The sequence below is a fragment of the Scaptodrosophila lebanonensis genome, unplaced genomic scaffold (assembly GCF_003285725.1).
Source record: "Scaptodrosophila lebanonensis strain 11010-0011.00,11010-0021.00 unplaced genomic scaffold, SlebRS2 tig00000098-arrow-pilon, whole genome shotgun sequence".
NCBI classification, from domain to species: Eukaryota; Metazoa; Arthropoda; class Insecta; order Diptera; family Drosophilidae; genus Scaptodrosophila; species Scaptodrosophila lebanonensis.
This window is the reverse complement of record NW_022060568.1, coordinates 2,063,672-2,134,466: the sequence shown is the minus strand read 5'-3', so window position 1 is coordinate 2,134,466 and position 70,795 is coordinate 2,063,672. Positions and strand designations below refer to the sequence as shown.

Sequence of the window (70,795 nt, the reverse complement as noted above, 5' to 3'; positions counted from 1 at the left end):
GCGGACAAACAATTTGCGAACAGCTTGGCCGTGGAGAAGAAGAACAAAATCAAAAGCCTGAAGGGCTGAGTTCGGGCAGCGACCAGAAAGTGCCTCCGATAGTTGTTTCTGTGATGTGTCAGCAATGTGCCTGTTTTAACAATTATTGCTTAGTTGATGACTACTTGAAGTGGTTTAATTCCTGGTTATTGTTTTATATTTTCGTGTGTATTTATTGTTCTCCTCTTAATATTTTTTGTTTGTTTACTTATATACTTATGTATTGTATTGGCTGATGTATTTTGGACGTGCCACAAATGTCCCGCAACGCATTTGGAATGTTCCGCCGACTATTATGCGTCAAATTAAAAAGTTTTCTGTCATAATTTTATTGATAAACTTTTAACTAAAAAGCGTCGGCTGCACAAATACGAACATTCATACAAAAATATACATACAATTCGACAATCCTTGAAACAGCAGAACAACAACAGCAACAACACAAGCAACAATGCCAAAAGCAGACAGCAGCGACAATCTGCAGAGCAAGGCAAGGCAAAGGGCTTGAGCTTGAGAAAAAGTTGTAAAGAAATATAAAAATTGTTTTCAACTAAAATAACTTGGAAAAATATTCGCACACAGCATGCCCTCGTACTTATATATATATATATATATATATATAATATATATGTGTGTGTGTGTGGCATGAAATCGAAGTAAAGTTGCAAACAATTTGAAAAGCAAAGTGAAAATACAAAGACAGCTCAGCTTTTTGGCATAGACTTGGGGCAAGGAAGCGACCAACTACACCTACACTCACACCCATCCACCGACCGCACCCCTACACCCCTCCCTCCCCCCTTTGCCCATGTACCCTAGCATAGTTTGTGGAAACCACTAAAAGTGTCATAATTCGATGCCCATGAGATGCCTGTCTCAAAAGTGCTCCGACTTCCATTCCTTTGTCACATAGTGGTCCATTCTGGATGTTTTCGTTGAGAAAAGCACACTCGTAGCTTTCAAACATAAGTTGACTTCATTCCACTATACTTGTAGATGTTCTAATCTATGGGCAACCTTCATAATTACTCTTTAATAGTGATCCTTAAACTCAAAGAAAACAGGTCTTGATACAGCCTGTATTAATGCTTAAAACATAAGCAGGATCTTCACTAAATGCTGCTTCACTTTTATCATTCAATTTCATGAAAGCCGAAAACACCAAAGAGAGATCTCAATTGATTTATCAAATGCTTTGTGTTCTGTGATGTGAACTGTAATATTTATCTGGTGCATTGGCTGGCAAATCGATTGAGTTTTGAAACAAATTTTCATCAAACAGACCATTGTGCTCGCCCGACTGCCTGGACCGCCTGCATTGGTGGCCAAAAACTTTTGCGGCGGTAATGAGTGGCCACTGTGGTGCAAGTGTATGAGAATCCTGCCAAAGGCGAAGGGCCGCTGCCAACAACAAACAACCAACACAACCAGCAACGCGACTCGTCTGCAAAGTTGTCTAAGAAAATGAAGCCGCAGCTATAAGCAAATGCAGGCGAATTGTCTCAGGAAAATGGCACTTGAGGCTGTCGCTGAGTTTGTCGTTTGCCCACACCAAGGAATGTTTGCCACAAAATGCATGCCCAGCTCCACAATTGTGTGAGGGCATCCGGTTAAATTTATTTATTTATTTAAATCAACAAGTGGATCTGTCGATTTATTCAATAACAATATACTTATGAGTATTAACATTTTATATATATATTAAGATTTAAAATTAAAAATTCAAATATGATTAATATAACATAGTCTCTCTCTCTAATTAGAACAAGATAGAACGCTACAGTCGAGCAAGCCCGACAGTAAAATAGCCTGTACTCTCCACAAAAAAAGAAAAATTAAAAAAAAAAAATTTAAAAAAAAAATTAAATTATTAAAAAAAATTAATGAATTAATTAATTAAATTAAATTAGAATATATGTTTATGTTTAGTTTTAACAGCATACATTTACATCACGTACCTATGTGTGTTTATATGCGTGTATGTATGCAGCACAAAGTTGAACCAAAGCAGCAACAACAACAACAGCTGCGGGCAGCGCTGCCGACAGAGGCAGCGCATGAGCAGCGATTTTACTTATGGCTATAACTTTCTTCAGAATTGACCTATCATGATGAAATTTGGCACACGGACACATTAGTACTAACTGGATGTACCTACCAAAATTGATTTCAAAATTCCGAGAATTACGGAAGTTATAAGAAAAAACACGAATTGCGGGGGAGTGGGGGGGTGCATCGAATTAAAACTCAAACTCGTACTTTCTCGGTCTTAGGAGAATATGGAAACCAAGTTTGGTTATTCTAGCTCTTATACTTTCTGAGATCCTTGCGTTCATACGGACAGACGGACAGACGGACAGACAGACGGACAGACAGACGGACAGACGGACGGACGGACAAGGCTATATCGACTCGGCTTCTCATCCTGATCAAGAATATATATACTTTGTGGGGTCTGCCACGCCTCCTTCTGTGTGTTACATACATGCGCACAAAACTAGTATAGCCTTTCACCCTTTGGGTACAGGCTATAAAAAGTAAGGAGTAGAAAGAGACAGAGGTAAAGAGGGAGAGAAAGGAAGAGGAAGAGAAAGGGCAAGAGAGAAACAGGGACAGAGAAAGATGGAACAAGAAAGACAAAAGGAGAAAGGGGGAAATCTCCAACCCGGTGGGGGAAAGTTTTAAGCCAGTCCGGCCAGCTATGCCCCGACTCACAGCAGTATGTGGTCAGAGATTTCCACGGAGATAACTATAAAGAAGAACTTTTATAGAATAAAGAGAGAGTTCTGTTGAAAGTAAATGAGAAAGCTCATTATAATTGGAACAAATGACTCGAAAACGATTGTGTGCAGCGTAATCGCTGCATATACTTCAAGCACTAACAATACAACATAAGCGGCACAGATCGACCGTCACTGTTTACTGCCTCTCTGCGAATGAAATGTTATATTAAGTTTTATAATATAATCGACAGTAGTATTGTTGATATTTTGAATAAAATGAGAGCACGACTGCGTTAGCCGAAGTGCGACAGATCCCATTCGGCAAATACCCGAACATGTTGTATGGTTGATTTAGTTTCACTAAAAGATTACGGAAAAAATTACTAGTGTCAATTACTGGTGTCAGTGTTCGTTGAGGGCTGTTCACAACCAGTTATTGCTTACCCAAGTTAGTAGTACCCAACTAAGTAGTACAGTATATTCATCATCAGGCGAAACAAAAAAATTTTTAAATTCTTCACGTATATCTTTTGCTTCAGTAGAGTTTTGCGTACTTCTTTGAATTGGTATGCAGTTTCCTTCTAACGTCAGATCGTTACGCCAAGTACCTGGTACCACTTCTGCATCCACTTCATTGTCGAATGTTCCATTCGGAGCATATTTTTGTTTTGACTCTTTCTTGGCCATCAACCAGTTAAGTAATGCGCAAATTGCAAATACAACATCTATTGTCTTTTCTGGCCCAAGTTCCAATGGTTTTTTTAAAACCCGAAATCAATTTGCCATTATGCCAAAAACATTTTCTACCACTCTTCTTGCTCTGGAAAGACGGTAGTTAAAAACACAATTTGGAGCTGGTTGATTTCTGAATGGATATGGTTTCATAATGTATCTTTTCAATGGGAATGTTGTAGGGCTCCCGATTTAACATTTCGTGCCCACCGCTGATATAAACACGTCGTTATTCCTTGACTTTCACAAAACAACAGAACTTGCAAATGAGTGTCACTTGCAAGCACTGCAAACAAGAAATGAAAACACGTGTAGACATTGACGCAATATATTGCACGAAATAGCCATGCAAAAGTTTGCATGCAAAACAAAAATTGATTGCAGCAAGAAATTTTCTTGCAATATTTGCATAGGTGTAAACATTGGTGCAAACTTTTGCTGCAAATTATTTTTAACTTGCTGCAAATTGTTTGCATCGTGTGCACCTAGCTTAAGCATTTGTGCAAACTTTTGCTGCAAATTATTTTCAACTTGCTGCAAATTGTTTGCATCATGTGTACCTAGCTTTAAAGCTTCATAGCAGCTCTGCTTATATGGCTTATTTTCTTTTGTTGCCATGTAGAAACTGCAATTTGTATAAATTACGTTATACCATTTTATTGTCAATCGCGTTAGAACGAGGTATTTCACCGCATTAAAAGAGAAAAGGTAGCAATTTTGCAATCGCGTTAGCATTAAAAGAGTTAGCGTTAAGCGAGGGCTAGGTGTAATCATACCGAGTATGTGTAAATAGTAAAATATAATTTTAATCAGGCAAAAGTTCTTTACTGAACTTACTGTAAAGTACAAGAATTTTTTTTCATTTTACCGCCCAAATAACAAAAGTACAAGCTGCGAGATCAGTTGTTGAGTTCAGTCTAAAGTTGTGAGTCAAACGAAAGTTCAAAATAAAATATATAATTGACGCAATTCTTGTTTCAAATATGTGCCACATTACTATGTATTAATTAGACAAACTTGGCGAAAATTATGTGTCGCCGATTGGGCAAGTCTGTTTGTTGACATGAAATATGAATAAACTGCCACTTAAATATACAATACGGACCAGGGAAACCAAATGTAAGTACATTTTTGTAATTTCTAAATTCAATTTCAAATGCTAATTTTTGCAAAACAAATGATGTTGATATAAGAAATGTAACATAAATTTTTAATAAGCAACATTCTTTTGTGGGATCAGAAGCGCTTCTTAAACATTTGTGTTGTATTTTTTAATTTTATTAATTTATTTTATTTTATTATATTTCAATTAATTGGCGTTCCCGCAAACGCTCACGGGCTAATATTAATGCAAATGGCATATTTGTTTTCTATTTAACATAGTACGTTAAAGAATTTAAACACAATTAGTCGGTCTAATGTACTCGTCGCTAGTCAGCTGTTGCTGACAGCTGGCTTGGAGGGGAAGTTCGAAAAAGTGAAATCTTTCCAAGTTCTGTGGCACCGACGAATTTTTTGGGAGTTTTCAAAAACAACTGTAGTCGAAACCACCGGAGTTTTCTGTTGCACCCCTGATATTCTTGATTAGCATGGCAAGACGAGTCCGTCTGTCCAAGCTTTTTTATACCCTGTACCCGTAGGGTAAAAAGGGTATATTAGGTTTGTGCAAAGTATGTAACATACAGAAGGAAGCATCTCCGACCGCATAAAGTATATATATTCTTGATCAGCATGACGAGAGAAATCGATCTAGACATGTCCGTCCGTCTGTCCGTCTGGATGAACGCGAGGATCTCAGAAACTATAAAAGCTAGAATAACCAAAGTTGGCATCCAGATTCTCCTAGATCCGAGTAAGGACGAGTTTTTTTTTTTTTTTAATTTCCCCCCGAAACGTAGAAAAACGAATTGAATGGAGTGAGAATACGAAAAATGTAGACGTACTTCTCGAATGATTCCAATTACAAACCGATAAAGAAGAAAGAAAAACTATAGTCAATAAAATGGTTGTGTAGTATGCATATATATTGAATATCTACTGTACCAAGAGTACTTAAAGTGAACACACTGTAACACTTTGTTGCAGTGTTTGCATAAACAAAACCCCGGTGGCGCGCTCACCGTTATGTGCAAGTGTCAGCATTCTGTTACACGCGCCGGCCACCTGACCGAACTCAAGTATATGCATATACCCCTGCGCTCCAGCTTAAGAGAGCATAATTATAAACATATAATACATAGCATATACCTAACCGTCTCTCTGCTGTCCAACTGTGGGCAGCGCAGCGATCAGACTTAGGCTTACTTAGAACCTAAGGACAAATGTAACAACCAGAATAAACTGAACGTTGGAAGCGGCACCTTCGCTGCTCCCAACCAAATAAAAGATACTATATTCTTACAACGTAAAAGAGATACATATTCAATACATATTCTTACATGGCGACCGTGACAGATTTTTTCACATAATAACAACAACAAGCCACAAGTGTGAGGGGCAATCCGTCCCTTACGCCAGCGCGGGAGACCTGGAGATTGGAACTAAAAAAAACCAAAGTCTGAGTGAGTAGAGTGCGAGTAATGGGCAAACGCGGAGGCCAGAAAAACAAGATAAATAAAAGAATAGCACACATTAAGTGGCTATTATATACGAATTCGCCGCCCACATGGGCAACAGCACAAAAATTAACTGCTGAACTTGATTTTCTGAAAGAAAGCCTCCAGCAAAGAAAGCCAAATACCGCAACTCACTCAGCAAACATCAAAATTATTAATGAAAAACTAATTAGAAAACCACAATCTCCCAAGCCATTGCCGAAAAGACCTGATGTCTGTCCGAACGACTGCCCTGGACCACTATACGCTGCGGCATGCAAATCCACCTGCCGCAAACCAAAAACCAGTGTGTAGACTACTACACCGACCCCGTCTGAGCCACGGACATCTGAAACAGTGAAGACAACAGCGCGAGGGGCACTCCGCCACTTTCGCCTACGAAGGAGCGTCAGCGTAGCCAAACCGGCGACGACCAGCTGACGCGGAGGAGCAACAACAGTAGCAACATTATAATATATATATACATATATAATCAAATTTGTAAAGTTGTGCGGAACCATCTCCGCTCAATTAGAAGTATAGCCCGTAAAGCTATACAAAACAATAGGTAGAAAAACTTGTTAACTTAATGCAAAGTAATGCAATATCAAGATTTAATGAGGATACAACAAATAGTTATCCATACAATTTAAAAATATACACGCCCAAAATGGCAGTAGTAGACGTTAAGTCAGTGGACTCCACTGCTAATGTCATTAATAAAGTAGAGTCAAATAGTATTAACCTAGAACTAATACACACACTGTTAATAATAATTGTTGTTATAATGTGCGAAAATTGTTTTTATAAACTATATAAGTTGCACAACAAATGTTTGAAAAAGAAATATATGAGTCAGGCAAATGATCTAGACAAAATCTAAAAAAAAAGAGAGCACAACCAACACTGAACAATTAAACATATAATTAATTTTGTAACTTTAAGGAAATGAAATAAAATAAATATAATGAATTTCAAATAAAAAAAAAATAATAAATTTTGACTAAAATATGGTTACATATTCTTACATGGCTACACTAAAGACAATTAGAGAAACATATGACAGAATTCAGTTTACCCTTGTTTTAAAGAAAGAATTCATATCCATAATATAATGGAATGGAATGAACTATATAAAGAAATAAATAACATAAAAGTTGACTTTGATAAATCATATAAGTCACTTACACAAAACAGGCCAATTCAAAAAAATACTATTAAGAAACATGTAGAAGTACTAGTAAAATGCTTTAATGAAGCACGTATACTAATACATGGCCAGAGAGAAAAATTAAATCAAGATCATTGGTCCCAAGTATCAAAATTTTTAATAAGACTACGATCTAATTTAATATCAATTAAACTTAAGTTCAATTTAGATATATCAGTACCGACCATACTTAACACTTCTCTAACAGTTGAAACTGGTGATGAACCGGAATCAACAGAGCAAATGGACACTGACCAAATAGAGTCAGAAGAGCTTGAAAACCCAAAAATAGAAGAGCAAGATTTAAATAATCTTACTATTCCAGCCCTTTTGTTATCAGATCTGGATAATTCTATAGATTCTAATACTTGTTCAAGCATAATAGAGAATAAATTAAGCAGCATTACAATGGCGCAAACTAATATTGATTTTATTAATACAGCATCCAAGCTTATACCAGTTTTTGATGGTAAAGCTGAAAACTTAACAAGTTTTATTGATGCATTAGAAATATTAGAATTAATAAAAGGCGAACACGAACAATTAGCAATTTCGATGATAAAATCAAGGCTAAAAGGTGTCGCCAGAAATTTAGTCGGAAATGAAAAAACAATACCTGAAGATTGAAAAGCCACGTCAAAGGCGAAACTGTAGAAGTATTGTCAGCAAAACTGATGAACCTACAGCAACGCAATAAAACTGCTAACCAGTACACACTAGAGGTTGAGCAGATGACAAAAATGTTAGAAGGTGCATATATAACAGACGGCTTACCCCTAGAGTTAGCCAGAAGTTATTCCACTCAGCATGCAGTCAAAGCAATGACTAAAAATTGCACAATCGATAAGGTAAAACTTATCATGCAAGCTGGTACCTTCAATACTATGAATGATGCCGTATCAAAATTTGTAAACAGTTGCACAGAAGCAACCGGACAGCAAAACTCTGTCCTATATTACAAAAATTTTCCACAGAGCGGCGGAAACCGCGGACGTGGAAATCATAGAGGTAACTTTCGCAGTCGTAATAATAATTACAACAATAGTACCCAATACAACAATGGACGTGGCCAATATAGAGGAAACTCAAGAGGCCGTGGCAACTCGAATAGAGGCTACAACCATACTAACCAAAGAAATGTCAGAGTAACCCATAATACATCGGGAAACTCGCAAAACCCTTTAGATGCTCAACAGTAGAAAATGCAAGGGTTCATACCATTAATCTCAGTCAGAACATATTTGTATCATTCAACCATGTGACTACAGGAAAGGAACTTGTCTTTTTAGTAGACACGGGTGCAGACATTTCAATAGTTAAAGAAAATTCTGATGTCTTTCATGACATACAAAATAATTATATTATAGACATAAAAGGAATAAGTCAAGAGGTAACCAAATCCAAGGGGTTAACTACTATTACAATACAGACCACTAAGTACATAATCCAACACGATTTTCACATCGTGGATTTACAATTCGCTATTCCTTGTGATGGCATATTAGGAATGGATTTTATTAAAAAATACAACTGTCAATTAGACTTCAAGCCATCTGAAGATTGGCTTATAATTAGACCTAGTAACTTAAAATTTCCAATTTATGTTCCAATAACATACAGTTCTGGCAACAACTCAATACTTCTGCCAGCAAGATCCCAAGTAATTAGAAAAATCCAACTTAATTCAAAAGAAGACAGTGTATTGATTCCAAATCAAGAAATTAAGCATGGTATTTACATAGCAAGTACCATAGCAACATCTAAAAACGCTTTTATAAGACTACTCAATACAACAAATAAAGATCAAGTAGTCAGTACAAATAATTTAACGTATGAATCACTTTCGAACTACGAAGTAGTCAAAACTAATCTAGAAAATAGAGAAAAATCTGTATTATCTCAACTTTCGAAAAACTTTCCTCCACAGTTCCAATCACAGCTTACAAGCTTATGCACCCAATATAACGATATATTCGGATTGGAAACAGAACCAATAAGTACAAATAATTTTTATAAACAAAAACTGAGATTAAAAGATGATGAACCAGTGTATATAAAGAATTACAGAAGCCCACACAGTCAGGTGAACGAAATACAGAAACAAGTCGGAAAATTGATCACCGACGGGATTGTTGAACCATCTGTATCTGAATATAATAGCCCATTATTACTTGTCCCTAAAAAAACAATTCCAAATTCAGAACAAAAGAAATGGCGATTAGTAATTGACTATCGTCAAATTAATAAAAAATTACTGTCCGATAAATTTCCACTACCAAGAATTGATGATATTTTGGATCAACTTGGACGAGCAAAATATTTTTCATGCCTTGACTTAATGTCTGGATTTCATCAAATTGAACTCGAAAAAAGTTCAAGAGATATAACGTCATTTTCAACGAGCAATGGCTCGTATCGCTTCACGCGATTACCTTTCGGACTAAAAATAGCGCCTAATTCATTTCAGAGAATGATGACAATCGCATTCTCTGGATTGGAACCTTCACAAGCATTCCTTTATATGGATGACTTAATAGTTATAGGTTGTTCCGAAAAACATATGCTTAAAAACTTAACAGACGTTTTTGAGAAATGTAGGATATACAATCTAAAGTTACATCCAGAAAAATGTTCATTTTTTATGCATGAGGTGACTTTTCTCGGTCATAAATGCACAGATAAGGGAATACTTCCGGACGACAAAAAATATGATGTCATTATGCATTACCCTACGCCGCACAATGCGGACAGCGCTAGGCGTTTTATAGCATTTTGCAATTATTATAGACGTTTCATACAAAATTTCGCCGAATATTCACGGCACATAACAAGATTATGTAAAAAGAATGTTCCTTTTGAATGGACAGATGAATGCCAAAACGCATTCCAATATTTAAAAACAAAACTCATGGAACCTACTTTGCTACAATATCCTGATTTCAGCAAAGAATTTTGTATAATTACTGATGCAAGTAAGCTAGCGTGTGGAGCGGTTTTAACTCAAAACCATAACGGACTCCAACTTCCCATTGCATACGCATCAAGAGCTTTCACTAAGGGAGAAAGTAATAAGTGTACAACTGAGCAGGAATTAGCTGCAATTCACTGGGCAATATTACATTTTCGACCATATATTTATGGCAAACATTTCACAATTAAAACAGATCACAGACCATTAATATATCTATTTTCAATGATCAACCCGAGTTCTAAACTGACACGTATGAGGCTAGAATTAGAAGAATATGATTTCACAGTTGAATATCTGAAGGGAAAAGACAATTATGTAGCTGATGCGTTATCAAGAATAACAATCAAAGATCTACAAAACATTACTGGAAATATAATGAAAGTCACTACTAGATATCAAAATAGACAGAAAATCCGCGCGGATAACAAAGAAATAGAATTGCATACGCAATCTATAGAGAAAGCTTCTAAGCCCAACGTATATGAAGTCATAAACAATGACGAAGTACGTAAAGTAGTGACCTTGCATGTAAAAGATACGCTATGTTTATTTAAACATGGTAGAAAAATTACTGCAAGATACGATGTTGGCGATTTATATACCAATGGAATCCTAGACTTACGTCAATTTTTCCAAAGGCTTGAAATGCAAGCCGGTATAAACAAAATCAGCCAACTCAAAATGGCACCGTGGGAAAATATCTTTGAACATGTTTCAATAGATAATTTCAAACAAATGGGCAATAAAATATTGAATACATTAAGAGTAGCGCTACTTAACCCGGTGACCCTTATAGAAAAACAAAAAGAGAAAGAAGCTATACTGTCTAAATTCCATGACGATCCAATACAAGGAGGTCATAGCGGCATTGCAAAAACCTTGGCCAAGGTCAAAAGACATTATTTTTGGAAAGGTATGTCTCGAGATATTACTGAGTACATACGAATATGTGAGAAATGCCAAAAAGCTAAAATAACCAAGCACAGTAAGACTCCATTAATGATAACTGATACGCCAATAAATGCTTTCGACAGAGTGATAGTGGACACTATTGGTCCACTACCAAAATCAGAAAATGGCAATGAATATGCAGTCACTCTAATATGTGACCTAACTAAATATCTAGTTGCCATACCAGTTCCAAATAAGAACGCGAACACTGTCGCTAAGGCAATTTTTGAATCATTTATTCTAAAGTACGGTCCAATGAAGACGTTCATTTCGGACATGGGAACAGAATATAAGAATTCAATTATAAATGATTTGTGCAAATACCTAAAAATTGAAAATATAACATCTACGGCACACCACCACCAGACAGTTGGAACAATAGAACGTAGTCATAGAACTTTCAATGAATACATACGCTCATATATATCGGTTGATAAAACTGATTGGGACGTATGGCTCCAATATTTCGTTTTCTGTTTCAACACGACCCCCTCAATGGCACATAATTACTGTCCATATGAATTAGCATTTGGTAAAACAAATAATTTACCAAAACAATTTAATAGTATAGATAATATAGAAACCATATATAATATAGATGACTATGCTAAGGAAAGTAAATATAGATTAGAAGTAGCATACAAAAGAGCCAGAATAATGATAGAAGAAAATAAGAAAAATAATAAGATAATATATGATCAGAAAATAAACAACATAGATATATCAGTAGGTGATAAAGTCTTATTAAGAAATGAAACCGGTCATAAGTTAGATTATAAATATACTGGTCCGTACAAAGTAACGGAAATAGGAGATAGAAATAACATTATAATAACGAATAATAAAAACAAAAAACAAAAAGTCCATAAGGATAGGTTAAAGATGTTTATTTCATAATTGTATTTAGTATGGCCATGCTAAGACATAAATAATTTTTTTTTACATACGAATATTATTTGTAATTTCATTTTCTTTGAATATATAAAAAAAAAAAGAAAAAAAAAACAAAAAAAAACAAAATATATAATAATTCCTTTTTGTTGTTAATAAAATTTTCATTTGTTAATTAAAACTATTCTTTTAAGTAAAATATACATATAAAATAACTTCATAATATTACGTTATTTTTCAAAAGGAGGGAGATGTAGTATGCATATATATTGAATATCTACTGTACCAAGAGTACTTAAAGTGAACACACTGTAACACTTTGTTGCAGTGTTTGCATAAACAAAACCCCGGTGGCGCGCTCACCGTTATGTGCAAGTGTCAGCATTCTGTTACACGCGCCGGCCACCTGACCGAACTCAAGTATATGCATATACCCCTGCGCTCCAGCTTAAGAGAGCATAATTATAAACATATAATACATAGCATATACCTAACCGTCTCTCTGCTGTCCAACTGTGGGCAGCGCAGCGATCAGACTTAGGCTTACTTAGAACCTAAGGACAAATGTAACAACCAGAATAAACTGAACGTTGGAAGCGGCACCTTCGCTGCTCCCAACCAAATAAAAGATACTATATTCTTACAACGTAAAAGAGATACATATTCAATACATATTCTTACAGTTGATATTTGTATTTATTTTTAAAAACATTATCTTATTAATTTTGTCAGGATTGGTGGATAATAGACAATAGAAAAAATGTCTAGCATTTGAAAATGTGCGTTCCGATGCCGCGCTACTCGCTGGAATGCAAACTATTTTGCAGCTTCTTTTGTGCAACAGAGGAACAAATTGTTTATGCATATTCCACCAAGCCAAAGTATTAAAATCAGCTGTGTATGCAACATTAATATTGGAATAACTGGCAATTTCCTTTTCTATATTGTCTTTTATTGCTTCAACTTGGTGGACATCTACATATTCAGCAAACTCGTCGTAGAGTAGAGTATCTAGAGTAACTCGAATAAATCGAATGTTCTCCGATATGTCAATTGTTTCATTCCGTTTTACGATTCATTTATTCTAACTCATTTCAATGAATGTCGAATGCTATGAATGAAGCCATGCAGCTGTCGTAAAAAATGGTGGTGTCATTGCCTAATATTGATTAAAAAAAATAATGATAACATCATAGTGGTGGATACAGTCGGAACTTTTATGTTCATCCTAAAGGTATGCTACGAAAAACCGCCATAGTCAGGCTCTTACAAATATTGTTACCTACTTTTAAGTACAATGAATAGCTAAATGATTTTATTTCATTTCCCCACACTTCATTTTATAAGGGATAAAATTTGTTTTTTATTCTTTCTCTTACCACTCTCTTTCGTTATTGCATAATGTGATAACCAAAAACATTTTTTCTTACCATATAATGCCCTTAAGAGCACATCCATCTTCCGAAACTAATTGTAGTGTAAGAATAAGGTCTGTTTGCTTTCAATATAAGCTATAACATATAATTTTCGGTTTGGTAATAAACATTTGAATAAAATAAAATCTACCGAATTCTAGTCATTTAGCATAGTCCGCTATTTTTATGAAAGTGTATAAATATAAATATTTTTCTTTGTTTAAAGCTTAGCAATCACACACATGTTTCTTCTAAAAAAGAATGTGGAGTTAATAGGTCTTTATATACTAATACTTTATAATTCTTCGCAGACTATTTCATATGTGTATTATTATTTCTGTAGCTTGTGTCTTTTTGCAAGTATTTTTTGATTGTGGCGATCATGATCTATTTAATATATATACACTAGCGTCCTGCTCCTGCTTCGCACGGGTATCTTTGCAAAATTTGTACAAATTATACATTTTATAACACACATACACCCTTATTTTTGCTATGAGTTACTAAGGAGTGAAATTGTAGTGTGTGGGTAGATATGGTGTTTGTATTTATCCATTTTTGTTGCATGGGCAGAATTCGGAAGGAGTGCACTTCTTGCTACGCTCTAACTTAGCTCGCCGGATATGGGGTGGGGTTCTTACCTCCTTCTGCCATACTACACTACCCCAATAGTTTAAGTGCACATTAATAAAAAAAACCAACAGTTCAATTGACAATAAAATAAAAATCCAAAGTTGAAGAATAATCGTTCTTGAAACCCTACTGAATTGGATTGGATTTGACAATATCTAGTGAGGAGCATAGATGTTGTTAGCATCCTCGTCTGTACCCACCCGACCATGGCAATATAAGTTGTTTAGGTATTGCCCCATAAGAACTTTATATGAATAGTTAATTATTGGGAAGAAACATGATTTAAATTTTAGGCGACGGACCGAAAAAGAAATACAGTTAGCAATTCATGATTTCAAAATTAAAAATATTATTCATTTATTCCAAAACAATTTCATAGTTAATTTCATGTCTAATCAGAATTTATGTTCATTAAGACCCTAGCCTGATTGTATATGCAAAAAAAATACACATATCCTATGAGTACATTTAAATATAATATGGTATATGCATTGTAAAATATATCTGGTAAATTTAATGATTCAGGTTAATTGTAGCTTTTAATTTGTCTGTGTTTGTACATACTTACTCAGCTTGGTGATCGTTGAGCTCAATCGAAGACGCAGCTAACATTACCACAGACTTTTGCATTTACAACTTATTAATTTGCATTAGAAATTCATTAAATTTATATATATATATATATATATTCCTAATGCATGAATATCATTGTTAATTACTTTGATTTATGTGGCCTTGCATATGCAATCAAGTAGATGGATTGTACATGTTTTTGTTGTTTTTAAAGAAAAAAAAAAGAAAAAATTAAGTATACATTTTAAACTAATCAATTATCATAGATTTTGTAAGTTTTAATTGAAATATCTAATCAAATAAATGTGCTAGTTTGAGCTATTTAACTATTATTGAATAGGCAACCGTCGTAGTAAGACGACCGTTTGTATTTTGCAATGACATTAAGTGTCATAGGAAACCGAATAAAATGGCCAAAGTTAATAAAATTTAAATGAACATAGGCTCGTTATTCAAAAGAACGTTTCACTATCTGTACTATTCCTTGTATTGCCGAGAAAGTAAAGTGGTGTAGCTGCTGGATCTGCGGTGCGGTGTAGACAAAATTATTAAAGTTGTTGCGTTGTTTCAGCACGGAATTATAGCCGCAGCAGGTTGGCCCTGAGCACCATACCTGCCGCTCGGGGTTATGAAACTCGATCTCTAAACAAAAAAAATTACTTTAAAAACCGAACGAAGCTAACCATATTGATTTACCTGGTGTAAATACAACTCTGCTTCCTTTAATAAATTAAACAATCTTTCCAGCGAAGAAAAGGGGTGGAATATTAATCCGCCGAAATCCAAGCAATCTCGAAATCTCTTTATACAATTTTATGCACTTTTGGCAATAATAATTAATAAATGTTGCACGTGGGCACTTTACAAAATTTTTAATAGAGATTTGGCAAGAAGTATGACCGTCCACATTCAGCTGATCTCAAGCAATGAATCTAATGCTCAGCTTGACCTTATTATTGCACGTATGCAGACCTTGAGAGTGATAAGCTGCATTGGCTAAAAGCTCTCTCTCTCTCTCTTATCCAAGGTGACCGAAGAGATCAGAAGAGTTTATTAGGAGAGCGAAAACGGAGTTTTGTTTTCTTCTTCTTCTTTTCTTACCTTCTTTATCGCCAAATACACTCGAGGACAAAATAAATATTCCAGTCTAAACTGAATACCACAAAATTTATTTTGGATATTATTATTTTAATGATTTTTTGTTCGTTTTTAGATTTTTTTTATTGTTCTTTATTAGGTCAGATGTTCTCTGTAAAATATATTTGATGTTTTATTTTGTGGTTGCAAAATAAATTTATATTCAGGAGCTCCGACCCGTGATAGGTCAACATACCTGTTTATTCGCACACGTGCGGTGGTGCGAATCGGCAGGACGATTGTGGTCCTGACGAGTTAAGCTAAAGGACGCTTATTGTCCTTCTGTTGATCAAGGCGGGATCCTAGTGGTCCGGTCTGATGTTGGGGTGGACACTCGTGGTCCGTTTAATTAAAGACACTTGTGGCCCTGCTGCAGTAGGTGCGAGTAACACCGGTTTTCCTGGTTGCGCTTGAGTGAAACGACGCAGGACGTTTATAGTGTTGGCTGGCCCCTCTGGTTGGCGGCTGCTAGAACAACTCCAGGTACCGCTGGGACTGTCTGCGTGTGCTCGTATATCAGGAAATGCTCATGCTCGGTAGCTCTTCTGTGGCCTTCAGGGCGCTGTGACCCTCTTCCAGTTCCCGTGCCAAGCCTTGCAGCCGACGGGCCAGGTTTGGGTAGTACTCAGGCTTGGACTTGCGCTCCCAACCATCCTTCTTGTAGTTGGTTATGAGCTGCGCGATCGGCAATCTAGTCCGTTGATTGAGTCAAACTTCGTTGTTTGTAGATGGTTGCGGCAGGAGTCTTGGTCTTGTGTGCCCTTGGGATCTAAGTTAAATCCCTTTATAGTGAAGACCTGTAGTCTTGATTCGAGAGTTGGCCTTCACAACTGGTGCTGTCTTAAACGCAATATGTTCACGTCTAAGATGGTTAAATCGAAAGACAAGTGCTGTGGGTTATACTCTGGTTTTTATTGAAGAATCTTATGGTGTATATAGTATTTGGAGTCGTAAAATATGCTTATGTCTAATGTACTATTGCTGAAATGGTGATCTATTTATTTTGCTGCGTTGCGTGGAGTGCCTTCTGTGCTGGATGACCTATATTTGGTTTGCTGCGCTGCGTGAAGTGTATTGCCCTCTGTGCTTGATTTGTTGCTTGTGTCATCGGTGCTAGTTTGCGTATGTTTTGTATATGCTGCAGTTTGGAGTGCATTGCCCTTTTGCTTATGATGCACCTTGCTTGGTGGTTTTGCACGCTGCACTCCATTGCTTCGTTGAGCGAAATACAATGCCGTAAAACATTGCTTTCGTATGTCGATCCCTACTAATTCGAAGGCTTAGCCTTGAGACTACCGGAAATTGAAGCCATATAAATGATCAAATGGGATCATCGGTATCCTCGTTATATGAGCTAGTTGATCAGTTGCTGGGCCGTTAATAAATTGTCCTGCAATTCCTTAATAAGCAGCCTCGTCCCATTGCACATGCTTGGAAGGCTTTAATTTCTCAAAAGCATGATTGCAATTCCGAATTTTACCGTCAATTCATGTGGCGGCAGTGCAGAAGGGTCAATATTAATCACGGTGTCGATCGATTTGTAATCTTTTATTTGGCTGGGGACTTTTGAATAATATTCCCTTAATATTTAAAGTGACAATGTTTCGAGAATGATTATGAACTGACAGCATGTTATTCAGGAGTTGTTTAAGGTAATTTTTTTACACCTTTGGTTACATTATTGGCGTTTTAGTAAGGATTGCATTCTTTTTTTCAAATACTTGTATAATATAGCCCATGTTCACCGTCGATAGTGTAGCTTTGGGAAGCTGAAAGAATCCAGTGAAGGAATCCATTAAATCGGTCCAGTAGATTCGGAGCCTTTTCAATTCAAACAAACAAACAATCAAATATTTTCTCTTTATAATAATAGTATAGATTAAACATGTAAATGTTTAATATACAAGTATATAGCTTACAAAGAATTACATATTACGACCAAATCGTAATTTGTTACATTTTCAGCTATGAAACATATACATATAGTACATTACATATACATATACATATACATATACATATACATATACATATACATATACATATACATATACATATACATATACATATACATATACATATACATATACATATACATATACATATACATATACATATGTGACTAACCAATCATATTGTTCATTTGCGACGCCATGAATTAAACCCTCGAATGCACGTAGGCGTTATTTTATCAAATTCGATAAGGAGCATTATATAGTTGACGAATTTCACAATTTCTTTGTTTGTTTGTGTACTAAATTTATGAATCATTCCAATCATTTTTATTAATATGATGTTTAAAATTGAAAAAGTGGGGTATCCACAATTTCGACTATTACATATTTTCACACTAACCTTCTTTTTATTTCATACTCAAAATTGTTGTTGGAGCAACAAATTTGCAATGTCGGCCAACTACCAAAATACTAATAGTCGCTCGCGTTCGGTGTGTGTGTGTGTGTGCGTATGTGTGTGTGTGTGGACAGCATTATGTAATTAATGCATCGATCAAATGCATACAAGTGAAAGTTGCCCAGAAGTGAAGAGAAGCGGCAGCAGCTAGGGAAGGAAATGGCGAATTGGCTTCTGTTCGCGAACTCGCGACGTCGTAAATAAATCATAAACAGCGACAGTGGCAGCAACAAATGCATATAAAAACAACAACAACAACAGCGAGCACGTCCATGACAACCAAGCAACAATAACAATTGCAACAACAACTGGTTGTAAGGACAACACGCAATGGCATGTAGCTTAAGCGTCCACCTCCCCAACACCATTCCAAGTCAGCTTACCTGTTCCTACAACACTCCGTCCCTATTAGTTTGTTTGCTTTTTTTGGCCTTCTGCTTTTTTGTTTTGTTATTGTTGTTGTGTTTGTAATGCGCATAATTAGCAAATTACAAAAGTATCTTAATGCATTTTTAGAATTTAATTGCATTTTGACCAACGTCGGTCCAGAAAAACAAAGAAGAATGCATTAAAATGCAAATTTATTTATTTGGTTTGGTTATTGTTGGCAGGATCCTGTCGCCCTTTCGCATTGTAACATGAATTTAGGCAATTAAAGTTGAACAACAAAGTCAATTGGCAGTTAATAGAAATCAATTGCCAGCCAAATATCATCACCAATATTACTATACAAGTATACCCATACATACAATATGTATTATTGACATTATTTCGATGCCAATGCAAGGCCGCAACATTTGTGGAAAATGGGCAACAATGATAGGCAAAGGTGGAAAAATAAATTATTTAAAAGGGGAGGCAGCAATGCAAGTGTGTGTGTGTGTGTGGAATATAATTCAAATAAAATGGCTTCTATGTCCACTGTTTCTTTTCTTAGGCAAATGTCTTGTCTAAGCTTCTTCTCTCTGTTAAGTTTTTCTTTTTTTATCGGTAGATCTATTGACGCCTCTGACCACACATGGCTGGCAAAGAATATTCCCCCACCGGGTCGGAGGCGTTAATTATATATTATTGTAATTTGATTAGATTTCTCCTTCTTAGGCTTTTCTTTTTATAATTTTGATGTACTATTTCCTATGTCGACAGTCAAAGTTTGTTGACATAAATAAATAAATAAATAAAAACAAAAAGGGAATGCTAAAGTCGAGCAGGCTCAACTCTTAAATAACCTGTACCCTGTATCCCACCAAAAAAAATGTATTCAAAAAATTTAATTAATTAATTAAATATAAAATATTCCATACATGCATGCATACATTTACATTCACATCAGAATCGGGTCTATTCGTGTTGGTGTACTTGTACATATGTATTACATATATGTGCATTACATAATTATGTCAAAGTACCAACAAATACAGCTGCGGCCAGAGTTTGGGCCTGGTTACATGGCTATAACTTTCTTTCTAATCAACTTATCATAATAAAACTTAGTATACGTATAGAAATTTTTTCTATTTCTGCTTTTAAATCGTGATATTAAGATTAGATAAGATAAAATAAGATAAAAAACAGCTACTGGTGCCAAACCAAACGGACGGACGGACAATCGGACATGGCTATATCGACTCGGCTTTCACCCTGATCAAGAATATATTTTCATTGTGGGGTCTGCTACGCCTCTTTCTGCCTGTTACATACATTCGCACGAAACTAGTATATAATGACTCATCTACCGCACTACAATTATTTATACATGCACATACATACTACGCATAGCTATTTTTAAACGCACTTATCGCCTTCGGTTCTGAAATGAATCATCGCCTTGAATTCGCCGCGATCGAATGTAACCTTCTTTAAACGTCTTTTAAAGGATATATATGTGTATATATTTATGTACCAAAACCTAAAATGGCTTTTTAAGAAAAGGCAATACCTAAATTAAACCTAAAAAGGTTTATACAAATATTTCGATATTAATTGATTTCGTCAAGAGAGACTTAGGCTGTGAGGGAAATGGGGGCGATAGCCCCCGACTGCTCTAATGATTTGAACATTTTGTAAATTCAATGATTGACTGAGTTTTCTCGTTACTTTGGATTGTAATTCCCATCTTTGCTATCGATTTACGCACAAAGTTTTTGATTTTCTTTTTTGCGTCAAATCTTTGTTGTGATTTACATCTTCGTGAAGATTTACTTTTGATCGGAGGGTTGAGGTCACAAAAGTATGGAGTGAACAAATCGCAGCTCCGACGAATAATTTTGTGGAAATAAATAGTTATACTTGTATTGCTAATGATGTGAATTCGATTCGTGTTATACATTTGGTGAAAATCGGAATATACGATTTCAAACAAATTTATGGAATATTTCTACAGGAATAGGTTCGTTGAAGTCGCCCATTCGTGCTATAATCAAATTGACTTACGCCAAATACAATTTGAATACAAATTTTCACTTTGAGGCTGTTCGTTGAAAGTGCTAATTCGATTCATTATTCACTTTTTATTGTCGCAGTCATCGTCATTATCGTCAATCTGGTCGTTGTTGTAGTCGTTGTTTTTGTTGTTGTGGCTGCTGTGCGGATTGTTGATTGCACACAGCTTGATTTCCATATGCTAGCTGCTTTGTTTATAGATCTGATTTAGACTGTTGATTGCCCTAATTGTTTTGTATAAGTTCTCTGGTTCTTGTTTTTGGCATTGATGTTTTGTTTGCAACCTTAGCCATCAATTATTTATATTTGTCGTACTCTCATTTGTCGTTATTACAGCAATTACGAGTAATTTGCACAGCAATTGCTGCCTACGTACACACTCAAATACTCGTACATAGTGTAGTACATAGTAGTTTATCAATTATATGTATATAACATACAGTTTGATGATAAGCATTTATCCATATACAACTAAAATGTAATGCCGTACCATATATTCTGTCCACTCTTTCAACAAATCAAATGCTATCAATCCTGAGCTACAGCTTTATTATGTCCCGAAAGGACCTTCCTATAACAAACCCTTTACGTATTCCAAGCCTCGGGTGTACTTACAGGCTAGGTAATGCCGATAAGAATCGTAAGATTTACGTTGCAACTACAAGCACGCATTACACATACATACATACATATGTACATATACTCGTATTAAATAGGTTGAGTCGAAATACTCGGAATCGACTGACTGCGTAATTAGGCGCATAATTCAAAGTTAGAGCTCGAATGTGAGCGCTTTATTGATTTGAAAAATGTCGACATGACTAGAAAAACTGAAATTAAAACAGAAACTGAAACTGAGGCGGAGGTCGAGCATTGAGCGTTGAGCACTAATGCGGCAATACTTTGAAATTGGCTTGGCAGCAACATCAAAACAGCAAACAAACAAACAGAGGCGAATAGAAAAAATAAACGAAAACAAAAAGTAAAACGCAAACAAATTACCACATAGAGAAACAAAAAAAAAAAAAAAAACAAATTGTATACACTTAGAGTAATTGCAGGTTCTGGCAGCGTATCGGAAGTAAAAAATATTTATCAATTTAACTTTACAGTTTCCACTTCGGAATTCTGAAAACGTAGACATACATACACACACACGCACACACACACATAATGCATAAATATATATACACCTAGCCCTCGCTTAACGCGGGGGTTACGTTCCTTGAAAACGTCGTGTCAAGCGAAATCGCATAAAATGCATATGTATTAAAATAAAATGAAAATTCATTTAGTGGCATTTATAGCAGCTTTAGTAATTAAATTTTTTTAAACAATTTCACTTATCACAAGAATTTTAATCTTACTATTTGCGCGTTTGTTTTGCTCACCTTAGCAACTATTTATAAGTATGAACTCATTCCTACTCTGATAGTGTAGAAAGTGGGACTTCTTTTTTCTACACACACATGTGTGGTGATACATACTATACCCAAAGATACTCATGCAATAATCGACAAAATAAAAAACCCAATTTTTATACTATTTACATGAAATGTACAGAAGTACATAACATGCTAACATGTTTACACAGACACGAATAGATGCGCATAGGCATACATACACTCACACAGACGCAATTGCTATGTAAATGTGCAATTATACACCCTTTACGTGAGTTCAAATACCAAGAAAGGTAAATTCGATCAATTTTTTTTTTTAATTTTCTTAATTTTTTTCGTTTTCTATAATTATTGTAAACAGCTTTTTTACTTGTTTCAATCGCGTTAGAACGAGGTATTTCACCGCGTTAAAAGAGAAAAGGTAGCAATTTTGCAATCGCATTAGACCGAGTTAGCATTAAAAGAGTTAGCGTTCAGCGAGGGCTAGGTGTATTCATTTAAACGTGTGGATTTTTATTGAGGAAGAGATAGCATTATATTTTCATATATACTTGTATACATTATGTATACATATGTATATGTATAATACATATGTACATACATTAAAAAAAAATTTAAACAAGCTTGAGTCACTAGAAGTTGTTCTAGATAGATGAGTTGTTATTATAAATGAACTTTGATAAGCGTTTTTTTTTTGTTTTTTGATTGATTTAGTTAGCGACGTGCTGGCTTTGAGTCAGCATTCAAAATGGGGCTGGACTGTGGGCCACCGATTGGTGCCAAGGGTACGCGCTCGGTGGGTGCAACGGGCACAGGGGCGGCGCCTGAGGACGCTGTCGATGTGGTGGAGGAGGGCGCATCGTCCGTCAGACGATGCTTCAACTGATCGTATTTCTGAGCCACAGTGTTACCAAAGTCCTTGGCACCCTCGCCAATCTTGTCAGCATAGGGCTTGGCCGCCTCGGCCACATCCTCTGCCCCCTGCTTCACCTTGCAACCGATATTCTTGAAGAAGTGCTTGAAGTCGCTATCATCTGGATTTTTCGCCTCATCGCAATCGGCGGCCCAAGTGTTGCTGGTGAGTGCCAGCAGCACGAGCAGGAGGGAGCAGGTAGCAATAGCTTTCATCTCTCTTTAGTATACACTTTAGAATTTCCGCTTTTTCTTCACTTGTCGATTTCAAACTCGACTCTGCGGCTCGAGCTTTTGAATGAGACTGATCTCTATGCGGTAGGTTCGCGAACAAAACGCCGCAATCGCAATCGAAACAACGCTGACGGTATTAAGCTGCTGAACCGGTTTGCCGTCCAGCTGATTTGTAGCCCCCACTCCACACCTCCCGCCCAGCACTTTTGTAAAAACAAAGCGTCATGATTTAGTTAAGATTTAGATTTATTTTCACAAATCATAGAAACATATAAGCAGAAAAAACGTTAACAATGCATTTCAACTTGACTTTTTTTTTAATTCGGTGTAAATCAATACATCAATACAATAGAGAACTTAAACTAAATAAAGCTGAAGAATAAAATAGCCTAAATGGGATTAAAAATACCCTGTACCCCTACCCCTACGGGTTTGTGCAAAGTATGTAACATGCAGAAGGAAGCATCTCCGACCTCATAAAGTATATATATTCTGAATATATATACTTTGTGGGGTCTGCCACGCCTCCTTCTGCCTGTCACATTTTCAGCTCCCGCAAACCTACAGAGTATAAGAAGGAAACAAACCAATGCCTAAATTTCCAATTTCATTCCACGCCCACTCGCGGACTAAATCCTGCCTACACAATTGACTCTGTGACACCGATTGGATTCAAGGCTACGCTCTCGGCACCCATTAAATCATTAGTAGACCGACGATACTGAGTCCTACAGACATAGAAAATTGTTAAAACTAGTAAAACAAAAATAATAATAATACCAATACTAATAAAAAAAATCGTCGGTATATTCGGTGACAAATTGTGAGATTGTGAGTTGGGGTCTCCTACCGGTTTTGTCTCCTCATCTTTAAGGCCACCATGCGAATCTGGCGAGGCTTCATCGGGTGAATTGGTTGTGGTAGCCGGAGACTGTGAGTTGGGGCCTTCTACCGGTTTTGTCTTCTCATCTTTAAGGCTACCATGCGAATCTGGCGAGGCTTCATCGGGTGAATTGGTTGTGGTAGCCGGAGACTGTGAGTTGGGGCCTTCTACCGGTTTTGTCTTCTTATCTTTAAGGCCACCTTGCGAATCTGGCGAGGCTTCATCGGGTGAATTGGTTGTGGTAGCCAGAGACTGTGAGTTGGGGTCTTCTACCGGTTTTGTCTCCTCATCTTTAAGGCCACCTTGCGAATCTGGCGAGGCTTCATCGGGTGAATTGGTTGTGGTAGCCGGAGACTGTGAGTTGGGGCCTTCTACCGGTTTTGTCTTCTCATCTTTAAGGACACCATGCGAATCTGGCGAGGCTTCATCGGGTGAATTGGTTGTGGTAGCCGGAGACTGTGAGTTGGGGTCTTCTACCGGTTTTGTCTCCTCATCTTTAAGGCCACCTTGCGAATCTGGCGAGGCTTCATCGGGTGAATTGGTTGCGGTAGCCAGAGACTGTGAGTTGGGGTCTTCTACCGGTTTTGTCTCCTCATCTTTAAGGCCACCTTGCGAATCTGGCGAGGCTTCATCGGGTGAATTGGTTGCGGTAGCCAGAGACTGTGAGTTGGGGCCTTCTACCGGTTTTGTCTTCTCATCTTTAAGGCCACCATGCGAATCTGGCGAGGCTTCATCGGGTGAATTGGTTGTGGTAGCCGGAGACTGTGAGTTGGGGTCTTCTACCGGTTTTGTCTTCTCATCTTTAAGGACACCATGCGAATCTGGCGAGGCTTCATCGGGTGAATTGGTTGTGGTAGCCGGAGACTGTGAGTTGGGGTCTTCTACCGGTTTTGTCTCCTCAACTTTAAGGCCACCTTGCGAATCTGGCGAGGCTTCATCGGGTGAATTGGTTTTGGTAGCCAGAGACTGTGAGTTGGGCCTGTCTTCCGATTTTTCATTGGGGCATGGCTGACCACTATGTGTTTCACAATGGTTATTTCCACAGAACACACACGCATGCGCTAGCGTTAGCAGAAACAACATACATGGTCTGCAAATATTAAAACAAGAGAAAACGTGTGTGTGGTTATGTAGCTTTAGAAAAATGGATAGTACTGACGAAATTCAGTAGAGGAGGATGGTGGAAAGGGGGGGGGGGGGGGTGGGTTGATTTAAAAAATAAAATAAACTCGTTCTTTCTCGGACCTAGGAGAATCTGGATAACAACTTTGGTTATTCCAGCTTTTATACTTTCTGAAATCCTTGCATTCATCCAGACAGCTGCACGGACAGACGGACGGACATGTCTAGATCGATTCGTCTCGTCTCGCTTATTAAGAATACATATACTTCACTAGCAGGTCCTGCCCGTCTTTGCTGGGTTAAGTAAAATATGCTTATAATTAAAAGTTCATTTACTATATGATATTCTCTTTCGACGCTCTCTAAAGTTTTTTTAATGAGTTCATTTTCCAAAAAGCAAATATAGTACAATAAGTACTATATATGGTTATACGTACATGTATATGTACAAGGTGGAATTCAAAAGTTCCAGGACTTTTTAAATAGCGCGGCTCCTAGTGGCGCCATGTGTTGGAAATTTTTATCCGTCAAGTGGATAGTGTTGTGTGTGTTGTGTGTTGTGTTGGTCGGAAAATGAAAAGAGCCAACATTAAGTTTTGTTTTAAACTTGGTAAAACTTTTACCGAAACTCATCAAATGATGAAACAAGTTTATGGCGATGATTGTCTATCCCGTAGCCGTAATCACGAGTGGTCGTGAGGACATAAATGACGATCAACATTTGGGCCAATCAAAATTCGTGATCCCCGAAAATTCCTTCGAAACTGTGCGTGAATTCATCAAACATCAGCCAAAATCATCATTGAAATTGATGGAAATGGAATTGAACATCTCCAAAATATCGATTTATCGCATTTTGACCGAACATTTGGGCTTACGAAAGGTGTGTGCACGGTTTGTTCCGCACAAATTGACTGACGACCAAAAATTGCTCAGAATCGATCGACGCTTGTGACCGATTATTTGACCAAAAATCACATTTTAACCATTAACCACTCGCCGTTTTCACCTGATATGGCACCGTGCGACTTCTACCTTTTCGGAAAAATGCATTTGCCTATGAAAGGAAACCGCTATGCTGACGTTGATGCCATCCAACAGGCGGCGACCGCCATCCTCAACGCTATACCGACAAATGAACGTGCAAAACGTTGTATTCAGGCGGAAGGAGACTATTTTGAAGGCGACCAATAAATTTAAAAAAAAATAAAAATAGTTTTCGTTTTTTAATAAAGTCCTGGAACTTTTGAATTGCACCTTGTATATACATTTATATAAATGTATATACATTATATACATTTAATTTTGATTTATAAATCTGCACGTCCCGCCGAAATTGGAGCGTTCGCCAACGCTGATATGTACATACATTTAAATTTTTCATGCAGGCGTTATCCGTCTATATACATACATACGTACATACATATATAAGTATGTATTAAATTTTTTAATTCAACACTAATTTGTGTCTCCAATTCCAAATATGATTGTTGTGAATGTAAAAGGTGTGTTTCTGCTTTTGTAAATTGCATGAATACACTCACAAAATAGGCTTAACGGTAAATGACTATTAGATTTGTTCAGAATACATTTGTAGCGTTGTTAGCTAACACTAAAACGGCAAGTCGCTGTAAATATGCGATCACCTGAGATGGGCATGTGTCGGATGCTCTATGTGCTAGAGCATCAAAACTATCGATAGTTGAATCCGTCGATACAATCAATAATTCCATCGAAGTTTGAATGCAATTAACAGAAAATTTAAATAATAAATCCAAAATCCCTTCTTAGAAAAATGAGGATTTTTCATGCAAGCTTTGGAGCACGATTTCCCCCCTTTTCCAAAATCCCTTCTAATCGCCAGCCTACACTATGAGAGGATACTTAAGTCCAAATTTCAGCTTCCTAGCTTTTACCGTTTGGGCTGTGCGTTGATCACCAATCAGTCAGTCAGTCAGTCAGTCAGTCAGTCAGTACGGACAAACTGCCTGTTACATACTTTGCACAAAAAAGCAAAAATTGAACATTTTTAAGAGTTTTGTGTTTAGTATAAAGTATGTGGCATTGTGCAGGTACTACCTAAAGAAAAGTCAATTTAAATATGTTTTTTGTCTCATAAAAAATTTGCACAGTAAAAAAGAATACTTATTTAATTTAATGTTTCAATATTTCGTATTTAAAACAAATTTAAACACGTAAATTAAACTAAAAACATATTCAATTACTGATTTAAATATGAATAATATTTTAAGCAACGTGTAAATCTATCATTAAAGTGTGTCATGCTCAATTTAATGTTGCACTATATTTAAGCACCATATTTAGTACACTGATAAAAAAAATGCAACGAAATTTAAATATTTACACGTAGATTTAACTATTTTTACCATCGATTTTTCACTACAGTGTGTTTTAGTAAATATGAAGTGTGCACACTTAATTTTTTAATTTCATATATTCGTAGTAAATTTGAAGTGCTGGACTATTTAATCTAAACTTTATATATATATATATATATATATACATCGATTTTTCATACAAATTTGTAATATAAAACAAAAGGTGAAAGCTAACGACGAGCGGGATCAACTCTTCTGTGCATATTATATGCGCACGAAACTATTATGCCCTTTGGTTACGGAAAAGAAGCTAGGAGCCTATTTTTGCATTCATTTTAAAATTTTTAATTCATTTTTTATTATTTGTCATGGCTGCTGTAAGTGTTAGCAAGCCTAATAATGCAATTTAGTAGAACAATTTTTATGGATTCTATTATTTATTTTTAGTATACAAATAAAACCAAAAAACTCACACTTTACTCACATAATTATCGTCCACACAGAGCTACGCATTTTCGTACAGCGCAAAAGTTAGCCGTCAATTCAGAGATAATTCTCTTTCCATAATTTTATTTCATTCAACGGTTAAACCATTGAATTTGCATTTACTGAAGAAGTAATGGTTTTCTCACAACTCTGTACAACGTGCTTTGTGCCTCGCTATTGGTAAAATGAATTCCGTGCCCAATGGCTCGGTTATATATTCACCGCTTATCTTAACTCGAAAAAATGGAACTCCCACTGACTACACATTGTACCTCATAATTTCGAGATAAGAATATATAAATGTGTGTGCACAACGTTATATCACCGTGGGTGCCTCGCTATTGGCCAAATGAGTTCCGGGCCCAATGGTTCGGTTATATATGTATTCACGGGGTATCTTATCTCGAAAAGACAGACTAATGCAGAGTAAATTTCTCCCAGGGTATAAGATGTTGTTCTACCCTATTCTGGCATACCCTACCCTACCTTGGCGTACCGTAAATAATCATTTTTGACGGTAGCCCCTTTAGCAACTTGACGCTTCTTTTATGTTTGATTTGGCTGCGACAACTTAGTCAGCGATGGACCAGCGAAATGAAATTTGCACGCAAGTAAATTTTAGTGGCTTCTTGTGTCGCAGAATTAGACATTTTTATTGCCACGTTTCTGCTCCAAAAAACAAACATAGAGTGGTTTGTATGTGCCTAACACATGGGTGGAAAACTAGCAGCTTGTCTATGGATTAGCAATGCGGAGTCTGTTCTGAGGAATCTGGCCGGCGCAAGGAGCTTGAAGTCGCCACCGAATAGAAGAGTACAGCCGACAAAGAAACGAAGCGCTGATACTTCCCCGAGGCAGTAGCAATTCCAGCAAATAGGGTTTGACCCAGCCAGAAAGGGGTTTTTTAGGCACTATAAATTTGGCCAAGCCAAAAGGGTTTTTATGCTAAACAATTTGAACTTGGGACCAGTGTGCGGTGGTGGAGATTTTTCGTCTAAAACTTGTCGTTTCAAAAGTCAGTAAAATATCGATAAAAAGATTTTAGCTCGTTCCAACTTAAAAGTAGCTGCCAATAAACTTTTGTATGCTGTAATTAGGAACTCAGGTAATTAGCTGATTTGTCATGGACTAAAATTTGTGTTTCTTTTCCCAGCCCGACACTTCTTAATCAGGCAATGCTCTAATCCAGAAATTAAGATTTGTTGTCTATCTGTGCACACACATCTTTATTATTGCTTACATTTACAACTACCATGAATAAATAAGATAATTAAGCTTCTTCTTCTTTTTAGGATTTACTTCAACCTCGTTTCGGCTTCTGCTGGCTCAACAATGGAAATTTCGTTGTCGGAATCGTTGGCATCGTCCAGACTGATCAGTGGTGGCAGTGGTGGTGGGGACTGAGCCGTGACCATCATCTGCTCCACATGCGCCTCAGTGGAGGTGCCACAATCACTTTTATCTTCACTTGGGTTGGGGCTGGAGCTGGAGCTTGTGCTGGTGCTGGTGCTAGTTCCGTTTGCCGACAATGTTGGGCGTTTGTTGGCCGCACCCAGGAGTGTGTCCATCAGATCCCCAAAGCGATTGATAATACTCAATCCCACCCGCTTGGCTGTCTCCTCTAAGCGCTTGGCTTCCTTCTCCAAATCCTCAATCCAGGGCTTGGCCTTCTCCAGGGTGCACTGCACATTGTGCAGAAACTGATTCACTTCACTTGATGGCTTGGTAGCGGATGCCACGGTGGTGCTCTCACCGTCCACATCACCGGTAGACGATGCCTTCGCGGCGCCACTCGGATTCCCGTTGCTGCCGCAGATTATCGCCGCCCCCTGCAGCTGACCTATACAGAGCAGCAGAAGTAGTAACTGAGCTGCCCTCATCCCGAATACACGACGTCTCATCAGCATCATAATTGTCAACGTTTGTATCGTGTTATTGATGTTGCAGTTGTATCTTAATTTTTTCCAATTATGCAGCGAGTGTTATGTGTCTGCTTCTTCGTCTTCAACTTGCGCCGTACGTTGCCGTTGAATCGTAAAACCTGACTGAAACCCGTTTACAGCCCAAGCCAAGCTACTGGCGGCCACTTGACCAAGTTCTGGCTGCGCTTTTGTTGCGGCTGCGGCGCCGCACAGTGGCACCAATAGCAATTCCACTAAGGTAAAAACCAAGCATATATTTGAGTGAGAGAACCAGCTCGGAATATTTAAATAAATTAGTGATGTACTATATATCTTAATAAAATCTGTCATAAGAAAGACTTTAGTTTAAAAAATCTCATTTAAAAACCTAAATAAAAACGATCACAGTATGTCTGCTTGGACGCTAAAATGGGACGTTCTGCTTTCTGAAATAAATCTGAAGTCTTTAAATCAATCACTCAAGTATGATAGCCATAATTGTTAAGAACAAAATGAATGTCAGAGTCAAGCGAACAATTGTTCGAATACATACTTCCAATACAGATTTTGTTTTAGGAACATTTATCGAAGATTTTCAGCTTGAGATTGGTTCAGACTCAACTCATATTGGTATTTATTCGACTATAATAGCCTATAGCATGTGAAGAGTTTTAATTGTTTATTTATTTGATTGGTTTACTCATAGGTTTGTTTGAAAAACCAGAGATATTTGAATACATGTACCTATAATGTAACAGACTATCATCCGAAAAGAAGTGCAATTTTGTATCCAGAGCTTATTAAGAGGATCCACAAACAATAAAAATTTGGTAAATACAATTGTGCCCTTAATGTAGCTTCGAGTTAAATAACGGAATATGAAGTTACGATGAACAGACTGCAAGGAATTTAATTTGAAATGCAGAATATGAAGATCAGTAGCATTTTTTTCTAGATCTTTTCTCGTTTCGACAACTTATGCTACATACTTGTACATCATGATCACGATTGTAGGGTATGCATTACTCATGTACATTTTAATTTGCTCATCTCGGATTTGGGGCAACTGTGCGAAGACTTGGACTGTGACTGCCATGGTGACTGTGATTGGGATGGGCGCGAGACAGCGAGAAAGTTGTCGAACTGGCTGGCCCCAGCTAAATGGACTGGCGGGTCAAAGCGCTGCGGGCGCGACATATTCAAAGAGACCCATACACATGCACACACACACACACACACACACACAGACACTCTTGTGCAGAAAACGAGATTCATTTCTTCATTTCTTATTTATCAACAATTCGTGTTTATTTACATAGCTGCGCATTTTACGGCAGACATTGTAACGACGCTGGCGGCGAATATCGTAAATTAAATTGCATTCCCTTAGTCAAGCAGTTCATTGGCTATTTATGTTTACGCACTGCTTGTTTAGTTACGGTTTGAATTGGCGATTCGTCTTAGCGCCAACTGCCTATGATCGCATTTTTTATTATTCTTGCCTTAGCAGACGAAACAAACAAATTTTCCATAATTGTTTTTATATATGTACAAAAAAAAATTATTTTCTGCAGCCGCACGGCTATCGGCCACCTATGGGTTATTTTCAGTATTGCTCAGTGGCAATATTTGCTAGTTGTCAGTGGCCCTTTCTTCAACCTTGACCTGTCAAAGGGAGATTGTCAGAAGAGGGGGTGAAGCAATTTCCGCAAAGAAAAGTTTTCTTGCGTAGCCTCGGCATCCGGATACTTTCTTTTCGCTTGAAGATCGCATGGGAGCAGGTTGTGCCCAATATACTCTGGCTGGCAAATATATGGTCATACATATAGTATAACCTATAGTCCGTTTCAAATTCGGCTGGGCCAAAGCGTTAAGCCTGCTGCAACAAATTTGGAGAATTTGCAGTAATCTTTCACTTCAATTGTGTTAGCAAAAGGAATTCTGCCTGGTGCCACTTCCGGATATCGGGTAAATTTTACTTTTTCCGTTTATTCGCATATAAAATGCAAAAGCTAATGCTATTTCTTCATTGTACATTGTTTTCGTGCAGAATTGGCACTTAATAAAAAGTCCAATCCCCATAAAGGGCATTAACCTTTGCTTATCGCTTTGATGGGCACTTGCTAGAGCGACGACTAGGAAAAGGGAAGTGCACGGGAGAAGGAGGCGTGCTAGAAACGAGATCGGCGCTTCGCTCAGGCCACTGGAACGGCGAAAAGAATCACCGCCTCAGTTGCGTGGATCATATCCGATATGACGGTCGTCGGCTTAAGCTAGGGCACCTGTTTTTTTTGTTGCGTTTCCGTGCACCGAAAAGGTGGCGAAGCCCCAGGTGGCTTTAGTGAAGAGGGCCTGCGTAAAAAAAAAAAAAAAAATTATAAAAACTATATATATGTAAAACTATACACAAATGTGGGCCCTGCAAAAACAACAAAAAAAGTGCAACCGAGAGAACTAGGCATTTATTTTTTTTCTATTCTTTCGTCTTATATTCTTTTTTTTTGGGTCGTATACGGCCTTATACTTAAATTGATCTATATCCGATGTGAGCAAAGCAGCACGGCCGGGTGTGTAGAGAGGGAAAAAAAAGAAATAAGTGAAAACCAAAGAGAAAAAAAAGAAAAGAGAAGGCAACAAAAAAAAAAGGCAAAACAACAAATAAAAACCCCTTTGACTATACGTTTCGAAATAAAATTTTATTAAGCATGGCGACAAGTGAAGGTATGAAAAGTGCATGTTTTTAAAACCAAAATTTCAACATAAAATTTTACAAACAAATTAAAAATCATAATTAATGTGCATGTAAGCAGCAACGAGCCTATGCAGAGCGCCTCAACGGAAAGATCTTTCGACGTTGGACGACAACTGTAAGTAGAACCGTTTGAATTTTATTTACTTTCATGCAGAAGAGCACGCGTACAAAAACAAAAAAAAAAAATAAATAAAACACCTGTTCATATGCGTCATATGTCTGCCTGCTGGCCATGTAAAGTCTAATTTCCGCATTATTATTATTTTTTTTTAAATCACCGTAATAACGTTATACTTGATTGCGGTCATTACTTACTTAAATTTATGGCCAATCTTTACAAAAAAAAAAAAAAGCGATGCAAGAATTTATAACACTTTAAATATCAACACTTTCTCTTACATCAAATTTTTTTCCTATTATATTACGATCCATTTCAATTATTAACCATCTCTTACAGCCAAGCCGTTGCTTTACTCACCTTGCTCAATTTATATTTACACTAGTATTTTAAGGCAGTCATATGTTTACCTATTCTGCTACTGGCTACGAATCCAGTGATAATTAGCTTTAGATTTCTATTATCGGTTAATGTACGGTCACTTTTTTTTGGAATTCCTTGAAAATTATGATTTTAGTTTTTAATAAAAAGTTTATAATGTTCGCTTAAATTCCGCCTAACATTGATTTCCGCTAGCCACAGCATGTAGAGGTTCAAAGGGGTCATTTGCATAATTGTTTTTGGATATAAATGACCAAGGATGGGTGGGCCAATACTTCCTCAACACCATCAGGGGAATACCAGAGGTGTGTTCACTTGTGTTACGTGGTCTGCCAACCCGCGATCCTTTTGTTAGTCATATTCATGTATATCTTTACCGGTTTTTTTTTGGCTTCCCCACAGCACGCTTTAACTTTAAATAATAAGCTTAATGAAAGGCCGTATGATTGGAGAGACCTCGAACACCACCCACTAGCCGACGAGCCCGAGCCGGAACATATAGCGTGCGCTCTCCAACATACACACACCATCTCGCCTACTCTACTGGGATATGTCCTATACCCGTTACAGTTATAATTTCATTTATTATTTTGGCGCCCAACGTGTGGAGCCCAACTTTTAGTTGTCAATTTTATTTCGTATTTTTGGCTTTCAAATGTTAGGCTTCACAAGAACATAAATATGACTGATACACTTTTTATTCTTTTCTGCAGTAAAATCTTTAGTCTTTTCCAACAATAGCTTCTCGTACGTTAGTCGCAATTAAATTTCTTTTTCCCTTTTGTAGTTTAGCTACATTTTTGTTTATCGTTATCGCTATGTTTTCTTTTAATTGCAACTATCGTAAGGAAAAATAAATCTCTTTTAACGTCATTTAGGTATATTTAGCAGTTAGACGCATTGGACTGCAGGGGATTGGTTCTCTACAGAGGGTACGCCTGACCACGGCTACTGTTTAAATTGCAATGACACTGTATATCTATAACCATTTCTTCTGTCCTTTCTTGTGTACCGCTTTGGTGACTGTCAGACGCATAGGAATACTGGTGAATAGTTTCTTTGAAATGTCAGCAGGCCACGGCTGATAGGAATTAAAGCGATACCAATTCCTTTTTCTATTTTTATTATATGAGTTTCTGCAATTAGACGCATAGGAATTCAGTACGATCGGCTTTAAGAGCTGACTACTGACCACGGATAATGTAGGCATTCAAATAGTAAAAAAGTTCAATATCATTGGTTTCTAAAGACTTTTTGTTTGCGTTATGGGGTGCTTAGGAATACAGGCTGGGTTAATTTTCTGTAATTGCCGCCTGGCCACGGCTCATAATGAAGACAAGGTCACGTAGGTTTGGCATCAGAATAACACCGTCATACCGGCCAAGCGTTGGCTTGCGTTGAGTTTGGCGTTGTTGTTCTTACGACAAACACCAGTGTTCTTTCCTCTTACCCCGCTTTGGGAAGCAGACACATACGTACACAGGCTGATAAACACTGATAAGAATCTCTACATATGCTGTTGGTTAAGCGTGAAATCATAGACTTTTGGTTTTTGATCGTTACCGTTTCGCTATATTTATTTTTTTAGGTTTAATTTTTAGTTTTTCGCTTTTGGGTTTGTTGTACCTATATCTTAAGCTGCAGCAATAGTTTTGTTGACGTGCAGACAACAACAACATTTCTTTTTTGGTTTTGTTGACATTTTAGTTTCGCTGTTTTGATTTGGGATTTTGTTTTGCATTTATTCTTGCAAGTGTTTTGCTTGCATATGCATTGAAGTATTAATAGTAGCTTCGAGATGCCACTAAATCGGTCTACAGAAACCAGTGCCGAATCGGCAACTGACCTTTGCTTTTTATGCAAGGGCAACTTACAGGATTTGGAAACACATAGGGTGACTTGTGGACACATATTCCATAAGGCATGCATTACAACGCATTTCCATGCCTCAAATTTATGTCCCGTTTGCAGAGAGGTTTGCATAAGTAAGCCTTTGGCAAAGCCAACAACTTCGGCTTACAACACAAGGGCACAATCTCGACAACAAGGTTCGGCTAGCACGTCCAGTGAGGCAAGGCGAACTAGTGTTAGTCCAAGCCCACCTAATACCGTCAACCTCAGTACTGTTGGTAATTCAAGCCTTTCTCCTGAGGTCGGAGCAGCGATTGCAGAAGCTGTTAAAGCAATGCAGACTGGATTAATGCTGGAGTTAACTGGTCAGATAGGGAGATTACTACAAGAAAATCTTGCAGCTCAATTGTCAGCTGCACCAGCGGCAGCCACACCAGCGGCCCCTGCAGCAACGGCAGAATCAAGAAACATATCGTTAGAAATACCAGATCAGACCGCTTCTTTGCAACAACTATTGGGCATTGGCTCTAACAATGCCATTAACATACCATCAACGGCACCTCCTAATGCATCGCCTCGTTCGATCAATTCTAGCTTGTTGAGTAGACCCGATAAAGTTGGCCAAATCATTACTAGCTGGAAACTTAGATTTTCTGGTGAACGCAGTAGTTTGTCTATTGATAATTTCTTATACCGGGTTGAGGCTTTGACTCATCAAACTTTGGAAGGAAATTTCGATTTATTATGCGGAAATGCTAGTACGCTGTTTGAGGGAAAAGCTAGCGATTTCTTCTGGCGTTTTCACAAGTCCAGTGGACATATACGTTGGCCAGAGTTATGCGCGGCCTTACGCAAACAATTTAGGGACACTCGCACCGACGTGGATATCCGCGAATTAATACGCGATAGGAAGCAGCGCGAGAAAGAAAGCTTTGATGCATTTTATGATGCGATTGTGCTGCTGACTGACCGTTTGCAAACTCCACTGTCGGAGCAAACGTTAGTTGAGGTTTTGAGGCGCAACTTGAAACCAGAAATTCAGCATGAAATTTTGAATCTGCAGATCAACTCTGTTGAGCAGTTGCGGGAAATTTGTCGCAGGCGCGAATGCTTTTTGGAAAGCATTAATCGCACGCAGACTTATCGTAAAGCACTTCCGTTCAGAACTAACGTAGCTGAAGTAGTCAATGGAGGTAATTGGGAAGAGGCTTCTGAGTTTGGGGAAGACGAAGTTCCTTTAGATATAGAAGCGTTAGCATTAGTCTGTTGGAACTGTAGGAAGGAGGGTCACCGCTATCAGGACTGTATTGCCAAAAGAAAAGTGTTTTGTTATGGTTGTGGAGTGGCAAATACCTACAAGCCATCATGTCAGCGATGCTCAAAAAACGCGAAAGCGAGCACCCAAGGCAGTCGACCGCCTCAGATCGCTCACCATTCTCGGTCGACAAACACGGAGTTGTAGACCAGTATCATAATAAAATAAACTCAACTATTGTTGAAAATATACCGGACGTACCACATTTTGAGACTATGCCTGACATTACGTCATGCTGGCCTCACCGAATTCAGATTTTAAAAGAATCCGCCAACTTTCCAACGTATCTTCATCCTGGTAAACGTTCGCGCAACACAGCTAGACTTAAATCTTTTTGGCATGCAGCGAAAGTTATCTCGGCTATTGGCAAAAATGCTAAGGACCAACGTCCGTATGCAGATATTAAAATATTAGGTCGAGTTGTTTCAGGCTTATTAGATACAGGAGCATCAATGAGCTGTATTAGTGGACAATTGGCCCAGGAAGTTATACGTAGCAAGATAGGACTCAAAAAGATTCTTGGCAACGCTTGCACTGCGGACGGCAGTAGTCAAACAATTTTGGGACGAGTGACATTACCAATTGAATACAATGATAAGAAAAAGAACATTGTATTCCATATAATACCTTCTCTTAGTCAAGACTTATACTTGGGCATAGACTTTTGGAACAGTTTTGGGTTACTTCCATCTAATTTGCAATTGGCAGAAGTAGATAGGGGTACACACAATTTGACTTTGGCTCAGCAATCGGAATTGCAGAATGTTATAGCGCAGTTTCCATCGTTTGCCGTAGCTGGTTTAGGTAAAACACATTTAGTATCTCACTCTATAGATGTGGGCAACGCCAAGGCAATAAAGCAAAGACATTTTCCAGTATCGCCAGCGGTTGAAAAACTTTTATATGCTGAGGTCGATCGATTGTTGAAGCTAAATGTCATTGAGGAGTCAGACAGTGCCTGGTCCTCGCCTGTGGTGTTGGTCCAAAAGCCTGGCAAAGTGCGGCTCTGCTTAGACAGTAGAAAGGTGAATGCAGTTACGCAAAAGGATGCATATCCTTTACCACAAATTGATGGCATACTAAGCAGGCTACCAAAGGCAATGTTCATAACGAGTTTGGATTTAAAAGATGCTTTTTGGCAAATCCCACTCGATACCGCATCTCGCGACAAAACCGCTTTTACCATACCAGGTAGACCTTTATATCATTTTAAGGTCATGCCATTCGGGCTCTGCAATGCTCCTCAAACCATGTCCCGCTTGATGGACAAGGTAATACCAGCGGCTCTGAGGAATGAGGTGTTTATATATCTGGATGATTTATTAGTGGTTTCAGATAGTTTTCAGGCGCATATGCATGTTTTGCGCAAAGTAGCTTCTTGCATACAGGCAGCCGGCTTGACAATAAATTGCGAAAAAAGCAATTTCTGTATGCGTAGCGTAAAATACTTAGGCCACATAATCGGAGAGGGAGTAATACGCACAGACCCTAGCAAAGTGTCAGCGATTGTAGATTTTCCTTTACCTCAGAATTTAAGGGCGTTAAGGCGTTTCCTTGGTATGGCCGGATGGTATAGAAAGTTTATAAACAACTTTGCTGGAGTCACTGCTCCACTAACAGATTTGCTGAAGCAAAAGCGTAAATTTACTATGTCTGTCGAAGGAGAAAAAGCGTTTGAAACTTTAAAATCAATGCTTAGTTCTGCTCCACTTTTGATCAGTCCCGATTTTTCCAAACCTTTTTACTTACATTGCGATGCAAGCAAGACAGGAGTAGGTGGGGTTCTTGTACAAAAGTCAGAAGCAGGAGACGAAATGCCGATTGCATTCGTATCTAAGAAATTAAACAAGGCCCAAAGAAATTATTCTGTCACCGAGCAGGAATGTTTGGCAGCCATCGTATGTATCAAACGATTTCGTCCGTATGTTGAAGGGCATGAATTTACAGTCATTACCGATCATGCCTCTTTAAAATGGCTTATGTCGCAAACCGATTTACATTCCCGTTTAGCGCGTTGGTCGTTAAAACTGCAGGGTTTTCGATTTAATATTGAGCATCGAAAAGGCAAATTAAATATTGTGCCAGATGCGCTGTCACGCGTAAACGAGGACGAATTAGCAGCAATTGACTATAATAAGGGCCTAATTGTAAATTTGGACTCAGAACATTTTAAGTCAGCTGATTATCTGGATATGGTCGAGTCAGTTAAAGCCAACAATGACCAGTTTCCGGACTTGAAGGTGGTTGACAATATGCTGTATAGGCGCACCGTGCATACAACGGGTGATCAGCTACACGACAATTATGCTTGGAAATTGTGGATACCTAAGAACTTGGTCGAGGAAGTACTCCGCAATGCCCATGACAATCCGTTAGCATCACATGGCGGGATCCATAAAACGTTGGAACGAGTCCGGCGTTACTATTTTTGGCCTGGTCTTGTTGATGATGTCAAGACGTACGTAAATGCTTGCGAAACTTGCAAGATGACAAAAGCACCGAATTTTCCGATGCGACCACCTTTGGGCAAACCTGCGGAGTCTGAGAGATTTTTCCAACGTTTATACGTTGACTTTTTAGGTCCATATCCTCGGTCACGCAGCGGAAATATTGCCATCTTCATTGTTTTAGATCATTACTCTAAATTTGTTTTTCTGAAGGCAGTAAGGAAATTGAATGCAGAAACGGTTGTTAAGTACATGCAGCAAGAATTGTTTCATACATTTGGGGTGCCCGAAACTATAGTATCGGATAATGGTTCCCAGTTTAAATCTGAAGCATTTCAAAAATTCTTGCGGGAAAACAAAATTTTCCATTCACTTACAGCGGTGCATTCGCCTCAGGCAAATGCTTCTGAGCGCGTGAATCGCTCAGTTATAGCAGCCATCCGTTCGTATATTCGTCCAGATCAAAAAGACTGGGATGAAAGTTTGAGCAGTATCTGCTGCGCTTTACGGTCTGCTGTCCACTCTGGCCTCGGCACAACACCTTATTACATGGTCTTTGGTCAGCATATGATTACTTCAGGTTCAACGTACAAGTTGCTTAAAACGTTGCGCCTTATTGAGGATAGAGCGGTTGTTTTCTCAAGAGAGGATTCGCTCGATATTGTGCGCAGTAAGGCGCTTGAGACAATGAAGAAACAGCAGCAGAAGAACGAAAAAATCTATAATTTGCGGTCGCGTGAGGTTTCTTATTCAGTTGGACAAGAAATCTTCCTTAGAAATTTTAAACAGAGTAATTTTCCAGCCGGATACAATGCAAAGTTAGGACCAGCTTTTGTGAAAGCGAGAGTTCGACGTAAACTTGGAAATTCTTATTACGAGGTCGAAAATTTGCAAGGGAAAATACTGGGTCGTTATCATGCGAAAGACTTGCGTCAGTAAGAATTTGTTTTCTTGCAGCGTCTGGTGTTTTCAATCTTGCGTTTGCTTTGAAACCCAAGATTGAATTTAGCAGGGGGGAATTTGTAACGACGCTGGCGGCGAATATCGTAAATTAAATTGCATTCCCTTAGTCAAGCAGTTCATTGGCTATTTATGTTTACGCACTGCTTGTTTAGTTACGGTTTGAATTGGCGATTCGTCTTAGCGCCAACTGCCTATGATCGCATTTTTTATTATTCTTGCCTTAGCAGACGAAACAAACAAATTTTCCATAATTGTTTTTATATATGTACAAAAAAAAATTATTTTCTGCAGCCGCACGGCTATCGGCCACCTATGGGTTATTTTCAGTATTGCTCAGTGGCAATATTTGCTAGTTGTCAGTGGCCCTTTCTTCAACCTTGACCTGTCAAAGGGAGATTGTCAGAAGAGGGGGTGAAGCAATTTCCGCAAAGAAAAGTTTTCTTGCGTAGCCTCGGCATCCGGATACTTTCTTTTCGCTTGAAGATCGCATGGGAGCAGGTTGTGCCCAATATACTCTGGCTGGCAAATATATGGTCATACATATAGTATAACCTATAGTCCGTTTCAAATTCGGCTGGGCCAAAGCGTTAAGCCTGCTGCAACAAATTTGGAGAATTTGCAGTAATCTTTCACTTCAATTGTGTTAGCAAAAGGAATTCTGCCTGGTGCCACTTCCGGATATCGGGTAAATTTTACTTTTTCCGTTTATTCGCATATAAAATGCAAAAGCTAATGCTATTTCTTCATTGTACATTGTTTTCGTGCAGAATTGGCACTTAATAAAAAGTCCAATCCCCATAAAGGGCATTAACCTTTGCTTATCGCTTTGATGGGCACTTGCTAGAGCGACGACTAGGAAAAGGGAAGTGCACGGGAGAAGGAGGCGTGCTAGAAACGAGATCGGCGCTTCGCTCAGGCCACTGGAACGGCGAAAAGAATCACCGCCTCAGTTGCGTGGATCATATCCGATATGACGGTCGTCGGCTTAAGCTAGGGCACCTGTTTTTTTTGTTGCGTTTCCGTGCACCGAAAAGGTGGCGAAGCCCCAGGTGGCTTTAGTGAAGAGGGCCTGCGTAAAAAAAAAAAAAAAAATTATAAAAACTATATATATGTAAAACTATACACAAATGTGGGCCCTGCAAAAACAACAAAAAAAGTGCAACCGAGAGAACTAGGCATTTATTTTTTTTCTATTCTTTCGTCTTATATTCTTTTTTTTTGGGTCGTATACGGCCTTATACTTAAATTGATCTATATCCGATGTGAGCAAAGCAGCACGGCCGGGTGTGTAGAGAGGGAAAAAAAAGAAATAAGTGAAAACCAAAGAGAAAAAAAAGAAAAGAGAAGGCAACAAAAAAAAAAGGCAAAACAACAAATAAAAACCCCTTTGACTATACGTTTCGAAATAAAATTTTATTAAGCATGGCGACAAGTGAAGGTATGAAAAGTGCATGTTTTTAAAACCAAAATTTCAACATAAAATTTTACAAACAAATTAAAAATCATAATTAATGTGCATGTAAGCAGCAACGAGCCTATGCAGAGCGCCTCAACGGAAAGATCTTTCGACGTTGGACGACAACTGTAAGTAGAACCGTTTGAATTTTATTTACTTTCATGCAGAAGAGCACGCGTACAAAAACAAAAAAAAAAAATAAATAAAACACCTGTTCATATGCGTCATATGTCTGCCTGCTGGCCATGTAAAGTCTAATTTCCGCATTATTATTATTTTTTTTTAAATCACCGTAATAACGTTATACTTGATTGCGGTCATTACTTACTTAAATTTATGGCCAATCTTTACAAAAAAAAAAAAAAGCGATGCAAGAATTTATAACACTTTAAATATCAACACTTTCTCTTACATCAAATTTTTTTCCTATTATATTACGATCCATTTCAATTATTAACCATCTCTTACAGCCAAGCCGTTGCTTTACTCACCTTGCTCAATTTATATTTACACTAGTATTTTAAGGCAGTCATATGTTTACCTATTCTGCTACTGGCTACGAATCCAGTGATAATTAGCTTTAGATTTCTATTATCGGTTAATGTACGGTCACTTTTTTTTGGAATTCCTTGAAAATTATGATTTTAGTTTTTAATAAAAAGTTTATAATGTTCGCTTAAATTCCGCCTAACATTGATTTCCGCTAGCCACAGCATGTAGAGGTTCAAAGGGGTCATTTGCATAATTGTTTTTGGATATAAATGACCAAGGATGGGTGGGCCAATACTTCCTCAACACCATCAGGGGAATACCAGAGGTGTGTTCACTTGTGTTACGTGGTCTGCCAACCCGCGATCCTTTTGTTAGTCATATTCATGTATATCTTTACCGGTTTTTTTTTGGCTTCCCCACAGCACGCTTTAACTTTAAATAATAAGCTTAATGAAAGGCCGTATGATTGGAGAGACCTCGAACACCACCCACTAGCCGACGAGCCCGAGCCGGAACATATAGCGTGCGCTCTCCAACATACACACACCATCTCGCCTACTCTACTGGGATATGTCCTATACCCGTTACAACATGTTTTATTAAGAAAAAATGCACACACTTCAATATTAATTCGAAGAAGAAAAACAAAAAACAAAAAAAACGGAAATACGACAAAGTAGTGGAAAAGATGACAAACGGAGAAAACCTGTGGGGCGCGAGATCCTTCGCTCACTTCCTCAACTTGCTGCAGTTGCCCAAGGCATCGAGTATGTGGCCATGGCCGCACTGCGTCTCCCCCTTCAGGACCTCGGGCTGCATGATCTCCACATTAGCGAGGAAGCTGCGGTCCTGTGACATTTCCTCCACCGACTCCTTGGAGAGCTTATCGCGGAAGCCCTCGAACCGTTCCTTAATATCACTGCCCAGATCCTTAGCCTTTTCGCCCAGCTTTTTGGCGCCCTCCTTCAATTCGGCACCCAGCTTTTTGGCATGCTCGCCCGCTTTGCTCACGCCCTTCTTGATGTGGCAGCCCACATTCTTGAAGAAGTCCCGCACCTCACTCTCTGCACTCGCCGAGCTGGCATCCACGCCAGTGACCTCAGACAGCTTCCCTCCAATATCGCTGCCGATCTCGGCCAGCGCCTCCGGCAACTTTTCATCACAGCCAAATAGATCGGCACGACTCTGGCTCAATGCCAAGAGAAGTAACAAAGGCAACGCATAAATCTGACGCATCTTGGTCTCTGTTGCCTTCTTTCTTGATCTTCCTCTTTCTGATGTGATGTATGTCCTGTTCCTTTGGCAGCTGCTCTAGCGTTTCCTGCTGATTCTGTATCTGTTTCTGTTCCCAGGAGCTGTCCAAACTGATCGGGCGCGTTGCGATTGCGTGACTGATTGGCGGCGCGTTGCTCGATGTGCGTTTTATGTTGGGTTAGTCAGTATGCTGGACAGGCGGACAGGCGGACAGGCAGACGGCGACCCCCAGCAGCCTTTTGTCATACGCAGCAATAACGGCAGTTGCCATTTGAGGAAAATTGTCGCTTTGTTTGTTTCGTTGTTACCGTTTTGCATCTTGTTGTTTTTTTTTTCCTTACACTTAATTCAATTGTAAGCTGACGCCAATGATGCGCACGTATAAACATTCAACTATATATAGTACATACAGATACACACGTATAGTACGAGTATATGCGAGTATATCTGAATATTCGCATATTAAGACCTTTACGGTCGTATCCACGTTTTTGTCGACAGTGTCCGACGCACTCGTTTGCTCGCATTTCTTTCTTTATTTATACAAAGTAATTCAATTTACGCTCACTAACAACAACAACAACAACAACAATGACAATAATAATAATAACAACAACAACAGCAGCAGCAGCAACAACAATGCGAACACTCGTTACAACAACAATGAGCAAGCCAATTATCATTTGATTGCGAGCTGCGCGTCTTAGATGCGAAATCAGCCCCAATCATCTCAATCATTCCAACTAGTACGTGTATGCTTCCATGTGTGTGTGTCCTTCTACATATAAATGCATATGTACGTGTATGGTGTGTTAGTATGTTAGTTGTATGTGTGGCGACGTATTGGCATATATACACATATAGTATTACGCATACGCAGCGTGCTACCTGCGATGTAGTCTTGAGCGAACTCATCCAACAATTCCTAAATGCAAAAAACGACATTTTCGTTTTTTCAACTGAATTGAAATGAACTTTGCTATGTTTTTAGCTCATCGCTCATCTGTATATCTGGTTATACATACATACTTACGTTTATGCTTATGTGCATAGTACTTGTAATCTTTTATCTGATCAGACTGTACCGCAAAATTGTTCCGCATTTTCATGCTTTCTTTGAAGTTTTTCGATTAATGAAGGCCTAAAAGGAATACTTCATTGTAACGCATATAGTACTACTATATTTTTGTTCCTATTAAAAGTGTTTATTTGCTGCAAAATATAATCAGATATCATATGCACATAATATACTATTAAGAAAATGAATAGCTGCTGTTAGTATTAGTGTCATAACCATGAAAGCAAGGGCGTAGGCAAACATTTTTCCCATATAAGCTCGACCACACGTTCATTATTATGACGCACTATTTCGTCTTAGAAATGGAACTGAGTTGAATTTATTGAAGTTTTTCCATTGATCATGTGCATTAATTATTATTTAAATGCAATCAATTATTCCTTGCGGCGTAGAACCGTTGTACGAAAACTGGTATAACGAACTGGAATATTCGAAAGGCAAGTAACTCGAAAGTTATCCGACTCATTCTGAAATGCTCCTTAAACTGATCAAGCCGGTATCTTTTAATAACTTCTTCCTAATAAGTCTTTGAGGTTGAAGGTGTGTTGCGGGGTTGTACTGACTATTAGGCGTAGCTCAATGTTTTTTAACGAAAACACTTTGTTCAAAGATACAATTAATATTATATATCGTAACTAGTATAAACTAGTATAGCAAATAATAAAGAAAATCATGCTTCTGCTTTACTAGGGCTGTAAAAAAACACAGATGTTTTGACAATAAGTATGTACTCACTTGTACCTATGTTTTTACGAACGCATACATCCAAGTCCATGGGCGATCATATTCAGTGCTGCCAACTTTTTAGAAAGAAAAAAAAGCTGTGTTTGACGGCCAGAAGAGTGAAATAAGGCTGAAACTATTTTACAATACAACGTGAAAAACTCTACAATTCTTGTTACAAAAAGTGTCAAATTAAATCTGTTTTTCAAGGATTTTTCATCACCTTACTGAACTTTTAATTTAATATTCGCACATTTTGTTCTGTGTCGTCGTATGCACCTTCAAAAAAGGTAGTGCAAACAGACAACTTGTTTCATTGTAAGTGATCCAAATATCTCGGTATTTTTCCTTGTAATCTTCAAACACGAATGCATTTGTACCTTATCAAATTAGCCGCACTTTTGCGATAAAAATTACAAAAAGCGGAAAAAAACTAAATGTATTTATAAAAAGCCAGAATTCCCGCAATATGATTTTAAAAACAACCAGATTTGAAGGGAAAAAAGCCAAATTGGCAAAACTGATCATATTGCTATATTTCCTGCATATCCATAATTTTATGCATAATTGTTACCAATTTTATACGCTTGGCTGTGCTTAAAGTGCAAAAGCTACCAGGAACACAAAAAAATAGATTTCCATATATTTAACCCAAATATGGCACTTTTAAATGTGGTATATTAATATGAATAGGCATTATCTAATCTACCAATGCCAACGTTAGTATTTTCCTCAGAATAGTCCTCCGTAGGCTCCTCATGTTCGTCGCCAATATAGGTGTCCTCCTCCTCGTCATCGTTGCCCAAATCAACGGTTTCTTCATCATCTGCATTACTACTGGCTTTCTCTTTTTCATCTAAACTCTCTGCGTTCTCAGTACCCTCAGCATTCTCATCATGATCATCTGCAGGGTCTTCAACATCCACAATTTGTACTTCATCGACACTGGTCCTTTCAGTTTCGGCTTCTGTTCCGCCTTCGGTTTCAGCATCAACTTCTTCTTCAGTTTCTGCTGTTTCCGTCGTTTCCGTGTCTTCAGGCAAAAGAGGCAAGACAGTAGGCCAATTGCTGGGGGTCGTTGTTGTAGTGGAGGTAGTGGGGCGTTGCGTTGTTGTTGTGGTTGTCGTTGTTGTTAATGGCCGGCTATAGATGTCACCTGCAATGAGTGCAACTCGAATTAAAGAATAAGTACGAAATTAAAAATGGAATCCCTATATCCCATATGCTTCGGCTTGGATCTCATATAGACCTTTCATTGTACCATTTGATCTTCTTGGAAGAAAATATACTTGTACATACATACAGGAAGCCCGTTAATTAAGTTAAAATGTCGAGACTACGCCAATAAATTTTGAAGTGACCTCAATAATTAGATTCTATGTTTTCATGAACGTATTTGTGGGCCCAATGTCCGCCTTTGTGTACCTGAGCATTCCGGCAGTGTGGGCTGAAAATCGCATCGTATTTTACGGTCAAGTTCAGACTCGCTCAGTCTCTTCACTGGTCGCGGTGTTGTGGTCGATCGTTTCAGGAAGTACAAGTGTCGCACCTCAAGCACATCGAGATCGGGATTGTGGGGCGAGGGGCGACGCCGCCAGTATCGCTTGTAGTAGACGGGATCCCGAGGCATAGTGGACATTCGGTCGTCTGGCCGAACGGGTGCTGCCTCAAGCAGTTCGCTGCAGCAGCACCATAGCGCGAAGAGCACCAAAACGATACGTGAAGCTGGAAATCGCATCTTTAGAATACTAAGAAAGCACATCGTCTTTTTTTGTAGCTGGTCTGCGTCAAAATACGAGCAGTGGAACTTATCAATTTATAGATTGATAACCCTAGGGTCTTGTTTTCAATGTTCAAGTGTCTGCCGGATATGAATGAAAAAGTGTTGAATAGTTTCGGGCAGAATTCGCAAATCTTCTGCTGTTATTCTGCTGTTAATTCGCTGTTAATTCGCTGTTAATTCGCTGTTAATTCGCTGTTAATTCGCTGTTATTCTGCTGCCCGTTGACAGGCATTGTTGTTGTTGTTAGTGCAGTTGCTTCTCGGACTAGCACGACAAACCACAAACAAATCTTCGTCTGTGGCCACTTTCTTGACATAGTATGTATCAATGCCGAGGTGAAGTGAAAACAAAAAATTAATTTATGCATGCCGTATGTCTTTTTTCTATTCTTATTCCATTCTACTAGTATATACACGTCTACACAAATACTGTATTAAATAGGTATACATTTTTTCTCCTCCACTTGAAACATTAATCACAGGCACAGTTGCTTAGTCGCACTGGCTATACACTTCCCTCCCCCCCCCCCCCCCCCCCCCCCCCATTACTTGTGGAGCACACTTTAAGCATTATTCTTCATTGTTTTTTATAAATTTAGTGAATAATTATAATTATTTTAATATTTGTATGGCAAATAGTAAATGTATGTCTTTTCCGTTTAAAAATATTAAACGGCTTTTAGCCTCGTCATTCAATCACATTTTATATTTGAAACATTTCCAGTACGAATATTCCCCTTCTTTTATTATTCGAATATTCAAAAGGTATCTGGCAAGCAGAAAGAATTGAAACGCAATCATTTGTGTACTCCGTGTCCAAAGGGAAAAAGGGTATGCTAGTTGTAGATCCGTCCGTCTCTTTGAACGCAACGATCTCTAAAAGTAATAAACACCAATTAAGTAGTTTTCATACTCTGCATAGTCCTAAGCAAGACAATAACTGGTAATTAATTGGTGATAACTCTTTTAATTATGTGCATTTTCTATGCGTATTTTACCTCAAGTGCGTCAAGTTGAATCAATTTGAATATTGTTTCATTTTCCTATTCTAATTAGATCAATTTTATTTAGAAATATTAACTACAAGAATGCAACCCAATGTCAGTTCATAGCTTTGCCATTTGTTAAAAGCCTATTTTTGAAATGTCTTCAGAATATAATACTTGTATTATTGATTTCCAGAGACATTATGACCTGCCATTATCAGTTCTGTGATTATAAGAATATAAGAATACAAAGCTAGCAGATTTCGCTTCAAAATATGACAGCAAAGGTGCATTTGAATTTGATTCGCATTGTAATTAAACTTAGCGACTAGTACTAACATACAATTAGGGCATGCCCCTTTCTACATACATATGTACATACATACATACATATGCATATGTACATACATACATTGCCAAAGCCTTGCCTCTAGCATATAGGCATTCAATTTGTTTGCCCACAAAATATTTGGAAAGACTTTTTAGTGGCGAGAAACAAATTAGCCAGTCGCACACACGCGCACGCACACAGATGCTTAGCCACAGCCACAGCCACAGCACCAACAGCAACAACAACAGATGCAACAGCTTATTCTAAAATGTTGTTCAGTATTTGTTTGAATATAAACAACAATCGGCAACAACAACAACAAAAACAACAACAGCAGCCGCAGCTATGAAAGCGAAAATGCTTTTGGGGGTAAATTGTTTTTATGTGTTTGTTGCTGCTTCTGTGATTCTTGTTGTTGTCATTTACATATATCCTTGTTGTTGTTGTTGTTGTCGCTGTCGCTGCTGCTGTTGTGTGAGAGCGTGAAATATGCAAAGTCGCCGCGGCATGAAATTAAACATCGCACAACAACATAGCGGGTGTGGGGGGTGTGTGCGATAGTTGGGTTGGTGGGGTGGGGGTTGGGGTAGCTGAAGCGGGGATAGTCGATGGGGGCAGCGGGTGGGGGGGCATGTATGGGGCAGCCAGCGCTTCTTGTGCGCATCGTGGTGGTGGCCCAAACAGTTGGACAGTTGACTAAGGTGCACGTTGGCGGGCGGACGCGCAACTCAGAGCGCCGCACCAAAGTGAAAGAGACGGGGCGCGCTAAAAAGAAAGACACAGATGGAGAGAGAGAGAGAGAGAGACAGACAGGCACAAGATAGCTAGAGAACGAGACAGCGAGAGAGAAGACACGCGTCTAAAAATATTTACTTTTTAAATCAAACTTTTTCAATCGCAGAACTATTTGAAAGCGCATAAAATTCTGCTTATCCGTTTATTTGTTTGATTTTTGTTTTTGTGTTTTTGTGTTTTTGTTGCTGTGTGGTTGCTGTTGCCGCTGCTGTTGCTGTATGTAGAGTGTGAATTATAATAAGTTAAGGAAATAACTTTAAGTGGCACACTGGCGCACTAAATGTCAAGTGATCAAGCAGTCAAGAGTCGAAAAATCGGGAGCAGAGGAACGTTGTTCGTTGTCTATAAATAGGCGTCGCAAAAGACAAAACTGTGGGCAGCGTGTGGGCAGCGAACTTGGCAAATAACAACAACAACAACAACTACAACAAAGAGAGCATATATACAGCTGTGTATTTCAATATATATGTACGTGTATGTATGATCTGTGTGCTGAGATAAACAATAATTTGTTGTACGCGTCGCATTGGCGCAGAGCCAGCGGCTAATAAGCGGCGCTGATCTTCAGAAGCCAGCAACTGGGCGAGACGCACAGATCGGCGGTGGTGGAGGAGGAGGACAAAAGGAGACAGGAACAGGTGGAAGCTGCCGTGCTCAGCTGATGGGGCGCTGAGTCAACCAATGCCACTACAACAACAACTAGCCGAAAAATTGCGAATTCCGAATTGCGAGCAATGTCAGATTTGTTTATGAACTTGCAACAGCGACGATTGCAACGCGCCAGCTGTGCAGCAAATGCCAAAGAAGTCGAGAGGAATGCTGTGGAAGAAGAGGACGCGGAGGAAGGCGGTGAGGATGAGGATGGGGATGGGGATGGGAATGGGGCGGAGCCGAGCCAAGAGGAGGATCCCTTTGCCAATCTGCTCAGTCTGAAGCTGCACAAGCCGGCGCATTGGAATTGGGAGCTGACCACATCCCGCAGCTGCAGCAACATTGCACTGCCTCGGATCCTGCTCTATGATCATACGGGTGCGCTGCTCGTAGATGCCAACAGCCAAACGGAGCTCAGCTATCGCTCACACACGCTCGCGCCTACGCCTACGCCTACGTCTACGCCCACCACAACCACAGCCGGAGGCACAAGAAGTGGAGCAAGATCGCAGGCGGGCTCAGGCATTGAATCTTCTGTCGGACGTCATCGCAAGCGGGCAGCCACCGCTAATTTGGGCCAGTGCCTGCGTCAAGCACTGCACACGGACTTCCATGGCCTGCATATTGCGGAAGCCACGCCCAGCACCACGCCCACCACACGCTCGCCGTCGCGTCTTCATGGTGGCAGTTGCATCGACTTCAGCACTCACGAGCTGCCCAACTATACGGAGCAGCGCCCACTGAGCTCCGAAAGGCGCTCCAGTTCCCTGCGAGGTGTGCGCTTCCATGAGGCCGAGCAGCCGACCACTTACCCTACGCCTCCCTCAACGAGCACCCTGACCACCACAGCGAATTCCTCGTCGTCCGGACCGCGCGAAAAGCGACGCTATAGACGATCTCATAGCTCAGGACGCGTCAGTGGAAGCTCCATACTGGAGCGCTTTAGCATGACCAGAGGCCGTTACTCATCGCCCGAATACGCCACTGAGGAGCAGTTGCAGCATGCACCACGCTACTACCTGAGAAGCAGCAAGGCCGGCACGCTAGTCATCAAGGATGACAGCTTCAGTCGAGTGCGCCAGCGACGCCGCCGGCCCCGACACTCCTCGACTGAGAATGTGCTCAACGAGAGTACTCCAAGCAGATCCGTGCTGGTCACGACAACAGCGGCCGCAGCTGTGGCAACGTTGGGGGCGGCGGCGCCGCTGCCGGCAATGCCGCTGCCGGCAATGCCGCTGAGCAATGGACGCAAGCGTGGCTGCTCGACGCAGCGACGCCAGCAGAGTGCGACACATCGCCTGTCCACATCGGAGGAAGAAGAGCAGGGCAGGGACGAAGCACGTGGCAGGCGACCACAACGTCGATATGGCAAGAATTTAACGAAGGGTGAGTGACATGTCTATCAGGAGGTGGCGAGTAAACATACATATCAGCCATATTATGGAATAAGCCGAACAGTGTGAACGGAACTGGAAAAGTCTTGTTCATCTTTACAGTTTTTTCTTTTCGATTTGAAACGAACTCAATTAAAAAAGAAGTAAACTATTTATGCATTTCTAAAGATGAACTCATAGTCAGATAATATTAGCAAAAATAAAAACTAATAATTTTTGGATCAAACCTACAATTTGAACAAATTGTTTAAGTAAAATGTAATTGCATATTTGAATACATAGTATAATTGAATATAGTATATTTGCTTTATTTACCAAGTAATCAACATGAAAAAAGCATTTAACTCGAACTGATTGCGAAACGGATCTTAGAGACTAAATTAAATATGATTGTCCATCCTAAAAACGAAACTACGCATCAAATATAAATACATACACACATACATATGTTTACCTGCTCATCCATCTAAACTACGTATCTCTCGTCTTGGCTTCTCTAATTCCGAACCCTTTGTATATTTTATTTAGAACTCATCACGGTCGATCCGGAGAATTGTGTTTATCGTGCGACGACGGCCGCCACGGCGCGCTGAAGGAGCTCGGCGACTCGGCACTTGTTGACGACAATGACGATGCTTGGGATGGCGATGATGCTGCGGATGATGATGTCACAAGCCACTCACTGAATACATATGTACTACTTACTTGTATATGCATGCTTATGGCCACTTAGTTCTTCCAATATTCACTCGTACGTCCAGCTCGTCGCTGTTGTTGTTGTTGTTGTTCCTGCTGTTCTTCAGATCTTTGTTCGCCTGCGTTTGATTTCTCGGCACATTTTCATGAGCTGCGTGCGCCATGTGATGTACAATTTGTACATACGAATATATATGTATGTATAGACTATTCTATGTACATTGTGCCGTATATAAAAATGTTGTTTTTGTTTACGGCCCGCCGTCGTTGGCATATTGTAGAATAAAATAAATAAATAAATGGTAAATGTAGCGCAAGCTGTAGATAAATAAAAGTGCCGGCTACATACATACCTCAAGGCTTTAAAAATGTGTTTAAATAATTTTGAATTCGCGATAAGCCTGATGATTATTCGATACGAGAAGGAATATTAACTCTCAGCATACTACAAGTAATTATATATATAAAAATGTCATTGATAAACCCCGAAATTACTGAACCGATTTCAATTAAATTTCACATGTATCTGTAATTTGGTTTCACTTAGTACAAGATAGAAGAGTTTTTAACTCTTTTAAACCCTAACAGACAGTGCCCGAAGACCTGGTGTGAATACGGAATATGGAACGTATGGATAACACATACTATATGTAGGCAGAAAAATCTTATTACAAACCATATATAGGGTCAATATTGTATATAGCATTTGTAGAACTGATCTGTGTAAATGAATATAGATAAATAAATAAATGAATATTCTGAGAAAATTTGGTACTCAATATATATATTTCCTATAGTGCCTTGCAGACTGCAGCTGATGGTGCACTCCCATAGGACCAATCGGTGGGGGAATCACTCTTAGTAAGAACATTTTTTTTGTTTATTTGTGCAGTGGGATTTTATAAAAGTAAAAGTCTTCTGGTGTATTCTTTAAATCAAGCTGTGATAGTTCTTTGATGTTCACTCAACATTTTTTTTTTTTTTTTTAAATAGTCTTCCGATTCTTATGTATATCTATTATGATTCTCACTCGCAATAGGAGATGCACCAAAAAATCTTTCAAACAATGCCATCAAATTTGTGCGGTACGAACCTCTTTTTCCAAAATTGTTGAAGGATTTCGGACTTCGTAGATTGCTGGGATTTCTGAACATTACGAAGTCATGGATGGACTCTTTAGAATTTTGTCTGTCCGTCTGTCTGAACGCAAGGATCTCAGAGCTACAAGAGCTAGAATAACCAAAGTTGGTATTCAGGTTCTCCTGAGCCTTAAGCAGATCAAGTTTGTTTATTTTTTCTGATACACCCACCACTCCCCCGGAATTCGTGTTTTTTTCCAAAAGAAATGCCAGATTTGGCATACCTCCTTTATTACGATAGGTTAATTATGAAGAAAGTTATAGCCATTTGGTCCAACTTTGTGCTGCATACATACACGCATATAAACACGCAGAGACACGATTCTGATGTAAATGTATGCTGTTGAAACTGTACATAAACATTTATGCATGTGTTGAATATTTTATATTTAAATAAATTAATAAAAAATGCTTAAATAATTTTGGTTTTTTTTTTTGGGTGGATATAGGGTATTTAAAAGTGAGCCCGCTTGACTTTAGCATTCCTTTCTTGTTTACTTTTGCAATCACGCACTGTTATGGGGTTGTCTTCGCTAACAGAGCGCTGTTAGCTAACATTTCGAAGGTGCTCCCAAAAGTATGCCACATTATATGACAATGGCACTGCATAGCAGCTACGACTAAGGCCGTGGATTTAAATAAACAACGCAGAGGTATTAGCAAAACAGTCGCCAACTGATAAGGGTTCATAGATTGGACGAGCATTGCTGGTGACGGAAATCAGTCGCCCATTGCCGACGGTAGTCAACACACTCGGATTCGACAACTCGCACACCCATTTAGCAGCACCATGTCTAGAGGGTTTCACGAAGCACCTCTGCTCTGCTTGCTGCTGCTGATTGCGACGCTCGCGCTGCTGCCGCCCACCAGTACCACACGTGTCATCTACTTTAACAAGCCTGAGACCACCACTGTGGTGGATCGAAGCATGCTCTTGGACATACAAAGCCGTGGGTGTCGGCCCGGCTTTATGCGTGATCATCATAATCGCTGTCGTCGGGTAAGTAGTTGCGGGTTCCAGTCAAGTCTAAGCCGTTCGACTGACGCCAGTTCCATTGCAGATCGTTTAGACTTTGACCGCTGGCTGTAACTTGAGTAGGTGATTTCATGGTTCGGTTATCGTTATAATTTAATTTCGTGATAAATAAATATTTATTGAACATCAACGCATTTCATAGCTAGCTCAAAGGGCAAACGATTTTAATACGTCATGGTCGCTGAGCGCTTTTCATTCTTTCCCCTAAACGCAATTAGTCAGACGACAGGTAGGGCGCGTGCTGCATGTCTACCCCATGGTCTGGCGGTGTTTCGTCATAGCCCCGACACATGATGAAATTCCAGCAAATAGCGCATGGTAAGTGGCAAATGGCGACAGAAATCGAAATTGGAACTGTAAGCTAGCAGAGATACCAGCGAAGATACTGGATACCAGATACGAGATACCAGATACAGACACAACTACAGCAAAAGAAACAACGCAAGAAACGCCGAGATAAAGACGCCAATGGTCTGTGCATGAGTCATTTGGTCACATTGCTCTGCTTTTTGGGAATTTTCGAGCACATGCAGGCGGCCAACACTATGGCCAAGGAGATAACACGACGTGCGCCAGTCCATGCGCAATTGTGACGTTGTTCAATAAGGGGTTATTCTATTGCCCGACCATTATTTGCGGTGCTTAGCACAGATTTTCTAGGAAAGCCATAAAACAGCTGTTTGCATGAGCAAACAATCGACCCAGCCCCAAATGCGTATGTCGCCAATTGTTGGTAGGGAAAGCAAAAGTGTTTTTAATTGTTTATAATCGAAGCGTGATGAAAACGTCAAACGATATGTCCAGCTGAGCGGTAAGCAGTCAGTATTGAGGGGCAGGAATCTATATACTTATCAATTATTGCGGTCTTCGCGATAACACTGATATGTTAGAAATAATACGCACATGTCAATGCGTTGTCCGCTCAAAACTGATATAGAAAGAAGGAAACTTAATACTCTTTAAAGCAAAGAAATATGAAGAAAATTAAGATGCAGTTAATATGCTTCGTCATTAACGGAGTGTTGGTTGCCAAGTCTTTGTCAAGCATATTGCTTAGCTTACAAAGCTAACATATGACAGATTATTCTCGGAGATTTTCCAGCTTGTGTACCAATAAGAGATTCTTTTTCCAGAACCATATTCCAATTGGGTTCATAAATGTTAAAAATGTGGTTTCTTTTAATAGTTAAGAAGGTCTACTTGTGTCTATGCATAAGCATGTAATACTGGGCTCTAATTTACTTTTCGCAAGAAGAACTTCTATGCGTTGGGAAAAATAAGATATTTAAGTTTTTTCTTGGAAGCGTTGGAGAAGCAGACTAACATTTCTAACATTTTATGAAATTGAGGATCAATAGAAATCGGCTATTCCAATTCGAAGAAAAATTCGGTAACCTTATCAACAAAAAGTAATTCTGAAATCAATCCAAGAACAAAGCAAGAGTATTTCCTAGTGTGAGATAATTTTTGTTTTTAAATTAGTAGCATACTCCAAGAGAAAAAGGCGGACAACTCTTATGGAAATGAAAGAGGAAGACCATGATATATGTACTATATATGAATATCATGAATAGTGGTGCTCCCCGCAGCGTGCCCCTTCGATTGGACGAGGAGTCAGTGGTTAGGCACAGCAAAGCGAAACACTCAATTACACAGATTGCAAATGACATACAATGCTAGATAAGATTTGGTGGCCAGGCAGGGTGTTCATGGGGCAGCGATGCCTATGGACTTGCTGGAGCTGAACAGGCAAAGGCTGTTGAGGGTGGACACCCTGTATAGTTTATCAATGCAGAGACGACGCCAATAGGCGCACACACACACTGGCACAAGAGCAGCGACCAACTTTTAAGAACTGGGCGCCCCAATCGTATATAATCAGTTAAATGCCGGCATTTGAGCGAGACAGTTAGCAAGGTTGAAAATTGGTAGACGATATAAAGTACTATAATTGTAACGTGACTCGTAACTGCGAATAGAAAGGCGTGAAGCGGGCCAGCTGACGATTACACAATTCACAAGATTTCACGGAACTGCAGTAGAGCGGGCACAAAACTTGGGCAGTCAGTCGATCTTGCTCAGCTGATAAACAAGATTTTAATAAAACAATCAGAAGAACAAGATGCGTTTAAAGCTGAACCGGCTACTATTCCTATACACGCTGAGTCTGTTCGCGTTAATTGTTCTCTGCGCTCCTGCACCCAGCGAGTCGCGTCGCGTCATCTTCTATGCCCCACATCGGATCTACACCGGACAGATTCTGGCCACGCACAGCAAAGAGAAGCCCTGCCCCAAGTGCCATATGCGCGACCATCGTGGCAACTGCCGTCGCATCATAGCCTTCAATGCAGGTACGTCCCTTACGATACGCATACGCAGTGTGGGCCCATTCGGCTCCTGGCATTATGAGGTTCGAGCATGAGTTTCAATTTATCCCCACTCTATTCTATAATGTGAAGTCAATTGTTCATTTCTTATTTATTCTGTTTTATTTTACAGACGGTGTCAAGTGCTGATATTGTGGTTGAAGCCCTTAGCTTTTCACATCCCTCAATCCCGTTCCTGAATCTCTAGTTCTAATACAAAACATACATACGAGTATTTACACGCACGCACCCACACTCACACACACTCACGCACACACATCAGATGCTGGACCGATAACACACCATTATTTATTGTACATATTTATATACATTGTGCATTTTCTTCTATTTTCTTTTTTTTTGCTACTATTTAATAAACTGATAATAAATTATGGAATTTTGCGAGTATTTGAGCAAAAATATTTCAAAATTTGCAGTGAAAATTGCATTTCATATAATTTTTGCAGTTAATTAAAGATAAATACATACATGCACAGCATCTATCGCACAATCGCACACATACTTGTACACAGAGATCCACACTCGCACGCACTGCCAGCAATATGCGAAATTTCGTGCATATTTTCGTTGCTCTGATTTGGGCGCAGAGAGACGCCTGCTCGGCATTATGCAGTCGATTTCGTTGCGGACATCTGAAGTCTGGAGCTCATGAAGTCACTGGAGGAGCTACACATGTGGAGGACTTGTCAGCACTTTCCACACTCAATCAATACGCTTGGCTTAACGTGCCGCTTGGACACAATTTGGATGCCCTCTGAGATAAATTAAGGAAATCTTTGCAACATGTTGCCGACTGACTGACTTATCAGCCAGCCAGCCAACCAGCCAACCAGCCAACCAGCCAGTCAGTCAGCCAGTCATTCAGTATTTTCAGGAATAAATCACTTTTATGCCACACAAAATTAACTGCTAATATTTGGTCTGAAATAGATTTAAATGGAATTTAATATCAAGCTGATGTTAAGCCAAAGGATTTTCCACACAAGTTGACGCACTCTTTGCGAACAGGCTGTAATATGTGGAATAAAGGCCAATAGAATTTAACAAGACCATTGTCTTTCACAATTAGAAATTGAAATCTGCATGTACATAGTATGCATAAATGAAATCAGAATTTTGCAACAAATAAACATTTAAAAATAATAATAAATGTATGTGTTTGACAAAGAAGAGCATAACAGCATAAGCATAACATTGCTGATATTACTCGTCTTATTAAACTAGCACCCGTTGCTATATCTCAGACAAAATAATTATTATTATCGATTTAGAGAGAAACAGAAAAAATAATCCTTATCATAAAATTGAAGAAATATCAACGCTCACAACGGTTTATGAACGAGCATTTCAGCTTTTAAGTTTCCTTAAGTCAATATCGCTTTTATTTGAATCAGTCTTATTTTGGCATTCTTTACCAGTGTTTATAATTTATTTACCAAAGATGAATGGGTAGTGGATTGCAAGGAAATAGAGAGTATTTCTTCGCTGCACATCAGAATAGCTTTAAGGCATGTCCTCTTCTCCTCTATATCTTATTCTGTCAATGCTACTACCTCTGAACATTTGAGCTTGAAGGATGTCTACGCTAACGAGTAGGGACTTCAAAGTCTTTATTGTTTATTGTTTCAACAGGCTATAGGAAACTCGAGGAAAATCGCAACATTTAGCCTTGTCCACAGATCGTGTCATGGCTCAACGAATTCTACACCTTCCCCACGCAAGCAGACATACGACTTTTAAGTACGAGTATGTAGAATTGCTTCCTTATCAGGCAATAATGATGTACCATTCAGGGAACATCATGTTATTTATCGGGATCTCATTCTGCTACGCAGTAATGTTGTCCAAAAATAGAATAATATATAACGAAATATTTTATTGGCCGCCGCAATGCACGATTTATTAGTGTGTGTGTGTTCTTGCGTCTATTTGCTCGCCCACTACGTCACTTCATCAGCGGTAGAACAGACGATAGTTATCTGCAAAACCCCAGTTGACAAGCAATCAACGGGCATTGCGATTGGGGTAGCCATGAGGCATCAAGGTGCGCCCAAGAGCATGACATCCCACGAACACAGGCCCCGAGTGTAAGGAATTCACGAGCACCCTCCAAGCATCTAAACTAAAGCATATACTTGTACTACAAGTCTCGGGTATCAGCTATCGAACTCTATCAAAATGCTACTGGCTCAGCACGTTTCTTGGCTTTCTCAATGAGCCCCAAACCAGCCACACTACCGCGATAAAAATACCGACACTCGTGATAAAGAAATCACAAATAAAAAAAATTAAAAAAAGAAGAAAAACAACATTCTTGAAGCTGTTGCTGGCCAAAATAGAAGAGTTTGAGAGCCACTGTCTCCACACGCTCGAATTTGTAGAGCTGCATAGTTTCAGGCGCCCTGTGGAAATGATACATCGGGTACTTTTTCTTGCCCTGACGACACACTCGTAATTCCCTCAAGGCCGGAAGCAATGTTTAATGCACGTCACTGATAAGGAAGTGGCCGACAAGTTTCTCCCTAAGAGCTGACGGTGTTGATGACGGTCGATGGCGCTCGACGCATCGCTGCGGAATTCTTGGCGTGCGCTCGTAAGGCACGAAAATAGATGCCTACGACTATGGCGATCCATAAAACGAATGCCAGTCACTGTCTTGTAATTTATCTAATCGCCGGCTGGCCGTGGAATTTCTTCTTTGCCTATCTTATCGCTCCTCAAGCGATCGGCAGTATCGACACCGGGCACAATCGAACGACTTCACCAACACCCAAGGCGATTGAGTGCAGTCGTAAAAGCGAACGAAGCGAGTGCAGCGGCAAAAGCATAGCTCAGTACTCAGCCAAGCCCTATTAAACATATAAAGTGTAGCACGCGCCACACGATAGCATTCCGCGATTCTGAATTGAAAGAGAACGTAGTGTCGAGTGGTATAGAAAAGTAGCACCAACGATCCACCAACGTGCGGCGCGCAACGTTAAATAAACCTCAGAAACATGCAACTACAAAAACTGCTGTTGACCTTCAGCATCATCTTCGCGCTGATCATCGCCCACCACAGCCAGATAACAGAGGCCAAACGTCTGATATTTTACAATCGCGTCCCCAAAGTTCAGAAGGGCCAGCTGCTCGTCACACATCCCCTCAGCAAGCCCTGTCCTCAGGGTAAGATGCGCGATCATCGGGGACGTTGTCGGCGGGCCATCATCTTTGTGCGCGACTAGCCCCAACAAGCGGGCGGGGAACAACTCATCACAGGGGCGGGCCTTCAGGAACGAAATTTGGGAAAACCTCAATTGGATTACAAACATTCTTTCCGTTTCGTTTTATTTATTTTTCCTGTTTTTTTTTTGTTTTTTTGCATAACACTAAGTATTAATTTATTGCTTCGGCGTGTAGTCATGTGTAGTTATAGCTGCAAAGTAATTAATTCCATGATTATTTTATATTTAAATTTATTTATTTTAAGTGCTTACTCTACGAACAATAATAAAATAAAATTTACATTAAAAAAAAAACAATTGAGACTTTTCTGTTGTGGCCCGCTGAGTCGATAGCGGGCGTGCCGGTTACGATAAGCTATGACATCGGAAGACTTGGAGATTGCAGGTGAGTGTGGGACTGGGACTCGCACTGGGGCTAAGCTGCCCTGTCGTTTGTGGGCTTAGTTCATAAATTGTTCAAGATAAGAACAGGCGCACAAAACTTTCCATAGCGCCTATTGAAGGCATGTGTAAGCAGAAACGCCCGGAGAGGTTGCTCTAAAGCCGGCCTAGTCAGGGAATACCTAAGATAGTTAGTATTGAGAGTGACTGGAAATATTTTTCGGACGAATCGTTCAATAAAATTGATCTAAGCTTCTGTGTAAAATACGTAGAATATGTCTTTTGTAGAAGAGAGGACGAATTCATTATTCTGGAGACGTCTGCAACATCATAATGATCTTAAGTAAAGTACTCTCTTATATTTCTGTCACATGCAACTGAACCAATGTCGTTTGGGAAGTACCAAGGGCGGCCCCAAATGAAATATAATTAAAAAAAATTGGCTTGTCCGCACTACTCCAATCAAGCTCATCAATATGACTGTTTTCTGTTTCTAATATGTTCGATAAGGCGCAAACAAGTTCGACGATTGTCACGATAAAGTCTCGATAATTACGTCAAATGGGTTAAATGGGTCAGTTTTTGAGGTGGGAAGGTCCGGCGTTGGGCAACTCATCACCTCCTGCCAAACACCTACTCTTTAAGCACTATTCTCTCGGATTGTCTTTTGTATCCAGTCAAGGTAGTATCCGACGCGGGTGTAGATGCCCGGAAAGTCCGTTTCGCCGCAACGCTCTTTGCCGAGGGACACAATGCCAGCTAAAAAGACATAGCTCTCCCTCTTGGCAGTGAGAGAGCCGGCGGTAAGCGGACCACCCGAGTCGCCACTGCACGAGTCCACGCCCACACCGCCCGAGGCACACAGCTGGCTGTCGTCCAGCCTATAACCCAGCCTTTGGTACAGTGGCTTGCACTCCTGGAGCGGCTTCACAAGCAGCGTGGCTTTGCGCTTCGTGTCGCTCAGCTGGTTATTTAACTCGGTGCGCCCCCAACCGGAGACCTCGACAGCACTGCCCTCCAGCCGGTTGTCGCGTACATTGGACGCCAATGGCAGGCACACTGGCTCCACGTGCTTTAAGTCTTTGTAGTCCACGGGGTTCTCCAAGCGCAGCAGCGCAATGTCATTTGTTAGATTGACGGTTCCAAACTGCGGATGCACCAGAATGCGATCGACCTTGGCCTCAATGTGTTCCGGGACACACTCTTCCTTGCCATTCCATAGCTTAATGCAGTCCGGGTTGGACGTCTTGTTCCACTCGCCGAGCCGCGCACCAGTCAGGAATCGACCCTTGCCCAGCCAATGTTCGTGGGCACAATGTCCGGCGGTCAGAAGCCATCGCTGGGCAATGAAGGCGGCCCCGCACACGTGTTCCTTATCGCCATCGGGAAGCGTGTACTCGAGCAGAGTGGTCCAGGGAAACTCAAGAATGCTTGTGCTGACTCCACCGAAAACCCTGCTGGCGAAGGATGTGCCACAGTACGGATAACTGGGCAGTTCATCAGCCACGCTCGTTGGCGCTCTCAGCTTTTCCGCTGCCACTGGTAGTTGAGGGGCGGCGGCGGTGCCATTCAGGGAGCGAGCGGAGAACGCAGGCAGCGCATTTGTCTCGCGCGGACAGCAAACCTTTACGGAAGCCAAACAATCTGGTTAAGTCTTTCAAGTTCTCATGTTTTTTTTTTTGCTTACCAAGTCTGGCCGTTGCTGTGAAAAGCACTGCCGCTTGCTCGCCCCATCTAGGCTATCAACGCCATAGAAGTCACACTCCGTCCGATAGATGCAACGACCCTCTCCAAAGTCCTCCGTAACGCATCTGCCAAAGTGTGTGATCGCCTCTGATGAGATACAAGCAGAACTATTTAGAGAACTTATGTGACAAGAGGTGTTGAAAAGCAAGGAATACGTTGCCTTTCTATGTTACATACATTTTGTAGAAACATAGATAATAAAATGATGAAGCATTTTATTGGAAGATTAATCAAACGTATCTGTCGCCCAGTCGCAATTAATATTTCAATTATAAACATTTTTCCAATTGTTTCCCACAAATATCAAGTGCGCGTCACATGCTGATAGATCGATTAAAAAACGAACAAAGCTTCGAGGCTTATCAATTGTTTAGTTTTTGCGGCGATAGTTCTACGTTTCTCAGCGTGGTGAGTTTTTACTGTACTTACGATGTCGACTTTGGGTCTCGCCTTGTGGGAACAGCTGCAGCAAGGCCAGGAAAAGCGAAAACAGTAACATCTTGGGCAGGCTCTGTACAATTATCGAGCTGTTGCTGGGACTAGAAACAAGTTAGCCGCCGATTCGCTCGAATGCCTTCAATCAACTAAGTTTTCTAATTGGCAACCAAGTGCCGCCGACTTGTTTCGCAATTCCATAGTCGTAGTTACCCATAATTTGTAGCTCTCTGCTTGCCCCTTAGCCATCGCCACAGCCCCATTCGAAGCTCGGAAGCTACTCAGGTTCAACGGCGCGCCGCTCAACGATTCAGCATCTACTAACCTGTTATCATTATTTTTGCCGCCGTGTATTTGCCCGGCGTCCCCAGCATTGGCGTCGATGTCGGCGATTCGATTAGCATAATTCAGTTTAGTCGAGCCATATGCACAATTTATTTTATCTTTTTTTTGATACCTATAGATTTTTGTAAATAAACATGACGCTGTAGATGATGACGTCGCTCAAGCGCTGCATCTGGACAGTGGGGGAAAGCCGTAAAAACCCCGACAACAGACTGAGGAGGAGGTTGCGTTTTGCCGGTTGGAGTGACTTTGAAGCTGAAAGCTCGCTGCTATATTTCCTCTTATTTCTGTTGTTATTATACCCTCGATTAGATGGGCTTTACCCGTCAATAAATAAAGAATAATTGTAGATAATTTTCGGGTCTTGCGTATTCATTAATCGTGAGATTTTATTAAGATTTTGAAACAAAACTGTGAAGATAATTGAAGGTTAACGCGTCCTCCTTTTTCGTTGACTCATTCAACATAAAGCTGAACTTTTATTCGAATGACTTGATCGAAAACTTGTCACTTTTGCAGTCCCACCGGAAAATATAATTTATTTTATTTAATTTACGCACAAACTAATCAAAGCTTACTAGCGAGCCATTTAGAAGTCTAGCGTCCAACAAAAAATTGTTTTCCTTAACATTAAAGTGCAAATTTGCTCATGGCTATGCATTTTTAAAATAGTAATATTAACAATACTAGTAATGATATTGCTTTAGATGCATTCAATTGTTTGTTCGTAACCTGAAGTGTGTTTAGTGAAATTTTGAATATAATTATTTCAAAAGTGATTTCATATTTTTCATGATACATCACTCATACGCACCATGGAATGAAGCCGAATCCGTTGTTTGACCTTTTGAGAGCGTCGTTGCTTCACGTTTTCAAGTTCTTCCATTCACTTTCGTGCCACAATTTCAAACCTACTCGTACTTTCTAAAGTTCAATAAAAGAGTTTTGCAGCAAAGACGCTTCCACTTGGGAGTCCAAAGAAAAGAAGAAATCGTGTGGCTGAATTTTCCTTTCGCCCTGTAAATTGCAGCAACTATTTAAAATGCAGGCTTTCCTTTGGCTTTCAAGAAATATTCATTAAGCATAAATGTTCGGCAAGTGGCAGAGGCAAAAAGCGGTAACCAAGAATTTCATAAATTTTGGCGACACACGAAGCGAGCCAGGCAGGCGGCGAGGGCCAGACATTTTGCCAACTAGACAGCCCCCCGACCCCCAGATTTAGACATTTAGTTTCGCAAAATGGCAGGCAGGCAGGCAGGCGGGAAGGCAGGAAGGCAGGCAGGAAGGCAACCAGTCAAGCAGGCAGCTCAACGTTCAACGCTCAATGCTCAACGCTCGACGCTCAAAGGCCCCAGAGCAAAATCTATGAAAATGTCACAGAAGAAAAACCGCACGCACACAAACACAAAAGTTTGAACTTTGAAAGTGGGTGGGTTGACGGGTGGCCTAGGCTGGCGGGGTGTGCCGCGCGGCTGTGGTGGGGGCAGCTTCTTTAGGTGGCTGCAAGCTGCGCTCCATTTGGTTTTTTGTGTGGTCGCCCGCCCCTCTGCCCGCCTTTGCATAAAATGCAAAATATTCAAGCGGCTCAAAACTGTGCGAGCTATGAAAATCTGAAGCCAACTGAAAACAACTGTCTGTTTGAACTGGGCCGTGGCGTGAGGGTTGGCGGGGAGTGATGAAGTGTGGGGGCGTGGCGTTTGCTAGCGATATGTCCGCACGCAGGATACAAAATTTGAAATGTTGCAACGCCGCTGGTCACTCCAACAACTGCAACACTGCCACAAAAAAAAGCATGCCGCTATGAAGCCATTGCAATGGCTGCAAAGGACAAAGGACTGGTCTAGCAAGAATTCCGTCCATAGGCCACAATAGTATACAAATACGTATAGAAAAAAATCAGGACTGGGAGATAAATGATTTATCAGGCTGCGAAATATAATTGGACTGGGCTCTGCTTTTTGATCACCTTCATTAATTTCCGATAGACCATTGAAAACACTCTCCTCCTTCCCTTCCTTAACGTGTCTCTTAAGTCGTTCTGGACAATACCCAGTCGGCTCAAATGGAAGTTGAGTAACCAGTGTCTGGACGAGCGCCGAAATGGCTTCCAAGTTTATTCTACATTCGTTCCATTTTACATTGAAATTGAAATAAATAACGAAAATAAATCGATGCACAGAGTTTAGGTGAAGGGAGACTTTTTAATTTTAATTAAAAACTTGGAAATAAATTGAAAATAAAACAAATTTTGGAAAGATCGCGAAAATCCATTCAAAAAACCAAATAAATTGTTCATTTAAGGGCAGATGGGAATAAAAACATTTTCAGCAAGGTATTATCAGTTCTTTGTCTGTAGAGTGGTGGAAGCAAACAATACTTTGTTGGCCCCCAAGGAACAGACACCAATTATACAAGTACAGATATCAGCAACACTTTCTATTCTATTCCAGAAACGGTTTCTCCTCCTTGGCCAGTCTGAATTCATTATAATACTGCTCGTTATATTATTAGATTGCGCGAACTAACTCTTTTCGTGTGAATATGTGGGGGGGTTAACTTTTTTATGATGATAAATGTGAGTTCCATGTTGAAAGCAATGGCACAATTTGTATCGTCACACTTTATGAATGGGGGCTACATTTGATGGCCGGATGGTAGGTCTACGTCATAAATCGTATCACATTGAATCACCAAATTGCGAAACTCGTGCGGCCCTCACATTTGGAATCGCAGGAATTTTGATAACTCGTATTTCCGCAGCTACTGGGTGTTGTCAATCATTTCAATAGTTTTAAAAAAAATCCCAATTTTGTAAGTGTATCAACAGGCGACAAACGACAAACGACAGACGGCCGACAGGCGACAGCATTTGCCAGCAAACAAGTTGAAACGGAAGTTTTTGTGCCGGCTGCCGTCGTCGGCGTCGGCGTCGGCGTCGTCCTTCTCGCTGTTGTCCTCGCTGTCGGCGTCGACTGCTGCGGCTGCGGCTGCGTCGGCGTTGGCGTTAGCATCGTCGTTGCCTTTGCTTTCCTGTTGCCGTTGCCTGTTTCGTTTTTATTTTAGAGCTCAAAACTTTGGCCAGAGTTTGACTTTCATGTTGCACAAAGGCAGTAAGAGTGCTGGGCTGGCGAGTGGGGCTGTTTCTCCTCGAGCTGGTTTGTGCCGTCGGTCGTCCTTGTAGTGCAACTTTATTGACTGCTTCGGGCCGGCGGGCAGTCAGGAAGCAGAAGCAGCAGCAGCAACAGCAGCAGCAACAGCTCTGGGTGTAACTTGGCAAAAGAGAAGTATCTGTTGCAGTGTCACCAACTTGGTGAGGTGGAGTGGAGTGGGTTGGGACGGGGCGGGAGGGGAGGGGACGGCCGACAACAAACGATAATGAATAATGTTGCCGGCGATAATGTTGCCGCCTGTTTGGTTGTCCCCGGCGGCGGCAACACCAACTGTCGCCCCCCTTACCACTCCTCCTCCACCACCCCTCCCCATTGAGGCAGTCAGCAACATGCTCACTCGCCCGCTTCGAGTGCTGATAAAACATATTAGAATTTACGACAATGCGGGACAGCCCGGACCGCTTGGACTTTGCACTTTTTGCATTGATTCATGCCAACGCACTTACTACTTATGAATAACTATTCAAAAATTCTACAGAAACACCACCAACAACTGCAACAGTAACAGCAACAGCAACAGCAACAACAACAACAGCAACAGCAAACTTTACGATTTTTAATTGAAAATTCAAGCGAAAAGTCCGCCCAGGTGGCACTTGGAACCTGTCCGGCCTGCTGGCAGACCAGCAAGGCAAACAGTTTTCGTTGTTGTTGGTTTGCGTTTTTATAGCCGCGCATAAATATTGTAACAAACAAAAAACACAACAAAAAAAAAATCCAAAAAAATGAAAAGAAAACGTGGGCAGAGTGGCATGCGAATGGGAATGCGCGAAGAAAAGACGAAAAGTAAATAAATAAAAGTTTCCGATTCACTTGAAATAAGCGTGTAATATTTATACTCGAACGCACAAAGGTGACAACCACACACACACACACACACACACATACACACACACACACACATGCAAACGTACAGATATGCTCAACACAATTGCAAACAAGAGAAAAGGCAACAACAGCCATTCAACAATTGATGCTGGAAATGCGCGGAACAGCAAGCAGAAAATGTTTATCGCACGCTAATCACAAATCGCAAATCGGAAATGCGATTATTTTTGCACCCATACACATGCACAGCTCGAGACGCACACACATACACTTGAGCACAACTCCTCGCACACAGGCATGCATTCAATCCTGCCAGTGGCGTAGACTGGAGGTTATGAAGAATTGTGGAAGTACATTGTCGAATCTCTACCCATACTTGTATATGCAAAAAATCGGGAAATTGTTGTTTAGAATCGTGCCACACGATGGCAAAGGTACGCTCAGCTATATAGCTAGATTGTTCAAATGTTTTTTTTTTTTACATAAAGTAGGATTAAACGAACAAAAGGAAAATATAAATCGAAATCGGTTCCAGAAAGTTTTCACAAACACAATTTCGTGCGCTAATTCGAATAATATTTAGTAAAAGTCTATTCCAAGCAGCATACTTATTTATTCGCCCCCGATTAACCATTCACCTTTCATTTCATTTCGAAGTACATGTATTAGCGCACGTTTAATTCGGGGAAGTTGGATATTATTGCAACCAATTCCCCCCCATATGATCCCTTCTCTGCAGCGCCTCTGACAACTGTGCATTCCACACACGCGAGAACAACACACGAACGCACACGGCACAAGACATTTCGATTGTCAACACTGTGGGCTCGCACAGTGGTTCGTTTCTAGCGCCGTCTGGCCACCCGAGCACACGCCACATAAGTGGGGATTGGCCGCTGTCTACCTCAGGCCGTCAAGCTCGTCCCACTGTGCGGCTCAGTTCATGCGCGCATTTTATGTTTGCTTTGTGCATAAAATGCGAATCCCAAAATTGATTTCACTTCGATTTAAATAGACATGCCCAGCCCCCTCCCACCATACTTGCCGGCTCACATGGATACGCCAGGACCAAGATTCGAGTGTCTTTGGTGAGTGGGGGAGGGACGAAGCGAAGCGAACCGAACCGACGACGCCAATTGTACAGAAAGTAAAAGTGTGTGCATAAAACGACGAGGACAATGTCGAGGGGGCAAATAAATAAGCCAAATAAACAGGCAAGCAGCTATCCAGTCAGCCATCCAGCCAGCCATCCAGCCAGCCAGTGCTTGGTGAAATGGTGGATTGCTTCGTTGGTTTTTAGAGGCGGGGCTCCTTACGTTCCTATGACGGCATAGCGTTGACAACGACCCATCAGCCCAACGGCCAAAAAGTTGCCAACGAACAGCCAAAAGTGTCACAGAGCTCATTTAACGCGTCGATATTTATGTGTCGCATATGTACGTGTGTGCGTGTGTGTCCTTATGTGCGTGTGCGTGTGCGTGTAGGTGTGGATGTGCATGTGCGTATGCATGTGCGTATGCGTGTGTGAAATAATGAGTCATAAAATTAAATTTCATTCTCAACGCCGGAAAAAACGCGTACCATATTTATTTCAGGCCCGCCATTGCCTTTGGGGCACTTTCGATTTTTGCAACGGCCGTTAAATGTTAAGCGTTAAGAGCGTTAAGTCGTCGCCTAATGGGACAGTTCTTGGCGCCAAGGTGTGCTCTTATGTTGCCAGCCCAGGCACGTAGGTGGGTGGTGAGCAAACAGTGTTCCGCGGGGGAGGGGGAGATGGCGAATTCAATACCGTGATGACAAATTTTGAAACTAAAGTAAAAAAATCAGAATTCAGCTACCAACAAAGTTGCATAAGGAACGAGCAATCGAGAGAGATTATAGTGTAGTGCGAGAACGGGTTGATAGACAAAGCATATGAAAAATAGGGGGAATTTCCCTTTCCGAACATAAAGAAATAGAGTATTGATAGAGATAAGTGGGAGAGTGTGAAACGGAGGAGAGAAGATATGTAAAAGCCTGCAATAGAGTAAAAGTATTAAAAAAAACCTCTGCATCTTTAGCAGCAAACAAAGAAATTTGAAATTAAGCCAGACATCATTCAAATATATAATGATTTATCAAATTCATTATCTATTAGAGAATGCAAATAGAGAGAACAGAATGAAATGCCAGGGGGTATTTGTTTCAAAAATCTTTTTGTTAGGACTTAATGAGATTGAGATTACAAGTAGATCCTCTTATGTGGCACATGACCAAAAATCGATTGCTATACCATCTGTTGCAATGGCAAGCGGTCTAGGATCATTTTATACAAATAAATATGAATATTTATAACACATCTGTTGTTGCTCTTTGTCCCCGAATTATAGATATTGAAGATAGCGCTCGTTTCCTACAATGAGTGGAATATTTCACCATGCAAGTGTTCGATATAAATGTGAACGGTTAAAATTAAAAGGCGTATCTCATCACTTGACGAGATCTCTGTCAATAATCGTGAGAAGACATTATTGGGAATCCATGTACAGACTAGAGGAAACAGATTGAACCTGTTTAAGGTCCTTGCACCCTTCTAATGCTACATTTACATATATATTATAACAAGTGTGGCACTATAAAGCGTCTCTTTCGTGGGCAGCTTGTGACCGAAAAGTGGCTTGCTTGGAAGGCCCAGAAGTGTATCCGATTATATTGCATGGTTGTATCCATATGCTTTCCTCGAGCACTTCACACCAATTACCTGTCACAGGCAAGAGCCAAGGTCTTGAATGTGACAAAAGGCGAACACTGTGGTGCCACTTCTCCTGCTCTCCATCACTCTCCACCCATTTTAAGGCATCAATTTGGCAGCTGAATGAGCTTTGCCTATTGTCTACATTGTCGATTGTCGGCTCCAAGCATTCGCCCCTCCCGAAATCTTATCAGCTTGGCACCTCGTCTGTGCACGCCTCTCTAATTGTCACACACACACACACACACACATCGATTATCGAGCCGCTGATGAGTGCGCGGCTTTGACGGAGACGCTGTCCTCGTCACCAACGCCTCTGATGCTTTTGGCAAATAAACACATCAAGCGTTTGACACGCACACATCCATCTGCCAGGACGAAGAGGAAGGACTTGTGACTTAGGCTGCGACTGTGGCTGGCGCTGCCAATGTCATGAATTGCTTGTTGGTGTTGTTGCTCATATTTTGAGGTGTGACAACGTGCAACAAAATTAATACAAGTATGTATGAAAGAAGAGGAGCTGAAGGAGCTCGGCACTCGACACACACATGTGTCTCTGTGTGTGTGTGTGTGCGTGTGTGTGTTTGTATTGACGCCTCTGTGACTTCTCTAAATGCGTCACTTGCGTGTTGACTTGGCTTGACGCACCCCAACTCCAACTCCACCCACCTCCCCCCACCAACACACACACACACACACACACCTGCCTAGGTGGCTTGGCACCTTTAGCGTTTTTAATGAGCCGCAGCAAAACAGCGTGAAAAATGTGAAAAATGACAATTGTCATGCAACATGCGCTGCGTTTTGTTTGCTTCTCCCACAACCCACAAACTCCACCCCAACACTTGCCTATATGAGGGGTATATAGCAAGAGTGTGTGTGTGTGTGTGTGTGTGTGTGTGCTGGCTTCGTTCATTTATTCATTGTCACTCTGTCAATTTCGAGTTGAGTGCGCTTGAATGCTTGAATGGCTGAGAGAGAAAGCGTGCGATTCGCGCCCATAATCAAATTTTATGGCAAACACTTAAGCCAATTGCATGGCATAGCATTTCGGAGCTGCTGCCATTTTGGATTTGCATACCTTTCGCCGTATTGCCATAATGCCACATTTGTGTATTGCCGTATTGCCGTATTGCCGTATATCGGCAATTGCATAAAAGCCAATTTTGTACTCATAACTGAAAATAGCTGCAAGTGGGAATTTATTAGCACGACATACACGATTTGTGCATCAATTGCGAAACAATTTTATCAAGCATCTAAGCTCGAGCAAGCAGTACAGAGAGATAGAGAGAGAAGGAGAGAGAAATGAATTTGGAGAGAGCAAGACACCTGCCCTTACTGCTCCCCTCCTCCCACTCCCCCCCATCCCGCCATCACACACGTCGTCTTTCCTACTCAGCAATTGCCTCTGGCCGCCTTCTTTACTTCTACCCTCCTACTAGCGATAGTTGTTGCTATTTTTCCCTTCCCTCTTTTTACTATTTGTATTTTTTTATGATTATTATAAACGCTCGCGTAGCACATAAACTGAGCTATGCAACTCAGACGTGCAGCCCAGCACAGTTCGCTGGGGTTCAGAGCGCATAGTTGTGCCCCAAGGCAACCTACACACACACACGCACACACACACACGCACACACACACACGCACACACACACTCCAACGCACACACAGACAGCGAGCAGAGTGGCGTCGTCTATATGAAATAAGCAAAACTAATATTTCAGCGCCATAAATCATAAAAAGAAATAGAAATGGCTGCAAGAGCCATTGCGAGGGCCGCAAAAACAACAGGCTAAAATAGAAATAGGAATGACGGTAAAAGTGGAGTACCGTACATCCAAACATCCAGACACACATACATAGTACTTGTGCGTCTGTTGTGGGGCCAACATCACGAGG

The 70,795-nt window shown here is 40.0% G+C and overlaps 11 protein-coding genes across 11 annotated transcripts in view; 5 read left to right on the top strand and 6 right to left on the bottom strand.

Moving 5' to 3' along the window:
* LOC115628001 overlaps window positions 1–202 on the top strand; it is a 1,173-nt gene extending 971 nt beyond the window's left edge. The window contains exon 4 of the mRNA XM_030523907.1: window positions 1–202. This exon is cut by the window's left edge and continues 36 nt beyond it. Within this exon, the coding sequence (XP_030379767.1) occupies window positions 1–69 (69 nt within the window). The 3' untranslated portion in view covers window positions 70–202.
* Window positions 203–22,618: 22,416 nt separating this feature from the next.
* LOC115628061 lies at window positions 22,619–23,330 on the bottom strand. Its single transcript, XM_030524021.1, has one exon. It carries the CDS (start codon window positions 23,252–23,254, stop codon window positions 22,841–22,843), a length of 414 nt encoding a protein of 137 aa, XP_030379881.1. The 5' UTR covers window positions 23,255–23,330; the 3' UTR covers window positions 22,619–22,840.
* Window positions 23,331–23,792: 462 nt separating this feature from the next.
* On the bottom strand, window positions 23,793–28,134 carry LOC115628060 (putative protein TPRXL). Its single transcript, XM_030524020.1, has 2 exons — window positions 28,101–28,134; window positions 23,793–25,245 (listed from the first exon to the last, which is right to left on the bottom strand). The coding sequence occupies exons 1-2, from the start codon at window positions 28,127–28,129 to the stop codon at window positions 23,913–23,915; spliced, it is 1,362 nt and encodes a 453-aa protein (XP_030379880.1). The 5' UTR covers window positions 28,130–28,134; the 3' UTR covers window positions 23,793–23,912.
* Window positions 28,135–29,397: 1,263 nt separating this feature from the next.
* LOC115627967 (putative uncharacterized protein DDB_G0281733) lies at window positions 29,398–30,264 on the bottom strand. The gene has a single exon (XM_030523861.1). It carries the CDS (start codon window positions 30,010–30,012, stop codon window positions 29,398–29,400), a length of 615 nt encoding a protein of 204 aa, XP_030379721.1. The 5' UTR covers window positions 30,013–30,264.
* Window positions 30,265–42,334: 12,070 nt separating this feature from the next.
* Window positions 42,335–43,179, bottom strand: LOC115627873. The gene has a single exon (XM_030523757.1). The coding sequence runs from the start codon at window positions 43,012–43,014 to the stop codon at window positions 42,508–42,510; it is 507 nt and encodes a 168-aa protein (XP_030379617.1). The 5' UTR covers window positions 43,015–43,179; the 3' UTR covers window positions 42,335–42,507.
* Window positions 43,180–45,445: 2,266 nt separating this feature from the next.
* On the bottom strand, window positions 45,446–46,537 carry LOC115627882 (transcription initiation factor TFIID subunit 11). The gene is made up of 2 exons (XM_030523768.1): window positions 46,259–46,537; window positions 45,446–45,989 (listed from the first exon to the last, which is right to left on the bottom strand). Exons 1-2 carry the CDS (start codon window positions 46,470–46,472, stop codon window positions 45,514–45,516), a joined length of 690 nt encoding a protein of 229 aa, XP_030379628.1. The 5' UTR covers window positions 46,473–46,537; the 3' UTR covers window positions 45,446–45,513.
* Window positions 46,538–49,611: 3,074 nt separating this feature from the next.
* LOC115627966 lies at window positions 49,612–52,223 on the top strand (the record flags this gene model as incomplete). Its single annotated transcript, XM_030523860.1, has 2 exons — window positions 49,612–50,764; window positions 51,301–52,223. Coding segments are annotated over 2 exons (1,218 nt in total), but the record flags the coding sequence as incomplete, so codon positions are not given.
* A 1,113-nt stretch (window positions 52,224–53,336) lies between these two features.
* Window positions 53,337–53,773, top strand: LOC115627900. The gene is made up of 2 exons (XM_030523794.1): window positions 53,337–53,607; window positions 53,669–53,773. Exons 1-2 carry the CDS (start codon window positions 53,398–53,400, stop codon window positions 53,675–53,677), a joined length of 219 nt encoding a protein of 72 aa, XP_030379654.1. The 5' UTR covers window positions 53,337–53,397; the 3' UTR covers window positions 53,678–53,773.
* A 1,343-nt stretch (window positions 53,774–55,116) lies between these two features.
* On the top strand, window positions 55,117–56,445 carry LOC115627897. Its single transcript, XM_030523791.1, has 2 exons — window positions 55,117–55,994; window positions 56,143–56,445. The coding sequence occupies exons 1-2, from the start codon at window positions 55,766–55,768 to the stop codon at window positions 56,157–56,159; spliced, it is 246 nt and encodes an 81-aa protein (XP_030379651.1). The 5' UTR covers window positions 55,117–55,765; the 3' UTR covers window positions 56,160–56,445.
* A 2,423-nt stretch (window positions 56,446–58,868) lies between these two features.
* LOC115627965 lies at window positions 58,869–59,254 on the top strand. The gene has a single exon (XM_030523859.1). It carries the CDS (start codon window positions 59,027–59,029, stop codon window positions 59,252–59,254), a length of 228 nt encoding a protein of 75 aa, XP_030379719.1. The 5' UTR covers window positions 58,869–59,026.
* Window positions 59,255–59,467: 213 nt separating this feature from the next.
* LOC115627794 (serine protease easter) lies at window positions 59,468–61,951 on the bottom strand. The gene is made up of 3 exons (XM_030523620.1): window positions 61,811–61,951; window positions 61,323–61,468; window positions 59,468–61,259 (listed from the first exon to the last, which is right to left on the bottom strand). The coding sequence occupies exons 1-3, from the start codon at window positions 61,878–61,880 to the stop codon at window positions 60,276–60,278; spliced, it is 1,200 nt and encodes a 399-aa protein (XP_030379480.1). The 5' UTR covers window positions 61,881–61,951; the 3' UTR covers window positions 59,468–60,275.
* Between the last annotated feature and the right edge of the window lie 8,844 nt (window positions 61,952–70,795).

Excerpts from the sequence above, each read along its gene's own strand:
- LOC115628061 (XM_030524021.1), bottom strand. The coding sequence starts at position 23,254 with ATGAAAGCTATTGCTACCTGCTCCCTCCTGCTCGTGCTGCTGGCACTC.
- LOC115628060 (XM_030524020.1), bottom strand. The coding sequence starts at position 28,129 with ATGCGTAGCTCTGTGTGGACGATAATTAT. Across the intron at positions 25,246-28,100 it reads TCTGTGTGGACGATAATTAT|ACCATGTATGTTGTTTCTGC; the intron begins GTGAGTAAAGTG and ends TAATATTTGCAG.
- LOC115627967 (XM_030523861.1), bottom strand. The coding sequence starts at position 30,012 with ATGATGCTGATGAGACGTCGTGTATTCGGGATGAGGGCAGCTCAGTTA.
- LOC115627873 (XM_030523757.1), bottom strand. The coding sequence starts at position 43,014 with ATGCGTCAGATTTATGCGTTGCCTTTGTTACTTCTCTTGGCATTGAGC.
- LOC115627882 (XM_030523768.1), bottom strand. The coding sequence starts at position 46,472 with ATGTCCACTATGCCTCGGGATCCCGTCTACTACAAGCGATACTGGCGG. Across the intron at positions 45,990-46,258 it reads CACACTGCCGGAATGCTCAG|GTGACATCTATAGCCGGCCA; the intron begins GTACACAAAGGC and ends CACTCATTGCAG.
- LOC115627900 (XM_030523794.1), top strand. The coding sequence starts at position 53,398 with ATGTCTAGAGGGTTTCACGAAGCACCTCTGCTCTGCTTGCTGCTGCTG.
- LOC115627897 (XM_030523791.1), top strand. The coding sequence starts at position 55,766 with ATGCGTTTAAAGCTGAACCGGCTACTATTCCTATACACGCTGAGTCTG.
- LOC115627965 (XM_030523859.1), top strand. The coding sequence starts at position 59,027 with ATGCAACTACAAAAACTGCTGTTGACCTTCAGCATCATCTTCGCGCTG.
- LOC115627794 (XM_030523620.1), bottom strand. The coding sequence starts at position 61,880 with ATGTTACTGTTTTCGCTTTTCCTGGCCTTGCTGCAGCTGTTCCCACAA. Across the intron at positions 61,469-61,810 it reads CGAGACCCAAAGTCGACATC|AGGCGATCACACACTTTGGC; the intron begins GTAAGTACAGTA and ends GTATCTCATCAG. Across the intron at positions 61,260-61,322 it reads CACAGCAACGGCCAGACTTG|GTTTGCTGTCCGCGCGAGAC; the intron begins GTAAGCAAAAAA and ends GCTTCCGTAAAG.